The following is a 72,089-nucleotide window of genomic DNA, read 5'->3' on the forward strand; positions in this document are numbered from 1 at the left end:
GGGGTGAGATGAGTTTAAGGTGGGGAAAATTGGGAACTCACAAGGCAGGTGCGCAAAACTTTGGACAGAGCTATGTTTAGCCAATATAATTAATAGTTCAGGTAAAATCATTTACACTGCAGACAAATGGCGAAGCAAGGTCATAGAAAGCAGGCATTTTACAGAGCAGTAACTCTCCTCTATGGAACTGGAAGGGTGACTCCTGACTTCAGCAAGGTGACAGGGAACTATTTAGAAAATCAGTTCTTAGGATATGGACGCATTTGCTTGGTATTTTCTCTTGAGGCCTGTCCAGTAACAGGAGGTATCTGTCTCCCCATAGCTGCAAGGTATGTGGGCTTCTGAGCTGGCTACATCTAGGACCTGATCCTGTCTCCCTGGCTATATATTTCTAACTAACTCAGATCCCTATAACAACAGGGCTTGCCCCTCAAAGGAGCCAGAAAATAAGTTCACATTGCTTGCAGGACTGGAAGAGACAATCACCTCCTGCTGTGGGCCAAATCTCAAAACAAAAAGTAAATTAAATACAACCAAGTGCTAAGAACCAACAGTCCAAATAGTTCTCTGATCACCCTGAGGAACACAAGAGTCACCATCCCAACCCTCTACAAGAAGAGTCTCTGCTCTTAAACCTGACAACTTACTATGACTTGCTCTCCCATTTGCTCCCAATTTAATCAATTTTACCTGAGCAATTAACCTTATTGGTTGACCACGTTTCTACTCCGTTTTATGCTTAACTTTCAGATTCCCATTTTTCCCCTCCCCTGCACTCATCTAATCTCATGATTTCACTCTATACAAGTTCCTCAAAAAGACAAAGTCTTTGGCAACCTACTGAGACCCTTCCTGTCTCTCAGACAGAAGATTTCCTTCTCTCAATAAATATATTCCACTCTTAAACTCCATCATTTTTAAAATTCAGTCTTCAATTTTAGGGAACACAACTCATACCAGATATATAGTAGGTAAGGAGTTTCATTCCCCTATACCAATAACATGAGCCAAATTAACATGACTATACTTTTATAATGTCTGAAATTTGTTTCTTTTCCTGCAGTTTCAAGTGATTAATACAACTCAAAGTGATTAATTATAGTCCTGGCAATATCTAAAATTGTATAAAACAGTCATTATAAGTGTAAAATAATTGCTTTGATTGTATTATTTAGCAAGACCTAGACTTTTCCATGGCACTAGATTATATGTTATAAAAGAGAAGGTTCACCTGTAATTGTTTAGAAAAATTTCTACATTATTGGCTGCTTAAACAATTTTTAATTAGATAAACTGTGTATTTTTTCAGTTTGTAGAAGGCTTCTATTATATTATTGAAAGCAATCCATAGGCCTCTAGGACCTTGGCTATAATTTGACGCACAATTCTGTTTTGAAAATTGTATGAAGGTTTATTTTTATCTTAGGAGTAAACTCACTGCATTGACACTGATAGAGTGAAGCAAAAGCCCACTGCATTAATTTCCATTGGATACTCATAGCATAGAGCATGTGAATTACTGAGGAGGTAAATTAGCTTCATACATAGACAAGAATCAGTACTGTTAGGATTTTATGGCCCAATAGAGATGCAGAATGATAGCATTATTTCCAAAACATGAAAAATATTTCCAAAAGATGAGAAGTATAAAACAGAGGCCTTTATTCTGAGAACATAAAGAGAGGTGACCAGCACCCCCCCACCGCTGGAGTCCAGTGATCTCTCTGGTGGACACGTGGGGTGGGAGTATGTAAGTACCCTCAGTGTGCGGTGGAATGCAAGGAGGACTTTAGGAATGCACCATAGCCCATTGGTCTTAGGTTTGGCGCCATAGGTAAATTTCTAGGGGCGGGAAGATGGTGTCACAGGTAAATTCCTAGGGGTGGGGGAGATAGTTGAGGCTTTCCTGGCTACAGAGTCCTGTCTGGGCCAACACCATTTCACAGAATATAAGAAAAAGTAGCAGTGTCCTTTCTATTTAAAGAATGTGGAGAGGAGCCTACAGCCACCAAGTGTTTGCATTTTTTTCTGAAGGATTATGGGATTATAGGGTATATATGAAATTTGGTGGTGCTGGCACTGACACTGATATCATCTAAGGAGCTGATTGGAATTTTCTTTTGGCCCCCAGGAAAGGAATGAGGAAGTTGCATTCAGGGAAAAAAAGAGGAAGTAGCCATATGGGTAAGCATCCCTGATTTGACATTTCACCCTGATGAACTACCACCATTATGCCCTGTACTTTATTCTAGGGCAAAAGTCTTTAAAGTACATCCTTCAGTTTAAATTAAGAAATGAAAATAAAGAATTTTTGCTATGTGTCTTCTTCCATGGTTAGTGGTAAACAATTCACAGGAAAGTTTCCAGTCATTTCCTTAATGCATTGTGGATAGCATAAACAAAACTACAGATCAATTCACTTTCAGAAAACAGAAGCAGCACTAAAAGGCAGAGATAAAGCCCTTCAATGCAAGTGTCCCTTAAGAGATGAGATCAATATTTAAGAATACAATCATCTACTGATTTCTCTGACTTAAAGAAAGAAAAATTTACACTGTTATTGCTATAGGGTAATGAAACTCCAGGTCTACTATGTCTGGTATGAGTTTGTGTTCTCTGAAGTAAAAAATTGAATTTTAGAAAAAACAGAAGTCAAGATAATATAATTATTGGGAGAAAGAAAGCTTGTGTGAGAGAGAGCAAATGTGTCCTAACTGGGTTGGCAAAGACTGTCTTTTCCAAGGACTTTTATAGAGCAAAATCATGTGGTGCGATGAGTTGAAGGTGGGGAGAACTGGAAACTCACAATGCAGATACACATAAGATGGGACAGAGCTGTGGTAGCCAATAAGATAAATAGTTCAGGTAAAGTTGATTAAATTGAGAACAAAGGGGGATGGGAGTCACATAGAAAGCAGGCATTCTTAGGCAGCTGTGTCTCTTCCCTTAGGGTTTTGGGAGGGTGACTCCTTATTTCATCAGGAATATATGAACTATTTAGAATGTCAGTCTTTAGGATAAGGCTATGTTTCTTTGAATGGTGACTTCTGACTTCCTCAGAGTGCTAGGGAACTATTTAGAATATCAGTCCTTAGGATATGGATGAATTAGTTGATCTTCTGTCTTGAGGTTTAGCCCATAGCAGGAGTTGTCCATCTTCTCCATAGCTGCAAGGTATCTGGGTTTCTGGATGGGCTCCTTGGAGGACCTAGCCCTGTCTCATTGCTAATCATAATTAACTAACACAGCTCCACATAACAGTATTTTTAGGAAAACTGAATACAAATGTCTTGTGCTCTGGGTGAATGATCTGGGGATGACAGTGTGCAATGTATATACCAGTGTTGCCCCCTGATTCACATGTTTTGAAATTTAGTTTTAGTGTATTTTTTTCTTTTTATCCTTGAAATGAAATGGATTTGGAAATGAAAAGCCTGAGGTAAGCCACTTTTGTACACATATTTCTCTGTGTAGCTGAGATCAACACTGTTGAAGACAACTAGCTACAGAAGTCTCTGACTACTGTCTATCATTTGGGATCCTCTTTGCAGGAAGGAGTTCCTTTCCCTGTTTATTTTTGACTTAGAAGGAGGACAGTAGAGTAGCAGTCAATCAGTGATGAAGAGGCGGGCTATATGAAATATCCAATCAGGGAGCCGTGGCAGGAGGTCTCTTCTGGTGTGTAGACATTGTTTACCTGTTTGGAACACAGAACTGGGAGCAGAATGTTTGCTGGATCTCATTTACTCATTCGATGTCCTGTGGCCTGATTAGCAAAGAACCTGGGAGACCCTCTAGCCACGGAATGGTGAGACTTTGGATGGGAGCCCAAAAAAAGGGTGGAATTGGGAGAAACCAGTTACAAGTGGTTAGAAGCAGTTCTGGTGTCTGTAGATTCAGGTATTTAGTTAGCTTCAGCTCCTGAGGTCTTCTAGCATTGGCCTTGGGTCATCAACTTTCCCTTTTTTCTCCTGCTGGGAGCAAGGATGATTCTGTGTCCTCAGAACCCTAAATTAACTATGATAGCAACAGACTGGAGTATCATCTTTGAAATTCTCTACTGCCCTGGCACCTCCACCATATGGAGCAGAGGAAGGAGCTTGACTCTGATGCATTTTGTAGCTGGAGCAGCAGTACTGAGCTTGGTCTCTGCTCTCATTCCAGGGATCAGCAATCTTGATGTTCTAAAGTTTCTAAATGTATGTAATGCAGGGCCTCATATCCACAATGGCACTCCTTAAACTTGTACTTTTTTGTATTTATAGGGATTGCATAAATTTATCATATGTTCTCACATTTCCAACCCCATGACAGGTGTTGGCAAAGATTATGAGAATTCAGAGATGTGTAGTGATATACTTCAGTGGAGGAAGGCTTTCCAAACCCCTGGTGAACTCCTGTGTATGATAAATAACAGTGCAAAGAATTTCTGAACATACTTTATGTGACACATGTGCTCATAGACTATGTTTGTGAGAACAGCCATAGAGGTTTGAATTTTGAGAAAAATCAAGCAGATATAAAAGTGTCATCAAGGCCAGGGTAAAGTGTGCTTGCTAAGGATAAATTCCAGAAAGGGCTGCCTGCTAAATTCTCTTTGAAAAATGCCTAAATTTAGTCATTTGCATGAACATATACATGTGAATTTCTTCTAAATGGAAAGGAATATGGGTGTCATCTCTGAATTAAGAGCTGATTTAATAGCTTGGATGATCATATACATTGTTTAAATATGGAAATGCTCTGTAATGGACTTTACTAATTCGTGTAAAGAGATGCCCTAAATTGAAATTGTGCAGGGATATCAGTAGTTAAGGCATGAAGGGTTTTCTGCTTAGGGTGGATCAGACGAGCATGGAAAGGATGTGGAAGTGACCAGCAGGACACTGTGTGCAAATAGCAGGACATACAACAGAGAGGGTCTTCACTGAAAGTCAGGTAGTTCTTAGGGTAAGCATGAAGTTAAAGTTGAATTATGATACCTTCCTTGAGGTGAATAGCACAAGCTCTGGTAAGAATCAGTATTCCACATCCCTGTAAACCCATGACTTCTGTGTTGTTCACTTAAGATCTAGTGTTGATTATCTTAAATTATGACCCAGTATCATGAAGGTGAAATTTGAATTTTTTTGTACCAAGAATTGAATTCATGATCACAAGCTTGCAAGTTAGGTTTTCATGCTGCTAGCTAAATACCCAGCTCTGAAACTGTTTTCTGTATGTTATAGATGGTATCAACCTTGTTCCTCAGAAAATGTTGAATATTGTGGAATTTTTCTATATTGTATGGCTATAACTTTTTAAAGCAAACCAAAGGTGTCTTATGCAGTCACTTTTCAAGTTTCACATTGTCTGTGCGGTATCTCAGTGAGGGTTTCTCTATTTCAGACAGCTCTGTAACTTATGCTAGCCCCAAACTCAAGGCAGTTCTCCTGCATCAGCCTCCCAAGATATATTTCTTATATCTGAATGGAAAGTGATCACTTATTGACACTGAGCTACAATTTGAAGCTTGCAACTGGTTTCATTGTTTGTACATTTTTTACCTACAGCAGTTTTCCATGAACATTTGAGTTATTATTTATGTACCATATTTGATGTTATTTATGTTTTGTTCTGTGAAACCAAATTCAAATATCAAAATGATGCTTAAGTATATTAAGAACAAAGGACTCAGTGGCCTAAATGAGATTTGAAGAGATATCATTGGTAGTACATCAAAGTGATTGATGAGATATTTGTCTGCCTCTGTGCTTTAAGGATGCTGGTCCTGCAGGCTCTCACTATGAGCTCTGCATTAGAGACAATGCACAGCGACTCTTTTTTTTTTTTTTTTTTTTTGTCTTTTTTTGAGACGGGGTCTCACTATGCAGTTCAGGCTGGCCTTGAGCTCACTTTGCAGCCCAGGCTGGTCTCAAACTCGCAAGGATCCTCCCACCTTAGCCTCCTGAGTGCTGGGATTACAGGCTTGAGCCACCAAACACAGCACACAGGGACTCTTGCAGTGACTCAGCATAAGAATCAGTGCTCCTATTTGGCTGTTACATTAGCTGTGATTTGCATTATAGCATCAAATTTGCTGTCTCAAAATATGTGTATGTACAAGCAATTAATCCCCAAGATTTGGAATTAAAATTTTAAGAAATCAGTCTCCATTCAGCTGCTATGTGGGTTTTATTTGTTTAGTTTAGTTTGTTTTATTGAGACAGGTTTTCTCTAAGTACATCAGCTAGATTTGAACACTTTATGGAGTGCAGAATTGCCCTAAGCTCAAAGCAGCCATCGTGCATCAGCCTCTTGAGTGCTGGGATTATAGATATGTGTGGTTTTACCCTAGAAAATATTAAGGCTTGTAACTTAGCTGTGTGTAGATTGGCATAATAGATGCCATCTTGAGCTTTGCATTTAACTAGTGCCCTGTATTTCACCCAGAAAAATGGAAAAATCCCTCAGGGTAGAAGACCCAGGAGAAAAGCAAAAGGAGCTGTACCCAAAGAAAAAAAATTAACCTGCTCAACAAGAGAAGCAGAATACAGTTGTCATCCAAAAATTACTATAAAATTCTAGCTAAATGATTTCCAACAGGATCTTTTTGTGATTCTATCTTTTAAAATATCTGTAACTTTCCAGTTAAAAGCCTCTTCTTTAGATCCTGAAATGGGGATGGGGGTTTTTTATACAAGTGGTCCTGAGACCAGCTAATGAAATTCCACATTTCTCAATTGTTTTGCTTGTCTTCCTATATTGTTGTTCACAAACTCAACTCAAGCTGCAGAAAACTTGACTGACACAAGCAAACAACAGGATTAAATGACATTGCCACTGAAATGAAAGAATGATAGTGAAAAGCAGAGGAGAAAAAAGACAACTGCCATGTGTCATAATGCCCACCTCTTTTCCCTCATGATGAAGAGACTGAAACAGGAGAATGGCCATGTATTCAAAGACAGGCTAACCTACATAGTCAGTGCAAGGCTGGCCAGAACTTCAAAGTGAGACTATGTCTTTAAATCAAAAAACTAAAATGAAAAACATAAACAACCAAGGTGACAGAAAGACTATTAAAAAAAAAAACAATTATAGAGCTGAGTGAAAGTTGACTTATGCAAAATGGGAATTATTGAATGATGCTGCAGAAGAAGGAAGGCCATGTAGTGGCATCCAGGAGGCAGTGACAAAAACAGATTTAGGAATGGCACCTACTGTGCTACAGCACAATAATGACCTCCTTCCTCCAATACACTTGCAGTTCACTAGAATGAGGACTTTTAAAAGCTCATGGATATGTTAAATTCATGGCAAACAAGCAGCTTGAAATCCAGGTTTTGGAACATGGCCTTTAGCAGAATTTCATATTTAAATTGAAATAAGAAAAATATAATCCTGCCCTTTTTGATGTCAAATGCACCAAGTTTAATGGCTCACAACATTGAGAAAGGAAGTCACAAGCCAAAAGAAGTTCAAAAATTTTCTTAGACAAAAAGAGAGAAGAATAGCCTTGAATTTTCAGGAGTGGTCTTCAGTGTTTTGGCCACAGACTTATTGTCAGGGGTCATTTGTACAGGAAAGTCACAATGTGGGTACAGTGTGGGTCTCAGACTACATTCAACCTATAAACTTATAGCTGCTTAACTAATATTATTCATCAGGAGAACAAGTCAGCCAGAAAAGGTATGTGGGAAGAGCCAAGGCATTTTGTGGGAACAATAGTCCAGTTGTTCTGGTCATTGATTATGGTAATTGATGCCAATCAGGACTTCCTGGAGGAGGTGGTGGTAACTGTAGTACATTTCAAGCTGTTGCTTTTCTCTTCAGGAGCATGTAGACCTGGTCACTGCATCTTCATCTTCAGTTCTGGCTTTCTTCAGTTGTGCCTGTAGCAGTGATTGTTGTATTTAGTTTTTTGCATTGACACTTGCAGGTTCCAGTTCCTCTATGATTGTATATCAATTTCTGTCTACATTGACATCCTTTGCTAAAATCACAATAGTATTTGAATGCATAAAGTGATGTTTATACATTTAAAATATTCATTAATACAGGCCAGGGATTTAAGCTCAGCAGGCAGAAACATCTGCCTGGAAAGTGCTAGGTTGTAACTTTGATCCCTGGTACCTATAAACAAAAGTAATTTAAACTGCAAGGAAAGAAAATCATTTCATTTGTGAAAATGTAAGTTTACAAAATTTATAACTAAATATGTCAATGGCAAATTAAACATTGTTTAATAGTCATATTTAGTATCTAAAGTTGTTGGTTCTTGGGATTGAGGTCAGTGATACAAGAAGCTGCCTGGAGAGCACAAGGTCATGAGTTCAATCCCTCATACAAAAAAAAAGTACTCGCAGTTGTCAGTGATGCAGTGCTATGAGCACATTTATTGAAACTGATACTTGTTAATTAATAAACTTAATGTTTCCTTTGTGGTCTATGAAATACCTGCAGATAACATGGCAATTACAGTAAATGATGTACTGTCCCCTACAGGATTGCTATTTTCTGAGTTGTTTTTATTTTTCATTTTCCCCATACTTGAAAGTTGAAAATGTTGGCTGATGCTAGCTAGAAAAACTGTGATAATCATTTTATTCAATTTAGTGATATATTTCCCTATATCCATTAAGAACATTTTATTTGCTACAATTACTCCAAGTCAAGTTGATAAACAATTCTTAAAGTTACAGGCAGCTGAGTTAGTTAGAAATACAGGCAACCATATCATGATATAGTGGAATGAAATTCCTGAACTTATATGTCTGGTATGAGTTTGTGTTCTCTAAAATGCAAGAATGAATTTTAGGAACAACAGAGTTGAAAGGCGGAATATATCTATTGAGAGAAAAAAAGTGAAAGTATTTTGCTCTAAATAGCATATATTGGAAGTGGGAGGTGGAACCAGGGGACTTTTACCTTAAAGTCAGTTTCCTCTCCCCTATTCAACCTACCTGTGGCCAGAAAAGAATCTCAATCAGCTACTTGCATATCAGCAATGCCAACTTTAACCACCAACCAAGTCAAAAACTATATGTATGCCGCCCACACATTTCCAGAAAAAAAAAAAAGCCAAACCCTCAGTCGACATGGGGTTCTCTCCATGGTCTTAGAATAAAAGGCCCTTTTGACTTTATATTCTCTTCTTTACTACACCAAAAATCCTATCAGAAAGCTTCTGTCTGAGAGAAACAGGAGGGATTCTGAGCCAGTAGCAAAGGACTCTGATTTTATAGAATAAAAGCATGTGGTGAGTGTGATAGCTCAGACCCGAGCATAAAACCCAAGGAAGCAAGAAATTAAAATTTGGGGAGCAAAGATGTTATTTTAGGCCAGACCAGGTGATGTAATCTCAGGGAACCAATTTGGAGACTCTGTGCCTTACAGCTAAAAAGGTTGGGTTTTAAAGCTGAAAACCACAGGAATGTTGCAAACTTTGACCCAGTTTGATAACTTTCTAGTAGTTAAAAATTTGTTAGGGACAGTACATTGTATTGCAAATAGGCTGAAGGGGGGGATTACAAGAAACTGAAACTTAAAGCTTTTATGGGAAACGGAGACTTAACCTAAGAATGGGGAGGGGAGGGGAATTTACAAGGAGCTGAAACTTAAGTCTTTACAGGAGATGGAATTTTAATCTCTATTGAAATGGCACATATAGAACAGGAAGGGGGCACATGGGTTAGAACTCGGTTACACCAGTGAGATAGGTTTAAATTGGGTTAGATTACTGTGGTTACTGAGGAGGTAAATTAGCACAATAGAGAAGCAGAATATAAGAAATTTAAAAGTTGCCTTTTATTTAAAGAATGTGGAGAGGAGCCCACAGCCACTAAGGGTTTGGCTCCCCTCCCCCTGGACTAACTATGGGGTTTTGTGGTTGTGATAACTCAGACCCCGGAATAAAATCCAAGGAAGCAAGAAATTAAAATTTAGGGAGCAAAGGTTTTTTTTTTTTTAGGCCAGACCAGGTAAGGAGTCTCCGGGGGACACTGGGCACCTGACAGAAAATAGTTGGGGCTTTTATCTTGTATATCCACAAAAAGCTGCTGGTCACACAATGCAAGGAGGGGGATGGGGTGTGGCACACTACAAAACAGAAACATGGTGCATTATATTTCATGGGAAGAGCAAGATTCAGGTAACAAGCAAGTTTTCCTCTAAACAAGAAAGTTTAGATAAGAAGAAATCCTGTTTTCCTATGCAGAGACTAAAAGTCTAACAGTGATTAACAGCTTCTGTTATCTTATCATTACATGGGTTATTTGTAGAGGGCAACAATGGTTAACATATCAATTTGGTAAGATTTTACAATTCTTACAGAGGAGAGCATTGATTAACATATTAATTATGACATCCAGAGGGGGAAGGGAAAAACACATATACAGTAAGGCTAAGTTACAGGTATTGCTATGATACAAAAATAACACAGCTATTTTTCTACACTACAACAGAGGTATATGTGACTTTTGAGTGGATGTGGTGCTTGGAGGGGACATTGATGTCATGCAAGGAGCTGATAGGAATTTTCTTTGAGGCCCTGGGAAAGAAAGAGGAAGTTGTAATCAAGGAAAAAAGAGGAAGTGGCCATATGAGTAAGCATCCCTGATCTTGCCTTCTTCCACCCTGAACTACCACCATGAGGTTCTGTAATTGTTTCTAGGGCAAAACTCTTTCAAGTACATCCTTCAGTTTCCAGGAAGAAATCAAAACAACAAATTTTTGCCACCTGTCTTCCTCTATGGCTGGTAGTAAACCATTCATAAGAAATACTGTTAGTCATTTCCTTAATGCATTGTAGATACCATAACCAAAATTACAGATCATTTCACTTTTAGAAAACAAAAGTAGCACTTAAAGTCAGGGATAAAGCCCTTCAGTGCAAGCATCCCTGGAAAGGTGAGATCAACATTGTAGAATAGAAACAACTACTGATATATCTGACTTCAGGAAAGCGAAAACTTCATAATGATATTGCTATAGAGTAATGAATCTCCTGCTCTAATATGTCTGGCATGAGTTTGTGTTCTCTAAAGTCAAAGAATGAATTTTAGGAACAACAGAAATTAAGAGCACAATATACTTATTGAGAGAAAGTAAGCTACCTGAGAGAGAGAAGGGGTCCTGAGCAGGATGCCAAACACTGTCCTTCTAGGGACCTTTATAGAGTAAAATCTTGTGGTGAGATGAGTTTAAGGTGGGGAAAAATCGGAACTCACAATGAAGATGGGCATAAGACGGGACGGAGCTATGGTAGCCAATAAGATTATAAGTTCATGTAAAGTTGATTAAATTGGGAACAAAAGGGGAAGAGAGTCACATAGAAAGCAGGCATTCTTAGGCAGCAGTGACTTTCCCTTTGGGTTTTGGGAGGCTGACTCCTGAGTTCATCAGGATGATAGGAACTATTTAAAATGTCAGTCCTTAGGATAAGCATACTTTTCTTTGAATGGTGCTTCCTGACCTCCTCAGAGTGCTATGGGACTATTTAGAATATCAGTCTTTAGGATATGGATGTATTTGCTTATCATTTGTCTTGAGCCTTGGCCCATAGCATGAGGTGTCAGTCTTCCCCATAGTTGCATGGTGTCTGGTCTCCTGCATGGACTCCTTGGAGGACCTAGCCCTACCTTATGCCAATACTATTTAAATAACTCAGGTGCCTGTAACAGTACTGTTTGGATAATTGATTACACATGTCTTGTGCTCTGGGTGAATGATCTGGGGATTACAGTGTGCAGTGTATATACCAGTGTTGCACCCTGATTGACATGTTTTGAAATTTAATTTTAGTTGATGTGTCCTTTTTTCAGTGAAATAAAATGGATTTTAAAATTAAAAGCCTGAGGTAAAGCTCTTCAGTACAAACACTCCTCTGGTCATCCACTGAGATCACCACTGTAGAAGAACGGCAGCTCTAGAAGTCTCTGCACTACAGTCTATCATTTGAGATCCTCTCTTGCAGGGAGGGGTTTCTTTCCCTGTTGATTCTTGACTCAGAAGGAAAGCCATAGAGCAGGAGTCAATCAGTGATGAAGGGGCAGACTATATGAACTGTCCAATTTCAGGCCATTGCCAGCTGTGACTTTTGTCTCTTCTGGTGTCTCAGCATGATTTACCTTTTCTGAGTAGGATACTGGTAGTAAAATGCTTGCTGCATCTCATTTAGTACTTTTGATGTCTTGTGGCCTGATTAGCAAAGAACCTGAGAGATTCTGGAGCCATGGAATGGTGAGATTGTGGATGGAAGCCCAGAGATAAGTTGGATTCAGTGAAACCAGTTACAAGTACTTAGGAGTAGTTGTGGTGTCTGAAGCCTCAGGGGTTTAGTTAGCTTCAGCTCCTGAAGTCCTCCAGCATTGGCTATGGGTCATTCACTGTCCCTTTTGCCTCTTGCTATTGGCAAGGGTGATTTGGGGTCCCCAGAACCCTGCCTTCACTATGACAGCAGCAGACTCAAGTATCATCTTTGAAATTCACTGCTGGCCTGGTAACTCCACAATCTTAGGCATTGGAAGGAGCTTGAGAAGACCCTGACTATGATGCTTTTTGTAGCTTGTAGAGCAGTAATGAGCTAGGTCTCTGCTCTCTTTCCTCAGAGTAGCAGATCTGGAATGTCCAAAGTTTATTAATGTCTGTAATGAAGGGCCTCATAGCCACAATGGCTCAACTTAAACTTGAGCTGTTTTTTTGTATTTATAGTGAACTCTTCCATTTATAGTATGTTCTCATATTTCCATCCTCATGACAGGTAGTGGCAAAGGTCCTGAGAATTCAGAGATGTGTAGTAGTGTGCCTCAGTGGAAAAAGCTTCCCAAACAAGTCGTAAACTCCTATGTATTATACAGATCAGTGCAAAATAATTTCTGAACATACTTAATTACTTAGGTGGCACCCTTGGTCACAGACTAGGTTTGTGAGCACAGCCATAGAGTCTTGAAGTCTGAGAAAAATAAAGCAAATAGGAAAGTGTTATCAAGGACAGGGTAAAAATTTGTGAAGGACAAATTCCAGAAAGGGCTACCTGTTAAATTCTCATCGAAAAATGCTGAAATTCAGTCATTTGCATGCACATATACACGTGATATCCTTCTGAATGGAAAGGAATAGGTGTGTCATCTCTGAATTAAGAGCTGATTTAGTGGCTTGGTTGTTCATAGTTTAAATATGGAAATGCTCTGCAATGGAATTTACTAAGTGGTGTAAAGGAAAAGTTCTAAACAGAAATTTTGCAGTGATATCAATAGTTAGGCATGAAGGGTTTCCTGCTGAGGATGGGACCGAGGAGTGTGGAAAGTGAAAGGTTTTGGCCCAGGCAGGACACTGTAGCCAGGAAAGCCACAACCGGAAGCAGGAAGCCCCATCTTGCCCTGCCCCTAGGAAGTTACCTGTGATGCCATCTTCCCGCCCCTGGGAATTTACATATGGCGCCAAACCTAGGACCAATGGGCTACATGTGTATCCCTAATGCCCGCCTTAGGTTCCACCCCAAACCGAGGCTATTTACAGGCCCCCACGCCGCGTGTCCGCCGGAGAGATCGCTGGACGCCAGCGGTGGGGTGCCGGTCATCTCTCTCCGTGTTCTCAGAATAAAGGCCGCTTTTTATTTTATATTTCTCATCTTTTGTTAATATTTTTCATCTTTTGGAAATAACTCTATCATTTGTTGCCGTGACTCGATCGGCAGGCAACTGACTCTTGGGCCACATACCCAGAGTCTTCTAGCCGATAATCAGATAACATCCTGGATTAATCCCGAGCTTTTTCCTCTCCCGAGACGTTCCTATCGCCAGCCACCTGCACTCCGCATCTGCCAGACTGATTTCAGGTGAGCACTCCCCGGGGAACTTTTCGCACTGGGCAGCCCCAGTGGAATGTTCTCCCCGTCTGCGTGGGTCTGTGCATTTTCACGTCCTTAGGACCGCCCAGGGCAGGGTTCTTTCTGGGCAAACCTGCGCCCACAAAATCTCTCACGTTCTTTGGGTTCGGATAGCCCAAAGCAGAGATTTTTGGGACCGCCCACACTGAAAGAATGCCTCACTTCCCTTAAAGCCTTGCGCTTTCACGGGCAAAACTGTTACTGACCCCACGTAGACTCCATTCGTAAATCTCTCAGTGACGACTGGAGTTTACGGTTTGGAACTGTAGCCGCCGCGTGGTACCACAAATAAGTGACGACTTTTTCTGGACCTCTGGTTTTTTTTTCTTGCCTGAATCAGTCATGGGGAACGTATTTTCTAACTCCCAAAAGACACCTTTACAATGCCTAATTTCCAATTTACGTACTCTAAAAATTAAAGGTACCATAAAAACTAAACAACTAACTTTTTACTGCCAGGAGGTCTGGCCAACCTACCCGCTTATCGGCAAGCCTTGGCCCAAAAAAGGAACATTTGACCCCTGCATTCTCAGGAACTTGTATGATTTTTGTCAAGCTGGCAACAAGTTATTAGAACTCCCTTATGTCCAAGCCTTTGTTATTCTGAGAACACGCCCATCTCTCATTAAGTCTTGTGCTCCAGCTGAGATACTTTTAGCTAAGTCTACTGCACCGCAAACTTTTCCGTCCTTCCCTCCATTGTTTTCCCGGCCACGGCCTGCCTACCACCAAATTCGTTCCCTGCCATTACCTCCTGCCGGACCGCTCTCTCCTCCCCCTATGCCTGATTCTCCCAGCAGCTCTAATCCCTCTGTGTCGCAGTTATCTCCCGATGTTCGATCCTCTCTCCCTCCGTCTCCAGGGACCCATAACTCTCCCAGCGGCTCTGATCCCTCTGTTAGCGCTTCCTTGCAGTCTCCGACTTCCTCTCCTGAGAATTCTGTATCCCCTACAGCATTCTCACCGCCCACCCACCATACTAGGTCTCGGTCGCTATGTCCTTCCAGCAGGTCGCGTGATTATTCCAGCTTGCATGGGGAACAGTCGCCATGTTGCAACCCTCTGCCACATAGCATGGCGCCGCCATGTTCAGGAGGGCCACATGGCGACAGGGCGCTGCCATGTTTTGGGCCACGTGACAGGGCGCCACCATGTTCCCAGGCGCTGCCATGTTTTGGGTCACGTGACAGGGCGCCGCCATGTTTACAGGGCCCTCACTGTCAACAGGCGTCTCCTTGTGGCTCCTCTTTTGAACTACAACAGCCGCCCTGTTGCAGTGCACATGACGCTTCATTGTGCTGCCGACAGCAGTCCTCTAGCTGCAAGGCACACAGTGAGACGCCATCTGCTCGTGTTTCCCAGGGTGACCGGCAGCAGCTCTGTAGCCGCTCCACAGATGATTGCTCACATGCGCCTACTGGAAGGATGGCTGCTCAGTGGCCCTCTGCTCCAGAATCTCCTCAGGCTCTGCTACCGCTTCGAGAGCAAGCTGGCCCCGAGGGGCTTGTTGACATCCATGTGCCTTTTTCCCTTTCTGATCTATCTCAGATTACTCTTAAATTAGGTAGCCTCTCTGTTGACCCACAAAATTATATCAGGCAATTTAAATTTATTACTAATTGTTATGATTTACATTTTAAGGATGTTTATAATGACTCTGGGCCTATATCTGTGCCAGAGCAGGACAAGCATACTAACTATAACAAACTTTTAAAACAGGTCCAGGAGGCTAATCAAAACCCAGCTGTGTTCCTAAATTGGCTTTCTAATCCTCGTGCCCTGCAAGCAGTTCCAGCTTTGCGAGCTGTGTCAGGCCACCTCCCAGCCCTTCCCCCATGCGCCGTCCCAGCCCCTCCCTCCCCTGTGCGCCGTCATCGCCGCCGCTGCCACCTTACATGTTTCCGGGGGCAGTCTGAGCCCGCCCCTGCGTGCTACATCCCAGCGCTTGCCCCACCCACTGGGCGTGGTCTGCCAGAGCACCGCGAAACAGCAGCTCAGCGGCTCTCCTCAGGCATGTTTTTTTTTACAATTTGGCTCCACTCAAAAGATGCTTTTTTATTACAATTCTCAAACCATTTAATCAAGGTTATTGGCCACCTGATAATTTTACCAGCCTTGTTTATCAATCAAAGCCTTCACCAATCTCCTGTTTAACAACTAAGGTTATAAATTCCTTTTTGCTGGGAACCACTAGCTCTATTTCAAGACAAGGGTTTTCTTCAAAGTTTTATTTTATTTGTCTTGGTCCATACTATTGCAAATAACAACTTTAAAAGTAAATGTGTTCAGAATTTGACAGTATTAAATTAGTTTTGATACATTTATTCATAAGATTGCTAAACCTTTACTGCAAAATGTTTCCATTAAAGCCTTGTTTGGCAGACTAAAGCCTTTTTTTGTGTTAATTCCATGTGGCACCTTAAAAAAAGCGGTGTGCCATTCAGATAAAGCCTGCTTTCTAATCTAAAATGCCAATATTAAATTCCTGCATACTTACTTAATTCTACTATAGTCCAAATCCCCAACAAAAAGGCAAAACTTGACCTTCAAACCTTAGAGAGATCTTAATATGGTTTTTCATATTTTTAACACTTGTGACACTTGGAGTTCTGAGACAGGTAAACCTACACAAGGTGGAGCTGCCTGGCCCCTCCATGGACCACGCTCAAATGCAGCAGAAGATACTGGGCAAGAAAATGCCCCACCCTGTCATTCTTTGAGACCTTACTCCAGGGCTACTGGACTGTCCTAGCCACCAGAGAGTGGGTAAGCCATCCTAAGTTCTAGCCCTCATAGGAAATGTCGACACTGCGATTCGTCACCGACAGAAAATTGCTGCTGAAGACTGAGGAAGTTCAGGGCAACAACAGCCCCCTTTAAGGTGTCCGTCTCAGATTCCAAGTCGCACTAAAGTCTCAGGTAAGACATTCTCTATATTTGTGGACATATAGGCCATATATACAGAGGTCTTCCTGAGTATTCAGGCTGAGATATTAAGTCCTCAATCTCTGGGGGTATTGATGGTCAACCTATGCCATTTACAAACAGGGCCTATTTTGTGCAGGTCCCAGTCTTCTCACTTGGTTTATACTTTTTCAGGATACATAAAAGCCTTTCTCATACTTGCTAAAGTTCTGTTACAGCAAATCATTCCAAGGACTACAACCAGGTTACAGTGACCCATACCTAAATCAAAGTTGCTAGACTGCCATCCTGGTTTCACATCACTCAGGCTAAGAGATGCCCTCCCAGCCCTAAATCTGATCATTCTGAGTGGTCATCTCATCTTCTGTCGCCTACCCGTCTCTGTCTCACAAAGGCCGCGCAGCCACAGTTAACAGGCTAAGTCATGTTTTGTTATCCACTTTGGTTCCTAATTTCTTACATTCTATTAATGATCATTTTTACAGCAGGACTCTTTAACAGTATTGCCTACAGACTCCAACATCATGCATACCAGAGACAAGCCTCACCAACCTACCGTCTTAACTTTTATGCTTTCAGATGGGGGAGTAATCACCTCTCATAACTCCACTCCTCCTAACCCCATGTTTAATTTTCAGAATTCTGCCTCACCGTGGAAATGTTTCTACCTCAACATGGTCCTGATAGAATGATATGTCTAAATCAAAGGCACCTTTCCTTCTACCTCACCTGGGTCCTTAAATATGACAGTGCCATGTCTCCTCATAACATCTTGTCTCTTTGTTTTTCCAGTCTGACATACGTGCATTCACCGTTGAAGTTGTCCTGGCCAAAACACCTGGCACCAGCGTCTACTTGGGCATCAACCTTCATCCCGTCGACTCCCCTAGGTTCCAGTACAGCGCCCTTTGCCAGCAGGAAGTAGTTAAAGAGAGAAATCTTTGCCCCTTTTCATAATAATAACCATAAGACGGGATATGAAAGGTTTTGGCCCAGGCAGGACACTGTAGCCAGGAAAGCCACAACCGGAAGCAGGAAGCCCCATCTTGCCCTGCCCCTAGGAAGTTACCTGTGATGCCATCTTCCCGCCCCTGTGAATTTACATATGGCACCAAACCTAGGACCAATGGGCTACCTGTGTATCCCTAATGCCCGCCTTAGGTTCCACCCCAAACCGAGGCTATTTACAGGCCCCCACGCCGCGTGTCCACCGGAGAGATCGCTGGACGCCAGCGGTGGGGTGCCGGTCATCTCTCTCCGTGTTCTCAGAATAAAGGCCACTTTTTATTTTATATTTCTCATCTTTTGTTAATATTTTTCATCTTTTGGAAATAACTATCAGAAAGGATGTGCAAGTGACTGACAGGATTCAGGAAGCCTATAGCAGGACATACAACAGAGAGTGTCTTCACTGAAATTCAGGTAGTTCTTAGAGTAAGCATGAAGTTAAGGTTGGGTTCTGATTGCTTCATTGAGGTGATCAACACCAGCTCTGGCAACAATCAGTATTTCACATCCCTGTCAACCCATGAATTTTGTGTCCCATTCTTAAGATCTAATTTGGATTATCTCTAATTATGCCCCAGTGTCATGTATGTAAAATTTGGATTCTTTTCGTACCAAGGATCAAACTCATGACCTATGCTTTCCAGGCAGGTGTTCATGCCACTGAGCTAAATACCCAACTATGAAAGTGTTTTCTTTGTTGTATGGAAGAGATCCACATTGTATCTCAGAAAGTGTTGAATATTGATGGAATTTTTCCATATTGTATGGCTATAATTTTTAAAAATAAAACCAAAGCTGTCTTATGCATTCTCTCTTCAAGTTTCACTTTGTCTGTGGGGTGTCTGAGTCAGGGTTTCTCTCTTTTAGACAGCTCTGTAACTTAGGATAGCCCCAAATTCAAGGAAGAACTCCTTCACCAGCCTCCAAAGATATATTCCTTATATCTGAATTGAAAGTGATCGCTTGGGAACAGTGAGCTATAAATTACAGTTGGGCCTGGTTCCATTTTATATACTTATTTCTTAAAAACAGCATTTTCCACTAACATTTGAGGTATTATTTGTGTACCATATTGAATGTTATTTACGTTTTGTTCTATGAAACAAAATTCATGTTTCAAAATGCTGCTGAAGTATATTAAGAACAAAGTACTCACTCGCCTAAATGAGATTTGAAGAGACATTATCTGTAGCCCATCAAAGTGATTGATGATATTTTTTTTCTTTTTTTAAATTTTGAAAGTGATAAACTACGACAGAACAAGGCAGAATAAGGCCAACTAAGATCATATAGTGAAATTGGTACACAACTTCACAACAGGTTACTGGGATAACAGTAATAGGTATGACAGTATATTTTATTATCTTTATAATAGTTTTTCTTTCAAACACCTATATCAAAATGAGATGAAATAAAAAACATTATAGTACTTATCAAAACACAATATTGAATAGAGCAATACAATTAATCAGAATAGAACAAAACAGTAATAAAAATATTTGCCTTCAAAGGGATAGTAAAAGGAAATCCCCCTTATTTGTTATGGTCTGCTTCCCAGGAGACACTCAGATTTCTGGTTCCCATTTGCTAATGGGGGGGCAACAGGAGAAGAGGTGTAGGGAAGTGGGATGTTTGATTCTAGGTGGTGCATCAGTAGGTTCACTATTGCTTAGTAGAGAGTCATGCTGCTTGTTTGATTTCACAGCGTCCTAAGTTCCCATATGGCGCGGATCTCAGGAGCTGCTGCTAGTCCTCCCCCTGGAAGGACCGCATTCTGCCAGACTGCCACTGCTTACCATGGAGAAGTGGTGCTTGCTTGCCTTCCAAGTGTCCTAAATTCCAGCATGGCATGAACCTCAGGAGCTGCTGCTGGTTTGCCCCCTGGATGGGCCACAGTCTGCCACATTGCCACCACTTACCAGGGAAGGGAGGTGCTTGCTTGGCTTCACAGTTGATTGATGGGATATTTATCTGCCTCTGTGCTTTGTGGATACTGGTCCTGCAGGCTTCTCACTGTGAGCTCTGCTTTAGAGACAGTACACAGGGAATATTGCAGTGACTCAGCACAAGAATCAGTGCTCCTATTGCACTGCTACATTAGCAGTGAGTTGCAATCTAGCATCAAATTTGCTGTCTTCAAAAATGTGTATATACACAAAATTAAGGACCAAAACATGGATTTAAATTTGACAAAATCAGTTTTCATTGAGCTGTTTTGTTTGGTTTTATTAGTTTAGTTTTGTTTTGTTTTATTGAGACAAGCTTTCTGTACCTATATCAGCTGGATTTGAACCCCCCAATGGAGCCTAGAATTGCCCAAACTCACCGAAGCCATCCTGTCTCAGCCTTTTGAGTGCTGGGATTATAGATATGCACCACTGCACTTTGCTTTTGATTCAGATTTGTAGGAGAGAATTTTAGATATCACAAACCTGGTGTCTCAACCTTCATGTGAGAAATATATGTATGATCCTTTAGGAGGTGATGACCTTTGAGGATGTGGTTGTGAAGTTCAGCAATGAGGAATGGAGTTTGCTGAGTCCATCCAAAAAGAACCTCTACAGAGATGTGATGGGCAAAACCTTTAGGAACATGACTGCAATAGGTAAGAACAAAATACTTTTGTCACTCATGCTGTCAGAATGTTGTATGTCACTCATGATTGCTGTTTCATTAAAAACAATGTGAAAATATTTTAAAAAATAGCTCACACCTGGACACATTATATCATAACTCTAAACAAAATCTATTAATTTGTATTATTCTAATGAGTGCTGGTATTTCTATGTCTACAATTCAGGAGGACTTGGGGATATCCAGGAAGCTGAAAAAGAATGCAAAATTTACTGGAGATACTTAAGGTAATTCACACTCACAAAGAGAAGGAATGTTCCTGAGTAATTAGTGAGCCAGCAGAAAAATGACAACCAAAGAAATGAGGCACCATTCAGTTTATTGTCAGTAATATTCTACGAAGACATATAAGCTAGGGTATGTATAATGAGTGAATTAAATCATGAAAATATATGACATTGTATATAGATATGTATGAAAGGCATACACTTTGAGTTATGACATTCTGCCTTCAGTTTTTCTACCCATATATACATGTGAATACAACACATTAATTATCTAAAAATTTCTACGATTGCAATAGAATTTGAGATAAAATGGAGTACTTGTGTTTCCAAGCCATGCTCTAAAGAATCAGCCATTCTGAGTAAAATTCTTAGAAGGCTGGTGGAATGTTAAGAGCACTCATTCTGAATATCAGTGTGCAGTTGTCTCTAGAAATGGATCCCCTCACACTTGACCTGGATATGTTTTTAAAAATTCAAAATGCACATAAAATACAGATACATGCTTACTCATATACAAAGAAGATCAAGTTATAATAGATCAGACCTTAAAGAAGCTTAGCTATCTATCACTGGATTTGTGGAGAAGGAAAATGTTAATAGACTCTCTGTGATAGTGCATTCTTGTAAATCCAGCACACTAGGAATCAGATTTTGCAGAATAGCAAATTCAAATTCAAACTTCACAGCTTAATGATCAGTGAAAATCTCTTAAAACAGATTTAAAAAGCTATAGATTTTATGCTAATAGCTGTTGTTCATTCCCAGTATGGAAAAGAAAAAAAAATGTGTTATATAATGTCAAAAAATAAAGACTATAACGTCATTTGCCGTAAGAAATAGGTGGTTCTTTCTCCCATCAATTCAGTGAAATAGCTCAGCTATAAAACCTAAAATGTCACAGGGTTTCTTTTAAAACCTAAAATGTCACAGGGTTTTTTTTAGCTCAGCTATAAAACCTAAAATGTCACAGGGTTTCTTTTAGTTTGTTCTTTCATTCCACAAATATAAATTGTGGAATGAAATGAAAGAGAGTTAATAGAGAAAAGTAAGACTGACCATATGGAAAAGGGAACTTCAGGTTAAGGACAGAAGAGAGATTATGATGGGGAAACATATCAGAATGATCTGTATGTGATACACATATGTACCCATGCCCAAAGTGAAGCTAAAGATTCTGCATTTCAAAAGGTACCAAATTTTAAGATTTCCAAATGTGTACCAGTCTTTTGGGAATGGTTGTTTTCAACATGTCTTACAAGGCCATTCTGTTACTTCATGGTCAGAATTTCTTAGCAGGCATTAAAAACAGAACTTGACATTAATGCAGTCATTAAACCCATTTCCCTGTGAATTTTTCTTTTTTTTTAATTTAATGTAAGGAAAGACTAAAAAAAACCAAAATAAGTAGAAATAATACCACTTTCAAAATGAAAATATACAGTAAGAAATCTAAAGACAATGATTACATATGCTGCTCATAGAAATAGTTAATGAAACATAAATGTGAAACATATGAAGTGGGGATCCAAACAGCAAGACTACAAACAGTTTGTTCAACTCTTCAATAAAAACTTTGTAATATGGTTATAATCCTATATGTGATTTTTTTTACAGAAATGACAAGCTAGGGAAGTCCTATGGACATACATCTTGGAATCAGTGTAAAGAAGTATTCCCTTGTACTGCAGAAGGTAATGTGAATGTGAAAGAAGCAGAAACACACCACAGTCTTCAGATCCATGAAAAATATTGCAGTGGAGAGAAATCCTATGTATGCCAGCAATGTGGAAAAGGTTTCACCAAATCTGGACATTGTAAGCAACATGAAAGATTTCACACTGGAGAGAAACCATATGTATGTGAGCAATGTGGGAAAGCTTTTAGCACATGTACATATTGTAAGGCTCATATAAGAATTCACACTGGAGAGAAACTTTATGTATGTAAGCAATGTAGGAAAGCTTTTACCACACCTGGACATTGTAAGGCACATGAAAGAATTCACACTGGAGAGAAACCCTATGTATGTAACCAATGTGGGAAAGCTTTTACCCAACATGGATATTGTAAGCAACATGAAAGAATTCACACTGGAGAGAAACCCTATGTATGTAAGCAATGTGGGAAAGCTTTTAACACACGGGCAGGTTGTAAAAATCATGAAAGGTTTCACACTGGAGAGAAACCCTATGTATGTAAGCAATGTGTGAAAGGTTTTACCCGACATGGACATTGTAAGCAACATGAAAGAATTCACTCTGGCGAGAAACCATATGTATGTAAGCAATGTGGGAAAGATTTTATCCGACATGGACATCGTAAGCAACATGAAAGTTCACACTCCAGATAATACCAGTGTATATAAGCATCATGAAAAATTTTTGAGCACAAGTACATATTGCATAATGCGTGAAAAACTTCACACTGGGCAGAAAACTTATATATGTAAGGAATGTGGGAAAGGTTTCAGCAGAAATGCTCATTGTCCAATACATGAAAACATTTACACTGTTGAGAAACCCTGTTTATGTGAAGAATGTAGGAAAGCTTTCACCACACACATAGAAAAAGCAGCACTCTTCAGACAGTTTAAATCTAAGTTTACTTTAAAAATTCCAAGTAGACCTGAAGAAATAATCAATACAGAAGTTTGATGTCAATATTTCTTCACAAATTTTCCAGAAACGTCAAATCTGAAGTGGAGCTGTACTCAAGTACGGATTTTGTATGGTTTTCAGTTAATCGGTTCTACCTCTTTAGATTTTTTAAAGTGTCCTTGTGCTTCAACATGGCATCTTGTAATTAAACATGGTAAACTGAAATGGGCTTTTCACTTTCAAGTATGGATAGTGGCTATGTAATTAATATTTTGTTTTTCAAACTTAATTTTTATATTTTTGGTGAATTATTTTTATTTAAAGAAAAAAACCAAAAAGTATAGAAATAATACAGAAGTTCTGAAAAATAAACAATAAGAAATCACTAGTTGAATAGTTACATATTGTCATCTTAGAAGTAATTGTTCAAGTTACAAAATTAAAGCATACAAAGTGATATTCAAATAATGACATTGCGAACAGTTCACCTCATTGATCCAACAAAAACTTATTAATATGCTTATCTGTTATAAAACGTGTTTTTTATCTTAAAGACGGTAAGATTAAACATGACAAAACAGAACAGTTCATAACGAAACAAGTTAAAGAAACACAGGTTTCAAGCATGTCCACTGAGATGTTCATTTTCTATCTTACTGTCTCTAGTTTTCTTCAGAATAGTTGTTCCCATCTTCACATTCATTGAATCTATACTGAACATTATAGAACTAATCAAATAATTACAGGATAATGCAGGCTTTTTTGATCTTTAAGACTGATTTTGGGGAAGTTGATAATGATTACCATAATGTGTCTCATTCTCTTCGTAGTAGATGTCTTTATCTTTATGTATTCTGAAATTGAACATAAGACACTAGACTAATATTACTCTGAACAGTGAATAATAGTATCCTGAGATGGAGAAAGGTTAGGAATTGCCTAAATAAAGAAGGCAGAGGACATTGTTAAAAGTGTATCAGGATGTAAAAGCTACAGTAGTTCTGTTGTTCTGTTTAGTTTGATTACATTTTGTCCTGTTCTTTCTACTCATATTAGATTTGAGGGCACAGAGAGGTAACCCAAAAATAGCAGGCTATACCATGATGGTAACTGTCCTTAATTTCCTATTAACTAAAACTGAAACCCTGTATTACTTACATTGTCTTACTATGACTGATCTTATTTGAAGCTGGTTTGTTTGAATGTTATTTGGCCTTGACTGATTTTATTCACATTTGGTATGCTTGCTGGTATCAAGTCCAAGAGCAGAGGCAACTACTCTGAAGATGATAAGATGTGAAAGATATATATTGGGGGACTGGGGATTTAGCTCAGTGGCTTAAGCCCCTGCCAGGCAAGTGTGAGGTTGTCAGTTTGATGCCCAGTACCAAAAAATAAATAAATAAAAGATATAAATTCCAGGTTTATTTTTTTTTATTTAAAGAGAATAAAAAATGCATAAATAACAAAGCAGTAAAAGGGTATAAATAATACAGAATTTCAAGAAAAAAATACAGTAAGAAATCACTAGTTAATAGGTTACATATTGTCTTCTTAGAAACAGTTGTCCAAATTATAAAATTAAAGCATATAAAGTGAATATTCCTACAGCAAGATTGCAGACAGTTCTGTTCTATGATCCAACAAAAGCTTAGTAATATGGTTTTCCTTCCTACACACTCAAACAAGCACTTATATCCCTCAGACCACCGTTGTTTCCTCTCTTCTTCACAATAACAATTATACTTTTGGGGTTTTTTTTACTCCCATAGTTCTTATTACTTTTTTTGAAGAGAATAAAACCTCAAGTGAGTTAACAAAACAAAGTTGGTTAGGACCTAAGGATGGGCATAGTACTTGATGCAAAAATAGAATACCAGGTGATCAAAAATGGTTGACATTGTGGCTCTTGCTATTTTTAAAAAGTTTCTATATCATCAGGTATAATAGAATTGATCAAAACAGTACAGAACAAGGCCAATAAAATCTACACTGGAGACCTTATAGGATTTCAAAAGAAGACAATAGTCAAGCCATAATGGCATCATAGTAAATCTTATTGCCTACAAAGTGGTTGCCTATACCCTCAAACGATACTATCAAACAAAATAGAATATAGTAAAATCAGGCAGAACAAGATGGAGAGAGCAATACTGGAGTTAAAATCAGGTTAATAGAAAAACAAAAATGTTACTATAATATATCCTGCTATTTTTTAATTTAGTTTTCCTTTAATTGAAAAAAATAAGAAAAAATAGAATAATTTTTGTTAAAGGGTGGAGATCGAGAAAAAGAGACATTGTAATAGAACAACACAGGTCAGAACTGAAAAATTAAAGCATCACTTTGTTTCACCACTAGATAATCTAACATAATAGTAGTCACCATAGTGCCTCTTTCCTTGAATTATTTGAGTATAACTTCATATACTATAGAATCAATCATATCAAAACAGTGTTAAGCCATTCAAAAGAATGAAAGAATTAAAGGGTATTTAGAGCCTGTTAACAGAAAATGAACAATGATTTCTATATTATCCCTTTGCCTGTAAAAAAATTTATTTATACTATCACATACAGTAAAATATATTAAGATACAACATGTTAAAACCAGTGGAAACGTGTACAACAGCTTGATGGGAGTTCCAAAGAAGATGATATTAAATCAGCACTAGCTTTTATGATGTGTTATTTTCTTCAGAATAGCTATTCATACTATCACTGATACTAAAATCGAAAAACCCAGGGTAAAACTATTGCACTTAATGAGTGAAAACATTATATGGATTCAAACCAATATGATTGGGTATCATGATTACCACATTCTTCTATGTATTATCATTTCTTATACTAGGGAATATATTTGGTATTTATACATGTGAGTTTGATTTATTTCACTTATGAGTATGGTCTCAATCTGCATCTATTTATTTATATGTCAATGTGATCATTCTTTATAGCTGAATAGTACTCTGTTGTATAAAAACACAATAACTTTTTTATCCATTCCTCAGTTGATGGACACTTAGGTTGTTTCCAAGATCTGGCTGTTACAAACTGTGCTGCTATAAAAATGGGTGCACATATATCAATGTGGAATAATGCTTTCAGTTCTTCTGTGAAAATGCCTAGAAGTAGAATAGCTAGATCAAAAGGGGCTGCCAGTCCCAACTTTCTGAGAAATATCCAGACTGACCTCCACAATGGTTGCACCAGTGTGCACTCCCATGAACAGTGCAGGGGAGTTCCTTTTTCCCAACAGCATCTCCAACATTTGTTGTTCGTGGTTTTCTTGATCTTTGCCATTCTTTACGGAGTGAGATGCAATCTCAGTGTGGTTTTAATTTGCATTTCTCTAATGACCATTGATGGTGAACATTTTTTCTTGTATTTATTTGTCATTTGTATTTGTTCATCTCAAAATTGTTTATTCATCTCAGATGCTTATATTTGGATTGGGTCTTTGAATTTTGGTGGTCTCATTTTTTAAAATGCTTTATATGTTTTATACAGAAGTCCTCTTCTGAGGGGCAGTTCATTAAGATTTTGTCCCATTTTGTGGGTTTTCTTTTCACTACACTGGAGATTTCTTTTGATGTGCAGAAAATTTTAATAAGCGGTGATCCCAATTATTGATTCTGGGAAGCATTTCCCATGCGGTTTGAGTCCGGTTCATGAATTCTCTACCTACTTCTATGTCTTCAAGGTTTTTACCCAATTTGTCTTCCAATAGATTTAGTGTTTCTGTTTTAATATCTAGATCTTTGATCCATTTAGATTTTATTTTAGTACATGGTGATAGGCATGGGTCTAGTTTTAGTTTTAGGCATATGGAGAGCCAGTTTTTAACTACCATTTATTAAAGAGAATGTCATTCTTCCAGTGAACATGTTTGGCCCCTTTATCAAAGATAAGGTAGTTGAGTGTGTTTGTAGTGGTGGTTGTATCTTCTCATCTATTCCACTGATCTTCGGCTGTGTTTTGGTTCCAGTACCATGTTGATTGTACGATAGTTGCTTTGTAGTATAACTTCAAGTCAGGGATTGTGGTACCTCCTGCCTTGCTTTTGCTGCTTCTAACTGTCCTTGCCATTCTACCCTCAAATCTCTTCTCTTGAAACAATTAAAGAAGAATCGCGCAATTCCTACACAGTTTCTTACTATTCTTTCGATGGTGCTATTTACTTTAAGTCACTTCTCTTTCCCAACAAAGTGTTCATCTTCCCTAGTTCAAATATGTTTTTACCAGAATATATCTCTGACAAAGCCTTTTGTATTATAGAAAACACCCCCAGACCCTTGTGGGCAGAGGCTGTTGCCCCTGCTGATCTGGGGAAATGGGGATGTTTCTGTGTTATTGCCAAGGTGTTGTGTGCATTTCTGCTTATTGTGTTTGCCCTGCATGAATGCATTGGCACCACAGGCTCCACGTCATAATTCCACCATTTCAGCTCTCCCTGATTCAAGCCTCAATTCCTTTTATATAGGATCTAAACTAGTTGGACTATAAAAAATTCAACTCATGGTCAAGAAATTGGTCATTAATACATCAGTCAGTTGAATTCAAGTTGTAGACTCTAACTTTTAAGAAGGTATTGTAATTTGGCTTCAGGATATGATCAAGTTCACTCTGATATTATATGATGTTTGTCAGTCTGTCCATATATCACTTGTCTGTTTGTTCATTCAGTTTGTAAGCAGTTTCTGGGAGTTGCTGTGCTAGTGATTGTTCAAACCTGTAAAGCAGAAATCAATTATGCCCATACAGGAGCGCGCAAGTGTCCCAGATCATCTGGGAGGACCCTGAGTGCTGGAGGTGTACAGGTTCTCCAGCACTGGGAGCATGGGGTGTAAGAGATGAGCTAGTTTAACAAAGGGGTATGGTACAAGTACACAAATGGCCTCTGAGGAACTTAAAGTGTTCTCACGCACCACCACAAGCTCTGTGCTTATTTCTGTGTTTATTTGAATCCGCACAGATTGTCTGTCTATGTTTATCCACTTGTCCACTGTGTGAACAGTTGTTCCTTTCATTTTGAGCTCAGTAATCTTTCTCTTTTTCCATATCTGGATCACATAATCAAAGATTCCTTTTGGCAGTGAATTTATAAAGTATGCTTTTATCTTGGTTGCCAACTGTTCCGAATGTCACAAAGACTGGGTATATGAATGAAATGTGTTGTTATTTATCATTGGCTTGATAGTCTCATTATTTAGAAATGATATTATTAGCATGAATAAACAAAGTCCCTTAGGATTGAGATTACTGGACAAGGCTCTGATTGATAAATCATAAACTAGCTGCCGGGTAACATTTTTAACCAGTGATTGTTTATTGATCAAAGACCTCAATGATCTCCATAGTCTTATAGGAGACACCTTAACTAAAGTTATGAAATGTACTCCACAATGTTCACATTGGTCACTATCAAAAGAATTAATACATTTTTTGAATTGAAGATGCCTGCATAAAGGTTTGACATGGTTATGACAGTTTATTATTGTCAAATTGATGATGTATTTGATATATTCATATTTCTGGAGGCATAGGCCTCCAAGATTGTAAAATGGGGATTGCTTATGGTAGCAGACTTTTTTCCATGTTCATACCTCTCCTAATAACAAAGACTTGTGAGATTCACATTCCACTAAAGGTCAATAAATTTGTCAATGATACATAAGAGACTTCTTGGGTATTTGATAAAGGTGCTTGACTAAAATGGATATTTTATGTCAAAAGAGAAATTCAGATTATTGCAAGGATGTCATAATACAATAATATGTACAGTTCTGATTTCTGATTTACTATGTAAAATATGTCACTGTTAACACTGTAGGTATTCAAATGTTAAAATATACATGATTAGTAGAAAATACATTTCACTTAATGTTCTAAGATGTTTCATGTTTAGATAAAATAGTAATGTTAACCTTACTGCCTCTAATGTATTGTATTGTGATCACTCTTTTCTTCTAGATTTCCAACAGCTAAGGTTTAGGACCAAAAATGAGAGCCACAGATGGGCTAAATCGATAGCCAATATTTTGTCCACAGCACTTCAAGCTTGGAGGAGACTCAGGATGTAAAAGAAATCCTGCTTTCATCATCAGAAGATAACCAGTGAGTACCTAGTATTCTGATCAGGAAGATGATGAGACCACAGAGGAAAGTGACCTCTGATGCAAGGTATGCCTAAGGAGAGTCACGACTCACCAGAAAAATCTCCTAAGCTTTCACAAAAATCAACATGGTCAAGCAATGGCCATGACTCTTCCAGGTGGCAGACACTGACAGAACAGATATGAGGAGCTATGCATGGTTATAAGAACTGGCCTTGATAGGAAGTAATGAACCAATTGTCCTTAGTGTATTCCTTATGTTAGCTTGATTTTGAACCTTCTGCAGAAAAGTCTGGACTCAGGAGGTACTGTGCAATTCTAAAATATTGTCTGTGGGTGAATCTCCTATCACCAACATCATCTGACATTTGCTATCTATGCTCGTAGCTGACTACCATTATGGATGGATGGGCTGTGAGTGCTGGGAGCTCTAACATACCTTCTGCATCTTCAGCTGGTCATCCATCTGTGTATCAACCAAATAAAAAGGAGGAATATCTTGAAGTCATTGAAGCTGAATACTCATGCAGGGCTGTGATGTGGCACAGGCATGATTGAACTGAGAATCAAGAGATGCCCCAAGTGGCAAGATAGGCCACAGCTGAGGCCACCTAGACACTTTCTGTGGGATAGTTCTCTGCAGTTACCATCATCTCTTGCTTGGAGTGGGTCTTGAACCTCTCCCAAGATCCTGTTCAGGTTTCCTCCATTGTTCACACAATTCCTGCCTGCATGAGGTTGGCCAGATGGCTAACAGAGTGATGAGCTCTACCAAGGATCTCTCTCCTCCTGCAGCCCTGAAGACCATGCTGTGTTTCTCATTTCTTAGAGCCTTTTCGGTACACCTATTTGGCATCTTAGTTTCTAGGAAAAGACCCCAACATGAAACATAAAATGTATCTGTTTTAAAGACTCAGCACTGAAATCTGGTATTGTTGGGTGATGACAGGAACAAGTATCAAACCTGTTTAAGACAATTCACATATACAAAAGCTGTTATATTCCACTGTATTTTTTTGGTTCACCAATGCCAAATCCTCTTACATGACACAACTTTCCTCAAGACAATTATTTCCACTCCAATCAATGACCTACATATGAATTATTTTCTGTAGGACACACACACAGGTATGCAGGTTTTATGATATGTCTCCACTAAGTCATCCTGAAGAAAAAATTAACAATCCAGAGCCATCCCAGGCCTGAGAGGAGAAATAGAAAGCCAATATGCCCTTGCTGTGAGCTGGTGGATGTCATATGGGGAATGGTAGGGGAAACTAGCCAATGTGCCCATGTTGTGATTCTGTGGAAGCTATTCTGGTTCTCTGAAGAAAAACAAGAAACTAACTTACACTTCCTGTGAGCTAGCCATTGCATTGGCTGGAAGATGAGCACCACAATCACCTCCTCCCACCACCAACAGTCTGACTGGTTTAGAGTTTTTTTAAGTTTTTTTTTATAACTCCATTGCTATCACCATGCTGAGTTGATAGCAATGGAGTTATAAAAAAAACTTAATCCTTGTGTTACTTGATTGGATTTGCAGCCTAGTATTCTTAAGCATGTATTTAAATTGGGAAATAATGGTAAAAGAAGTTGCAAAAACTGTGTAACTATATGGAAATTAAATAACATTCTTCTAGACAACTAATGGGTGACAGATTAAATAAAGGAAAGAAACTTTAAAATGCCTAATATGTAAAACCAATAGGAACGTGAAAGGAACACACATTTTTGAGGATATGTACAACTTGCCAAGAAATACCTGAAGAACTATTGAGCATTTTTGAACAATAGAGAAATTCAAATACGGACATTATCCCATTGCAGAGAAAACAAATCACCACAAGATCTAAGGAACATACATGGGACTGCAAGAGTAAAGAATCTATTTAAACTTGTTGGTGGAAATGTAAGTAAGTAGTTCAACTACTACTGAAGTAATTTTTAAAGTATTCAAAAGACTAAAATTAGTAATGCTCAATAGTTCATTGCTTCCTTTAGTGGGTCTCTTCCTCAAAGAGTTAAGGACATATTGCAGTGATCCATGCAGATTCCTGTTACTGCAGCAATAGTCATTTTTCTGTGGAGAGCAGCAGCAAGCACTGCTCCATCACCACCAAATACCAATGATGAACAATAAATACTCACCAGTGTACTCCATTTGGTAAATGGTGTGATATATTATTGTGATCTTAAGTTTTCCTAGCAAACTATAGGTCAGTATAAACATGATAGTCATGCTAATTTCACAAGGCAGTCACTAGTACACTATTATGTTCATTAGATTTGATATATTTATCTTTTAGAGTAAGCATGTTGCTATGAAGTCCAGGCTGGCTTTGAGATAACTTTATAAACCAGAGTGGTCTCAACAAATCTCCTTCCTCAGTGTCTCAAGTAATGGGCTCCATGCACAAACCACCAGGCCTAGTTTAGATTTGGTATATTCAGTGTATTCAGTATATTTTACTTCAAATGTTTGTGTTGTTAAAGTATTTCCACATTTTTACCTCCAGCATCTGGAGAAATCTCGGCCTTGTTGAGGTAGTGATGTGCATACCACCAGCCTCGTGGCTTTCTCTCCTGGGTTCAGTGCTGTCAGTGTACTGCAGTGAAACATAGGTGTACATAACTGTTTCTTTTTATACATTCCTTAAAAAGATTTTTAAAATTTCCATGGATAATCAGAGAGTCAATAACCCTGACTATAGTTTCATTCAAATGCCCACAGTTATGTAGTGTGTAGGACACACAGATAGAAACATATCACATAGTTCCAGTGAGAGGTTTGTCAAAGCCAATGTGAAGACTACTTTGTGAACGTTTTTGTTCCTGATTATTTCATTAGAATGAGCTTCAGGTTTTCTCACTGTTGTTTATGTGAAGCAGACCATATGACCACTTTAATATATGAAGTGATATAAAGCCTGTTTGGATATTAAGTATCTAAAGAACTGCTCTGGTGCTGTGGCCTGCTTAGTAATGGTCAATTTGGATTATCCAGTGAATGAAGTCATCATGGTTTTGAGACATAACATGCATTGATGGATTGTTTAAAACAGCATTAAAGGAGAACTAGAGGGAAAGGAGCTGGGATGTTGATTCTCATGGAGAAGCTGGTAGCACTGGTTGTCCAGATATGAACTCAGCCATCATCATCATCATCAAAGAAGCTCAGGTCCTCATTATTGCTGTGCATGGCTACTGTTTGATTTTGCGGATCTCTGGCACTTATCTTGAGCTTCATGCCTTGGCTCCAGTAATGATCACTCAACTTTATGGCATAGATTCTATGACCAAAGGAACAGAGTGTCTAGTTTCCAACACTGAACTTTGAGCCTTCCTTGTGTACAACCTTATCAGAGACTTTCATGACACATTGTAAGTGCCTCTAAGTCTCCAGCTACACTTTTGATTGTCCTTGCCATGGGCTCAAATTCTTCAGCTGTACTTGCGCTGGATATTGTCATAGCATTCAAGTACTCAGTTGGATTTTTTGGTCTGTAGTATCTGAAAAGATATTACATCTCTCTAAATCAGACATTCTGGGATAAATATTTTTAAATTATCTTATCAATTATAAGTTCCATGTTAAGTCTCTTTCCTCACAAACCCTGACTACAACAGATGGGAAAGGATAAGATGTGACATTTTTGAGACAGGAGAAATTTCTTTAGTTACCTAATGTTATATGTCATTTTTCTCTTGGAGGAAAACCCAGCTATATCAATAGCTTGATTTTCAGGACTGTTGATAGCTTCTCCAGCACTATCACGCCATTACACTGTGTGTTGCATGGGCAAGAAGTAGGTGTGTTAGGAAGCTGCATGGTGCTTCCAGTAACCTTAACATGAGCCTTTAGAGCCTATGCTGTCTGGCCTCTGTGTACCTAAATTGTCACTAAAGGATGCACTCACAGAGGCAGTCATTTTATATTGGCAAATAATTTGCAAGTCTCTCAGGTCTTTTACTGATGTTCTGATGTGAAGAAAAATGTAGGATGCACAACTTGAGTTCCCAAAAATAATTATGATAGCAATATAGACTTATCCAAACTCATGAAAATTCATCTATAGGCTCCCTTATTCCATCAAGAATTTGCCTTGAACTTAAGTGGTTCTGCAACATTTCACTAGACTTCTACAAGCACAAGAGAGATATGTTTCTCAGAGCTTCAATCCTCCTTTTGGGTTCACATTTGGACAGTCCATAACAATGCCCTGTATTTGTGCTCAGCAGAGCCTCATGTCTTTGCTCATGTCTACTGCTTCTTCCATCAATACTATTTTAACTTTGTAGAGGTAACCTCCTTGTGTTATTCAAACAACTGTAGGTTAAATGTCATTTCTTCAATTAAGGTAATGAGTTTCACAATTCCTTTTCTCATTTGCTTAAAGCATCTTTTACTTTTAATTTTTCATTATTATCACAATGGTGAGTTTCATACTCATTTGGTATGAAAATATTATGCATGCTGAGAAAGAGTATTTACCAAAAGAAAAGTGTTACTCTGTCCTCAGCATCTCATGGCTCAGACTGCCATATTTTGTTCCGGTGAGCATGGTGACTAAGCATAAATGGGATGAGATAGGCCAAAAGTCTATCATAGTAAAATAGAAAGGCTATGTCTGGGTGTGAGAGAAGGTGATAGTGTTTGAATGAGACCTGAGTGATGTGCACTTGTGATTCATGCAGTTCTTTGGAAACTTGTTGGAGCCATTGAAGCTGAGTACACATGCAGGGCTCTGGCATAGCCTGAGCATGATTGATCTGAGAATGAGCAGGCACTCAGTGGGCATTATAGGTCATAGCTGAAGCTACCTGGAGACTTTCTGGATCATTTTCCTTAATTAGCATCATCAAACCCAACATCAGATGTGGCTCTAAGAATATACTAATGTTGTGGACAAGCAAGCTACAAATAATTTAGATTGCAATATTGCTATAGGAGTTACTGAATTATAGGGAGAGAGATCTTTTCCAGAAATTTGCCAATAAATTCATTGCCACCCTCAGACTATTACCCTCAAATGGCTTAAATTGCTTTAAAAGCTTGAAAAAGAATCCCTGAAGCAGTGCACACACAAGGTTCCCTTAGCACTATTAAACAGGAGGACACTGAACCTTGCCTTGCATTTATAGAATGATAAATTAAGCTAGTGAATGCCATGTGGACAACACAGCAGCAGCATCTATCTTGTTAAAGCAATTAACATACAAAAATGCTAACCCAGACTACAAAAATGCTTTGAAAGATGTTTCTATGAGACCTGACACTACTTTGGAAATCCCTGGTAAGTTTTATAAGGTCCCTGCTACTTTTCATGATCCCCTACTTCCTGGGACAGCTGGTTCTTTCCTGTTCACATGCATCAAAAATAGGCACTTTTGTGATGCCTGATGTCATTGATAGTGCTTATACAGGCATGTTGTTGATTCAATTGTGATCTCTCTTACCCATTCAACTAAATGTTTCTGAAACTGTAGCTCAACTATCTGTCTTGTCTTATGTCTCCTCTAAAGCTTGTCATGTTAATTGTGGAAATCAAGGATTTGACTGCAGTTTGGTGTCTGCTGCTATTCCCATAGGAGATGCATGCCGAAGTCTCTCTTTAACTATTGACAACCTTTCCTTTTCATGTTTGCTACTGGAGCTGATGTTTCTCTTTTACTTCACTAACTTGGTGATATTTTATTTCCATGTTCAATGCTATTCCCTCTCATCCCTTGAGATGTACTGGAACACCTATATTCCTTAGAATTGATTTAATCACTACTATCTTGCCACTTACCAAGGCTTACTTTTCCTTTTTGCTGTCCTCTGCTGTTCCCTCTGCAAACATAAGGCTGTAGAATTAGCCCAGTGGCATGAATGCCTGCCTTGCAAGTGCACAGTCATGATTTTGATCAATTTCTCTTTGAATCCCCACTCTTTAAAAATTTTATTTAAAAGAAAAAAGAGAAAAAACAAAACAAAGCAATGTTGTTTAAGGGTACAAGTAACACAGACTACAAAACTAAACAGTAAGAAATCACCAGTTAATAGATTACACATTATCATCTTAGAGATAGTTACTCAAGTCACTGTATCAAATCATACAAAGTAGACATTCAAACAGTGAGACTGTAAACAGTTGTCTCCAATGATCCAACCAAAAACATTAATATGGTCATCTATTTAACACCCCTAAACACACTTGCAGTTGTATCCTTTAGAACATTTTTCCCTCTCTTTTTTACAACACAATTTACAGATTTTGGGTTTTATTACTCCTTAGTTCTTATTACCTTTTTGTGGAAGAGAATAAAGTCAAATATGGCAAAACAAAGACGTCAGTCAAAACCAAGTATAGACATAGAACATGATATAAAAACAGAGTACAAGGTTATCAACAATTGTTACCATAATGCCTCTGGCTTCCTTAAAAAGAATTGTCTATCTCATTAGGTATTATAAAGTTGAACTAAGGGGCTGGGGATTTAGCTCAGTGGCATAAGCGCCTGCCTTGCAAGCAGGCAGTCGTGAGTTCGATCCCTGGTACCGATAAAAACGAAAAAGACAAAAAAAAAAAAAAAAGAATAAAGTTGAACTAAACAGTAGAGAATAAGGCCAATAAAACCTAAACATTGTAAACATTACAGGACTTCCAAGGGAGATAACAGTCAAATCATAATAGGCATCTTAGTGAATCTTATTGCCTTCTAAGTAGTTGCCTATACCCTCAAACTTGATACTATCATACAGAATGCAACAGAGTCTAATCAGTCAATACAAGATAGTGGGAGTATTACAGGACTTCAAATCAAGTTAATAGGAAATCAAAAAAGTTACTGTAATATATACTGCTAATTTCTTTTAATTTTCCCCTTAATTAGAAAATCATAAATTTAACTAAATAATTTTTTAATGAATAAGGGAGAGTTTGAGATAAAAGAGGACATAACAACATAACAATACAGGTCAAAGCATGGCAGTTTCAGCAACCTAGTGCTGCAGCACAAATAACCTGACTTAATAGAAGTTACCATAATGTCTGTCTTTTTCCTTGAAATATTTGAATACAATTTCATATACTATAGCTTCAAATATTTCCATATCAAGCATCCCAGAATAAAGCCATTCCAATTAATAAGTGAAAACTTTGTAAGGCTTCAAGGCCACATAATGGGGAATCATGTGAATCCCCACTTTATATAATGCACTTTTGTATCTTGAGCACTTATTTGTAAGAGGACAATATGTAAACATCAACCAGTGATTTCTTATAGTTTAGTTTGTCTTTGAAAGCATATATCTTTTCTACCTGTTTTCTGTTTTGTTTAGTCTATTTTAAATAAAAAATAAGAAAAGAATATCTCTTCTCTTTAAACAATTAAAAAAGAAAAATGCACTTCCTGCACAGGTTTTACTATTCTCTTTAGGGTGGTATTTACTTTAGGTCAGTTGTCTGTCCCAATGAGTCTGTTTTATTCCCTGATTCAAATACATTCTTGCCAGTATATACCTCTGACAAACCCTTTTGTATGATACAAAACTCCCCAAGACCCATGTGGGCTAGGGCTGATGCCTCTGTTGATCTGGGGAAGGGGCATCCTCCGTGTTTTTGCTAAGGTCTTGTGTGGATTTCTGCTAATTGTGTTTGCCCTGTATGGAATGAGTTGGCATCACAGGCTACAAAATGCAATTCCACCACTTCAACTCTCCCTGAGTCAGGCCTTTGATTCTTTTTATAAGATCTCTGCTAGTTGGTCTAAAGCAAATCCAACTGGTCGATTCATAGTAGTAGATTTGAAATTTGTAAGAAGGTTTTGTAATTTGGCTTGGTTAAGGATATGCTTGAGTGCACTCCGATTTTCTAAGATGTTTACAATCTGTCCATATATCAGTTGCCTGTTTGTCCAGTCCATTTTTAAGCAGTTGCTGGGAGTTGCTGAGCTAGTGATTGTTAATATCTGTAAAGCAGAAAGCAAAAATACCCATACAGCCGTGCTCAAGTGGCACAGAACATCTGGGAAACACGCTGAGGGCATGGAATGCTTGAGGTGAACAGGTGTTCCAGCATTGGGAGCATGGGGTTTAAGAGGGCAGATAGTTTAACAAAGAGGCATGGTACAAGTGCATAAATGGCCTTTGGGGAACTGAAATATTCTCAAAGACTCCAACAAGCTGTGTGCTGATTTCTGTGTTTGTTTGAATCCACATTGATCATCTGTCTGTTTGTCCATTTGTCGACTCTGTGAACAGCTGTTCCTTTCATTTTAAGCTCAGTAACTTTTCTCTTTTTCCAAGTTTGCACTGTTTGATCAAAGATATGTTTGGGTTGTGAATTTATGAAGCATGGTTTCACATTGGTTGCCAGCTGCTCGAAATGTCAAAAAGACTGGGTATATGAATACAATATGTTGTTATTCACCACTGATTTATAGTCTCATTATTTAGAAATTATATTATAGGATGAATAAACAAAGTCCTGGAGGAGAAAACATGGTGTATAAGTAACAGCAGGCTACAGAGACTCTCTGAGATGTCAACTTAGATTCCTAAAAATATACAGCATAGAGACCCAGGCAAAAGGAGATAGACACTCCCAAGCCTGGAACAAATTAAGCTGAGAGAAACCATTTAAAAATACAGTACCACTGCTTCTACTGAAACAGCTACAGTTGGTGCTGCCACTTGAACTTGCTGCCACTCCTACACTTGATCTCATGCAGCCAAGATTTATGGAACTACACAAAAGCTCATCAGTTTCATCTCACTGGAGATGCATTCACACTGGGATGGGAGTCAGTGACCTGAACTGACAGCTGAGCTGGCAGGGAACCCTACATTGACCTGTGGTGAGTGACAGGAATAAACCCCTTCCATAGAGCTCCAAGAGATGACATTCTGGGACGGGGAAAATTGGCCAGAACAAGGGCCTGCAGTGACTTCAGTCAGCTTCTCCCTTCTCAAGTGGGATTGATGGGGAGCACCTGACCTATGTCACGCCTAAGGCTGAGAACAAAAGCTAGCCCATACCAGTCCCAATGCCTGTAAGTTCACCCTAATGCAGTGAAGCCTTCAGCAGTCTGATTAATCCAGAGGGTTGGGCCCAGCATAGGCTTCCCTGGTCTGTATCTACATAGTATACTGCACTGGGTGGGAACATACCATCAGCACTTCAGACAAACTGTAACAAACAAAGAAAGAACCTGGACCTCCCATATACACATCTATGGATGGAACAAAAAATAATAAGAGGAAGGAACAAGAAAGGGTTCCCATTCCCTAATCATGAGAACATGGATCCAGGAAAGGTAAATGCAAAGCAGAATGAGGACAGCAAACATGCAATATCAGACATGGCCCCAGTAGACGCAAAGCATTATCTTCAGGAACACATAGATAATTTGAAAGGTGAAGTATTTAACCGAGTAAAGCAAGATATAAATAGAATAATTTAAGAAATGCTAAGCACCTGTCAAGAAAAAACATGGAAAATGAGAAGAAAACCACAAAAGAGGAGAATTGTTTCTTGAGGAAAATAGAGAAAAGATAGAAGAAAGGAAGCTGGTTCAAAGAGACAACTATAAACTTAAAAACTCCTTTGAAACCTGGCAAAATTGACTGCAAGAAACTAAGGATAAATTATCCAAACTAGAGAACAGGTTTGCACTGTGGGATAATGAAAGGAAAAATTTCTTAAAAATAACAAGGAAACAAGCAGTAAGAATACAAAGGCTAGATGATGACAAAAGGATGTATAGCTTAAGAATAACGAATGTGAATGAAGAAGCAGGAGTACAAACAAAGGAACTATAAAGTCTATTCACAAAAATAAGGAAAATATCCCAAGCATAGGAAAAGGAAAAGATACTCAAGTGTATGAGGCATACAGAACTCCAGCCACCTAACCCAAAGCAGAACTACACATAGGCATATAATAATCAAGATCCCATAAATCCAATATAAGAACTGAATATTAAAATCTGGCAGAGACAAGAAACAGATCATTTATAACTGAAAGTCCAACAGAATTACATCAGACTTCTTGGCACAAACCATCAAATTGAGAAGAAAATAGAGTGAATCATTCCACGTTGTGAAAGAAAATAACCTATGGCCCAGATTGATGTATCCTGAAAATTTTTCATAGAAATTAATGGAGAAACAAGATGCTTCCAAGATAAAGAGGAACTGGGAAAATTAACAACCACCAATCCAACCCTACAGAGAATACTATAGGACATTCTAAAGAGAAAGAAGATCACCAGGATTTCAGAAACAGTGGTAGAGAGGTCACAATGAATGGAGCAAAAAGCAAAATGAAGAAGACATATAGACAACTGATGACATAAAAAGCGAACAGCAGAAATGAGACAGAGAAAGTTGGGTATAATTTCTAATGCAGATGTTCTATCTACACTACATTAAGGGGAAAAAAAGAGAGAATCACAGGAAGAGTGAATCAAAAAATAGGGCCAACCGAGATGCTCCTTATAGGATTGACCTGAAGAAGGGTATTTGGACCAAAATTGAATATGAGAAAATAGAACTCGATGTGATAGGGAATGAGAGAGTAATAGGGGAAACTGGACCGGTATTTATGGATAGGTTGGAAAGACAGGCTTTAATAACTAAAGAAATACAACTAGAGATCAAGGCCAGGAGTGAGAAAGTTCAGAAACACTTAGATAAATAGCAGGTTGCCTCCCACATTATAAATCCAAGGGTGTTGGGGAGACCCAAAAATACACAGTACACCCTGGGGGAGTGAAAGGGGAAGAATAGTCTTTAAAAAGACAGAAGAAGATATTGATATAAGTGTATCAGGAATTAAAACCCATATTACTTCTACCACTCTGCTTAGATAGAACTTATTCCATCCCAGTTTTTATACAAGCACTAGATCTGAGGGCACAGACAGCTATTCCAAAAATATTAGGATATAGCACAGTAATCATCTTTAATTTCCTGTTAACTTAAACTGGACCCCCCTATAACTTATACTGTTATATCATTACTGATTTTAGTTATATCTGATTTGTTTGATTGCTTCTTGTTATTACCTATTGTATTCAAATCCGTTAGGTTGATAGTATTGTCAGAGTGTAGACAACTATATTGAAAATAGCAATTATTCACTATAATACCCATTCTGACTTGATTAATATCTGTTTTTATAGCTCTACACTATCTACAAAGTTCTATTTCTGTTAATACTGTTATGCACTGATATATTCAGTTATACTTTATCTGATGATATAGCCATTTTGATTGATGATAACAAGAGACAACACAGTAACCAAGGTAGAACTCCTTTATATGTCTTTTTATATGTCTTTTATATGTCTTTTTAGTTTTATGTATCTCTAGGATTATGTTTTGCTTTATCCTGCTTTGTTCTGTTTCTCCCTCTAATATAGAAAGGATAGTAACACATATTAAGATGCATGCTTCCATAAAACCTATCAACAATTTACAAGAACTTATGACACATGATGAAATGAACAAATACTTGGAAGGAGAAAAAAAGGGACTACAGTACCCAGTGCTGATTCCACTGTGTCATGATGTGAAATTAAGCAATACTATTAATCTTCAATTACAGGGATTTTAATCTGCTTTGGTTTGTTAAACTCAACATAAATGAAGACATGGATAAATACACACATGTTTAAGGGTATAGGATTGATTGCCATACTACTTAGTTTTTATTAGATAGTTGAACAGAACTATTTGCAGTCTCCCTGTTTGAATTCCCTTTTATATGTTCCACTTTTGTATCTTGAACAATTATTTGTAAGAGGACAATATGTAAACACAAACTAGTGATTTATTACTGTTTATTCTTTTCTTTGAATGTATATACTATTTATGCCTGCTTTCTGTTTTGTTTTGTCTGTCTTTAAATAAAAATAAATTTAAAAAGATAAATAAACAAACAAAGTCCCTTAGCAGTGAGACTGGTGGACCAAGCTCTGATTGAAAAATAAGAAAGCAGCTGTCTGGTAACATTTTTAACCAGTTTTTGTCCATTGATTAGAGACCTCAATGACCTCCAGAGCATTAGAGGAGACACCTCAAATAAATTTATGAAATGTATTCTTAAATGTTCACATTGGTCATTATCAAATAAAATAATATATATATATTTTTGGTTTGATGATGCCTGTATAAAGGTTTCACATGGTTATGACAGTTGATTGTAAAAAACTATATGATGTATTGCATATATTTGTAATTCTGAATGCATAAGACTCTGATTGTAAAATTGGGATTACTTATGGTAACGGATTTTTGTTTCATGTGCACACCTTTGCTGATAACAAAGACTTGTGAGATTCACATTCAACTAAAGATCAATAAGTTGTTCAATAATACACAAAGAACTTCTTGTGTATTAGATAAGGGTGATTGACTAAAAGGGATATTTTATATCAAAACAGGAATTTAGATTATTACAAGAATCTCATGATTGTCATGATGCAATACTATATATGGTTCTGATTCCTGATATATTATGTAAAATATGCAACTGTTAATACTGTAGGTTTTCAAATGCTAAAATGTCCATGGATAGAAGAAAATAGGATTCATTTAATGTTCTAAGTTGTTTCATGTTTAGATAAAATAGTAATGTTAAACTTACTGCCTCTACTATACTCTATTGTTACCAAAAACTTCTTTTGGATGTTTGACAGTTTAGGTTTGGAAGACAAAACTTAGAGAAACAGATGGGCTAAATGGATAGCCAATATTTTGGCCCCAGGCCTTCAAGGGTGGTGGAGACCCAGGATATAAAATAACCTCTGATTGCATCATCCGAAGATATTCAGTGAGTCCCTGGTTGTCTCATCAAGAAGATGATGAGACCACAGAGGAAAGTCACCTTCAATGCAAGGTGTGCCTAAGAAGAGTCACCAGGAGAAAAATCTCCCAAGCTTTCCAGAGAGCAATGTGGTCAAGCAATGATTGTGACTCTTCTAAGTGGCTGACGCTGACAGAAGAGCCATGAGGTGTTATGCATGGTTCTAAGATAACTCCTGAGAAGACCCAAGTGAACTTGATAGGAAGTAAGTAACTGACTGTAGTTGTCATGCTTTATGCATGTGTCCCACAGGCCTCATACATTTGCATTGTGCATTTGGGATGTTTCATTTTCTAGCACTTGGATTGATGGTGTCAGTGCTAAACCCACATTGGGGTGGAGCCAAAATGTAATTCAATGGCAGGAAGAAGGAATGTCTTGCTTTTTGCTGGTTCCTGCTTGCTCTTTGCAGCCTCCATGAACTGTGCACCAGCCATACCTGCCTGCCTTGGAGCCAACTGAGTGTGAACTGAAACCTGCAAAAACTGTAAGAAATAAACCTTTCCTTTCTCAAATTGGGTTTCAGGTATTTTGCCTCAGCAAAAAGTAAAAAGTAATTAAGACAGAATTTGGTACCTAGGAGTGGGGTCATTTGCTGTGACTATACTTGACCATGTTTTTCGAGAGGCTTTGGAAATGGCTTGTGGGCAGAGTTTGGAAAGGTTTGGACATGTCGCCTGGATGTGTAGAGCTGGAGCAGCTTAGGCGGTTCTGCAGAGGGGAATCTGTTCAGAGCTCTGGAGACCAGAAAGCTGATAGAGGGCCTCATAGTAAAGACAAGGCTTGGGAGGTTTTTGTTGGGAAGAAGTACTGCATTGGTTGTTGGACTCCACATGATGTGTGTTATGGCTTGGCAGAAAGTTTGTCTGCAAACCTCAAGGTTTGCTCATGCCCAGGGACTTTGCTGAGACTGAGACAAAGGGTAATGGACTGATTAATCTTGAAAAAGAAATTAAAAAGCAATCAAACCTTGAGGCTGTGGCATGGCTATTGTTGGGGGGCTTTTAGCCAGATTTATGTTGCATATCAAAAGCAAAGAAATCAGCAGGATAGTGTACAATGCTGTGAGTTTGGCCAGAAGGAAAATTCCAGGAAGACTGTGGATTGCAAAGACAGAGTTGAGATTTTGATTCCTGAGGAGAAAGGAGATAAGAAAGATGGCCCCGGGGCATCATAGGAAGGGGGTCCCCACCCTGTGCAGCCTCATTGCAAAAGTGAAAGAATTTGCTCAAAGGGAAAAGCTGCAGAGTGCCATGTTCCAGAATGGCCACAGAGGCCACTTGAGGTTCCAGAATGGTGGCAACTTAGAGAAGCTTTTCCTCACAATCAGGTAAACAGAACCCTGCAATCCAGGCAACTGACCCCTGTAGCCAAAAGACAGAAGAGCCTAGGTACTGCTCCAGTCAGCAGCAAACCTTGGTGGCATCCACAATGCGCTGATTTTAGGTGCAAGGAAAATGCACAAATTCTGAGGCAAGATGGCATCCACCTCAATTGCAAAGTGCATGGGAAGCCACAAATTGTGCCCCTGAGAGGGCAATTTGTGAAGACGTAAGGGTGAAACCAAAGGTGCGGTGGAGACTGCAGAAGTTTGGAAAAGGTAGGAATGTGGATGATTCAACGGAAGCTGCAAAAAGAGAGCAGAGAAGATTTAAGAGAAAAGCTGCGGGAGTTAAAATTGCTGGAGTGCCATGGGGGTGGAATTACCCAAGCCTTTTGGAGTTTGTAACCAGATTGCTTCTGACGCTGAACATGGAATTCTAGGACTTAATGTTCACCCTGCTGGACTTCTTTTGTTTCCAATGCTTTATATTTCCCTTCTTGTAACTTTTGGAAAGGTAATGTTTACTTTGTGCCTTTGCATTTGAGAAATGTTTAACCTTGTTTCATTTGTACAGGGGTTACAGTTAAGAGTTTGCCTTAGATCTTGGAGGAGACTTGGGAATTGGACTATTCAGCAATGCTGAAACATAGGACATTGGAAACTCTTGGAAGTGGACTAAATGTCTTTTGTATAATAGATGTACATGAGTCCTGGGGGCCAGGGGTGGAATGTCATAATTTATGTCTGTGTCCCTCAGGCTTCATGAGTTTGCATTGTGCATTTGTGATGGTTCATTGTGTAGTACATGGATTGATGATGTTAGTGCTACACCCACATAGGGGTGGAGCCAGGATGTAATATAATGGCAGGAAGAAATTGTGTCTTGCTTTTTGCTGGTTCTTGCTTGCTGTTTGCAGCTGCCATGAACTGTGGCCTAGCCATGTACACCTGCCTTGGATCCGACTGAGTGTGGACTGAAACCTCCAAAAACCAAAGAAATAAACCTTTCCTTTCTCAACTTGGGCTTCAGGTATTCTGTCTCAGAAACAAGTAAAAAATAACTAAGACAGTTGTTAATGCAGCTCTCATGTTAGGTTGGCCTTAGATGTCTTCAGAAAAGCCTGGCCTCTGAAGATATGGTGCAATGTAAAAGCTTGGCTGTGCGGGAAGCTAGGATCACTAACATCCTCTGACAATTGCTGGCTATACTGGTAAATGACTACTGTTATGAACTGATGGACTATGATGAGTTTAAATTGGAGTTTTCCTGAATGCATCCCCACCTTAACCTGGCTACAAATCCTTGGAGTCAAAAAACAACAAAAAAGAGAGAGATGTTGGAAAGGGTTGAAGATGAATACAATTGCAGGGCTGTGGTGTGGCCTGGGCATGATTGAATTGAGAATGAGGAGACACCATAAGGAACAAGTGAGGCCACAGCTGAGGCCACCTGGAGACTTCCTGGATAGTTTTTCTTAATTAGAATCATCTGTTGCTCTGTGGGTTCATTGAACCTCTCCCAGGGGCCTGCTCAGGTTTTTGCCATTATCCACTCACTTCCTTGCTTGTTCTGATTAAATATGGGCTGCCTAGTGACAGGTGGCTGGCTGATTAGCAGAGTTATGAGTTCTAAAGAAGATTTCACTCTTCCTGATGCCCTCAAGACAATGCCACTTTTCTGATTCTTTTGGTCCTTTGATTCCACTTTTTTGGGGGCTAGATATTTAGGCATAGGCCCCAACAGAAATTTAACTTCCAGATAGGATAGCTTTAAGTTTCCTGAAAATTTTGTTGCATGTACATTTTCTTTACCTGTAGATGGAAGTGTTATTATCAACAAATATATTGCTAACTTATCAATATATGCTACCTTATTAATATATTGAGGGGTATTATAGTGATTTCTCAGAAGGCATGATTATACACCTTCTTTACATCATTGTGAATATTCTGCAAAACTTTTCTAAGTCAGTACTTATAAGTGAAATTGGTAGATAATAAAGGAGGCCTCCATCAACTTGCTAAGTACTATGTAACATGAGTCTCGGTGTTTCTAGCAGTTCATTTGTTTTAACCATGAATTCCTCACCAGATGCCAATTATGCCTGCTTGGCAGAGAATGGATTGTAAAGGAAATTATGTGGTTTTGATCTCCAAAAATTGCTGGAGTCAAACTGAAGCAGGTAAAATCTAAAATACTATTAGGGTTTTCATAGATTATAAACTCATTTACAAAATTAGTTGAAGAATGAGTTGAGGCACTGGAAGTTTATTGAGAAGATACAGCTAGCTGAATTATATTAGATATTTCTTTCTTTATTTTTATACCTGACTTACAGAATTTAATATAAATATATTCTTTATCTCATTGTTTCTATGAGGGAAGTTTGGTTTAGACTGTTTCCAAAGCATAAATATCTTGGAAAAAAGTGAAAAGGAAAAGGCAACTCTTTATGAGGTCAAGGAGCCAGAGAACAGTTTCAGAACCTAAAAGGAAGAATCCAGGAACCAGATTTGGTTCATGGGTTCCAACACACATGGCTGCAGTGTATACATGTAGAAGAGATCATAGTAATATCCTACACATTTCTGAAGACAAAAAGGTGTTAAAAAATGGATCACCAGGTTTAGGGAATATATGATTTCTAGGGATATTAAAATCCTGAAGAGCTGAGTGCCGATTAGTGACAAGGGAACTATACGGCAAGGGGAACTTAGAGTGTGAAGTCCTTGGGTATCCTTGCCTCCTCAGAAGGAAATGATTAATTGGATTAGGAATTTGGTTCCATTTCAGCAATAATTGGCACTCCCTTGCTTGGCAATATGATCACTTTCAGAATTTAGCATTTTTATGAGTATGAATGAGTAGCAAGCTTGTCTTGGCGAATTGATGCTTGCTTTTATTTCATCTTTACTCTGTTGCAGACCATTACTATCATTTCAATGTAATGTCTTCACTTTACACAGTAACTGTGCTCCTTTTGTGTTCACATACTGGGTTTCTAGGTGGAAAATTAGTAGAAATGAGTGAAAATCATGAAAATGAAGTCTGCTGCCTCTAACACAGACTTCTGACTCTGTTCTGTTGTGTCCCACCCTGGCCTGTTCTCAGAATATTTTCTGACATCAGTGGATTTTTTATTCCTGGAGGATTGAACTTGAATCCTGAAAACATTTGCAGCCCATTATGGAAAGAGTCCACTGATACTTGAAAGAAAGCAGGGGTAGCCATGAAATGGCAGGGATAAATAAATAATTTAGAGAAGACCTAACACCACCACTTCTCAAAATTTAATGAAATCGAATGGGAAATGGTACTTCTCAATTCATTCCTGGAAGCAAGCATTACCCTGACACCAAAAACAGAGAACAATCCAAATAAGAAAGCGAATTACAGACCATTCTGCCTAGTGAACATTAAAGCAAAAATCCTCAATAAGATACTGGCAAACAGACTGCAGAATATCATCAAGAAGATTTTACACCATGATTAAGTGGAATTATTCCCTGGGACGCAGAGGTGGTTAAACATACATAAATCCATACATATAATACACCGTATTGACAAATCCAAAAGCAAAAATCATTTGATCATTTCAATAGATGCAGAAAAAGATTTGGAGAAACTCCATCACCTATTCATAATAAAAAATCTACAAAAATTGGGAGAGATGATCTTTATCTCAATCTGATAAAAGCCTATTTTACAAACCAACAGTGAACCTCATACTAAGTGGACAAAAACTGAAAACTTTCACTCTAAAATCAGGAACAAAACAAGGATGTCTACTGTCTCCACTCTTATTCAATATAGTCCTGGCAACTAGTTGGAGCAATTAGACAAGAGAAAGAAATAAAAGGAATACAGATAGGAAAGGAAAATCTAAACTATTATTATTTGCAGAAGACATGATACTCTACTTAGAAGACCCTACAAATTCCACCAAAAGACTTCTAGTTTAAGAAGCAAATTCAGATATAGCTGGTTACAAAGGCAACACTCAACAATCAATAGACTTCATAAACAAGAATAAAAAACTCATGGAAAGAGAAATCAAGGAAACAATAACTTTTACAATAGCATCCAACAATATGAAATACTTAGGAATCAATCTAACAAAGGATGTAAATGATCTCTACACAGTAAACTACAGTACTCTCAACAAGGAGATTGAAGAAGATATTCTAAAATGAAGAGCTATCCCATAGTCTTGGGTAGGGATATTCAATATAGTGAAAATGACCATACTTCCAAAGCTATTATACAGATTTAGTGCAATCCCAATCAAAACCCCGTAGCATATCTCAAAGAATTACACAAAATAAATCCTAAAATTCATCTGGAACCAGAAGAGTCCTAGAGTAGCAAAGGTGATCCTGGGCAACAAAGAAATGATAGGGTTCATCAAAATTCCCTGACTTGAAATTATACTATAAAGGTATTGTGATTTAAAAAAAAAGGTGAGATACTGACAAAAAAGAAAACAAACAAAACCAGACCCAAAGATCAAAGGAACAAATTAGAAGATGGAGAAACAGCCCCAGACCACTAAACCATCTTATCTTTGACAAAGTTGCCAAACAGATTCATTGGAAGAAAAGCAGCCTCTTTAATAAATGGTGCTGGAAAAACTGGCTCTATACGTTCTGAATATTATCTTTCAATGTGTATTAAGCTAAGATCAGAATAGATCAAAGATCTTTTATTAAAACAGAAACATTAAATCTGCTGCAAGATAGAGTAAGTAAAACTCTTGAAGACATTGATGTAAGCAAAGACTTTATGAAGAAAACATGGATTGAACAGCAAAATCAAAGAGAATTAAGTGAGAACCTCACCCTACTGAAAAACTTTTTAACAGCAAAAGAAATCACTAACGAGTGAATAGAAAACCCACAACCTGGGAGAAAATATTTGCCAACTGTTCCTCAGACAAAGTATTGTTATTGAGAGCACGGAAAACTAAAAAAATTCAGTCTTCCTGGATTTAAAGACCCAATCCAAAAATGCACAGTTCCCAGATGAAGAAATAGAAACAGCAAATAAATATGTGACAAAATGTTCTGCATCACTCGTCATTTTACAATTGCAAATTAAATAATACTGATATGTCACCTTGCCCCAGAAAACATGCCTACTGTCAAGAAATCAAACAATAAGGAATGCTGGAGTGATTGTGGGGGTAAAAGGAACCCTTCTCCATTCTTGGTGGTAAAGCAACCACTGTGGAAATTGTTGTGGAGATTCCACACAAACTAGGTCTACAGGTCCCATTCAACTCAGCTATTCTCCATCTGGGTATCTCCCCAAAAGAATTAAAATCATCATACCACAATGATATATGTGCATCCACGTTTATAGCAGTACAGCTTGTGGTAGCCAGATCTTGGATGGAATGCATAACCTCTAGCTCGCCAGGCAGGCGCTTAATCTAAAACCCTGGACCACATTTTTTTTTACTTTTTAACTCAAATAAAATGGGTTTGGGAGCAAAAACAAGGACTGAGGTAAAGACTTTCAGTGCAAGTACCCATCAGATGAGCTGAGGTCAACATTCCAGAAGACAGCCAGCTCCAGATGCCTCCACCATCTTTCATTGGGGATGCACAGTTCTAGGGTGGGTTTTTTTTTCTGTAATTATTCTTGGTAGGGAAGGCAGGCAGGAGAGCAGGAGCCAATCAGTGATGAAGAGGCCGGCTGTAAGAACTGTCCAATCAGGAGGGCCAAGGTAGGCGGTCTCTTCCGGTGTCATGGCGTCAATTGCAAGGCCAAGGCAAAAGAGGGAGCACTAGATGTTTGCTAGACCACTATATTTTGTTTCTATTCTCTGTGGACTGCTTAGAAAGAACCTGGGAGACCTCCAAGCTACGCAATGGTGATGTTATGGGATGGGAGCAGTGAAATGGGGTGGAATCCAGTTGAGACCAGTTAGAAGTGGTGAGAAGGGGCTGGGGGTTTAGCTCAGCGGCATAAGCGCCTGCGTTAAAAGCAGGCAGTCATGAGTTCAATCCCCGGTAACAATAAAAAGGAAAAAGACCAAAAAAAAATTGTTGAGAAGCTGCTGTGCTGTCTAGAGCCTGTGTGCTTCGCCTCAGATCCTGAGGACCTCTAGTGCTAGCAGTGGGGCATCCTCTGTCCCTTTTACCTCTTGCTGGGGCCAGGACAGTTCTGGGTCCCTAAAACGCTGTCGCCACTGTGATACCACCAGGCCACAATGCCAGTTTTGAAATCGCCTGCTGCCCTTGTTCCTCCAACAGTCTGGGCCCAGGAAGGGGCATGAGGAGACCCTGATTCCGATTTGATTTCAAGCTGGGTGCAGCTGTAATAATCTAGATCTCTGATCTCATTCCTGTCAGCAACAGATCTGGAAGCCAGAAGATTATAAATGTCTGTGATGCAGGACCTCATACCCATAACTGCTCTCCTTAAACTTATGCATTTATGTATTTTGTGATCACCTAAATTTATACAATGTTCTCGTATTTCCATGCTCATGAAAGGTGGAGGCAAAAGTTCTGAGAATTCAAAGATATGTAGTGAGGTGCTTCAGTGGAGGAAGGCTTCACAAACACCGGATGAACTGCTGCGTATTACAAAGAACAATGCAAAGAATTTCTGAACATACTATATGTGACACATGTGCTCATAGACGATGTTTGGGAGAACAGCCATAGAGGTTTAAATTTTGAGAAACATGAAGCAGATATAAATGTGTCATCAAGGGCAGGGTAAAGTGTGTTTGCTAAGGACAAATTCCAGAAAGGGCTGCCTGTTAAATTTTCATTGAATAATGCCTAAATTCAGTCATTTGCACGCACATATACACGTGATATCCTTCTGAATGGAAAGGAATAGGTGTGTCATCTCTGAATTAAGAACTGATTTAGTGGCTTGGTTGTTCACAGACAGTTTAAATATGGAAATGCTCTGCTATGGAATTTACTAAGTGGTGTAAAGGAGAAGTTCTAAACAGAAATTTTGCAGTGATATCAATAGTTAGGCATGAAGGGTTTCCTGCTGAGGGTGGGACAGAGGAGTGTGGAAAGGATGTGGAAGCGACTGGCAGGAGGCAGTGTGCCAATAGCAGGACATACAACAGAGAGGCTCTTCCCTGAAAGTCAGGTAGTTCTTAGGGTAAGCATGAAGTTAAAGTTGGCTTATGATTTCTTCCTTGAGGTGAATAACACCAGCTCTGGTAAGAATCAGTATTTCACATCCTTGTCAACCCATGAATTCTGTGTTCTTCACTTGAGTTCTAATTTTGATTATCTCTAATTATGACCCAGTGTCATGAAGGTGAAATTTGAATTTTTTTTGTAACAGGGATTGAACTCATGATCTCAAGCTTGCTAGGTAGGTGTTCATGCTGTTGAGCTAAATACACAGGTCTGAAACTGTTTCCTGTATACTATGTATGATATCAACATTGTTCCTCAGAAAATGTTGAATATTGTGGAATTTTTCTATATTGTATGGATATAATTTTTAAAGCAAACCAAAGGTGTTATATGCAGTCACTTTTCAAGTTTCACATTGTCTGTGGGGTGTCTCAGTCAGGGTTTCTCTATTTCAGACAGCTCTGTAACTTAGGCTAGCCCAAAACTCAAGGAATTTATCAGGCATCACCCTCCCAAGATATATTTCTTATATCTGAATGGAGAGTGATCACTTGGTGATCACTTGGTGACACTGAGCTATAATTTGAAACTTGTACCTGGTTTTATTGTTTATACATTTTGTACATACAGCAGTTTTCCATGAACATTTGAGTTATTATTTATGTATCACATTTGATGTTATTTATGTGTTGTTCTATGAAACCAAATTTAAATATCAACATGCTGCTTAAGCATATTAAGAACAAAGGACTCAGTGGCCTAATTGAGATTTGAAGAGATATCATTGTTAGTACATAAAAGTGATTGATGAGATATTTGTCTACCTCTGTGCTTTATGGATGCTGGTCCTGCAGGCTCTCACTATGAGCTCTGCTTTAGAGACAGTACACAGGGACTCTTGCAGTGACTCAGCATAAGAATCAGTGCTCCTGTTTGGCTGTTACATTAGCTGTGATTTGCAATATACCATTAAATTTGTTGTCTCAAAAAATGTGTATATACAAAAATTAATCCCTAAGATGTGGAATTAAGATTTGAAGAAATCAGTCTCCATTCAGCTGTTTTGTTTGGTTTTATTTGTTTAGTTTAGTTTAGTTTCATTGAGACAAGTTTTCTCTATGTATGTCAGCTATATTTGAACCCTTTATGGAGCACAGAATTGCCCTAACCTCAAAACAGCACTCCTATCTCAGCGTCTTGAGTGTGGGATTAACGATATGTGTGTTTTTACCCTAGAAAGTATTGAGACTTGTAACTTAGCTGTGTTGTAGGTTGCCTTAATAGATGCCATCTTGAGCTTGGCATTTAACTAGTGCCCTGTATTTCACTCAGAAAAATGGGAAATCACTCAGGGTATAAGTCCCAGGAGAAAAGCAAAATGAGCTGTACCCAAAGAAAAAAATTAACCTGCTCAAAAAAAGAAGCAGAATACAGTTGTCATCCAAAAATTATTATAAGATTCTAGCTAAATGATTTCCAACAGGATCTTTTTGTGATTCTATCTTTTAAAACATCTGTAACTTTCCAGTTCAGAGCCTCTTCTTTAGATCCTGAAATGGGGGTGGGGGTTCTGTATACAAGTGCTTTTGAGACCAGTTAATGAAATTCCACATTTCTCAATTGGATTGCTTGGCTTCCTATATTATTGTTCACAAAATCAACTCAAGCTGCAGAAACCTTTACTGACACAAGCAAACCTTAGGATTAAATGACAGTGCCACTGAAATGAAAGAATAGTAGTGAAAATGAGAAGAGAAAAAAGGCAAACACCATGTGCTATAATGCCCACCTCTTTTTCTCAGCAATGAAGAAGCTGAAACAGGAGAATGGCCATGTATTCAAAGACAGCGTAACCTACATAGTAAGTGCAAGGCTGGCCAGAACTACAAAGTGAGACTATGTCTTTAAATCAAAAAACTAAATTGAAAAAAAAAAAACCCAACCAAGTAGACAGAAAGACTATTGAAAACAAAAATAGAGCTGAGTGAAATTTGACCTATGTAAAATGGGAATTATTGAATGATGCTGCAGAGGAAAGAAGGCCATGTAGTGGCATCCAGGAGGCAGTGACAAACACAGACTTAGGAATAGCACCTATTGTGCTACGGGACAACAGTGACCTCCTTCCTCCAATACATTTGCAGTTCACTAGACTGAAGACTTCTAAAAGCTCATGGAAATGTTAAACTCAGGGCAAACAAGCAGCTTGAAATTCTGGCTTTGGAACAATGCCTTTAGCAGACATTTCATAATTAAATTGAGATAAGAGAAATATAATCCTGCCGTGTTTGATATCAAATGCATCAAGTTTAATGGCTCACAACATTGAGAAATGAAGTCATAAACCAAAAGAATTTCAAAAATTTTCTTAGAAAAAAATATACTTGAATTATCAGAAGTGGTCTTCGTTGTTTGTTTTGCCCATAGACCTATTGTCAGGCGTCGTTTATACAGGAAAGTCATAATGTGGGTACATTGTGGGTCTCAGACTACAATCAACCTATAAGCTTATAGCTGCTTAACTAATATTATCCAACAGGGGAACAAGTCAGCCAGAAAAGGTATGTGGAAAGAGCCAAGGCATTTTGTGGGAACAATAGTCCAGTTGTTCTGGTCATTGAGTATGGTAATTGAAGCCTATCAGGGCTTCCTGGAGGGGGTGGTGGTAACTGTAGTACATTTCAATCTGTCGTTTTTTCTCTTCAGGACCATGTAGACCTGGTCACTGCATCTTCACCTTCAGGTCTGGCTTTCTTCAGCTGTGCCTATAGCAGTGATTGTTGTATTTAGTTTTTTGCATTGACTATTTGTGGTTCCAGTTCCTCTCTGATTGTATATCAATTTCTGTCTACCTTGACGTCCTTTGCTAAAATCACAGTTATATTTGAATGAATAAAGTGAAATATTCATTAATACAGGCCAGGGAGTTAGCTCAGGAGGCAGAAGGGCCTGCCTGGAAAGTGCTAGGTTCTAACATTGATCCTTGGTACCTAAAAAAAAAGGAATTTAAACGGCAAGGAAAGAAAATAATTTCATTTGTGAAAATGTAGGTTTACAAAATGTATAACTAAATATGTCAATGGCAAATTAAACATTGTTAATAGTCATATTTAGTATCTAAATATGACTTGTATCTAAATATGTAAAGTTGTTGGGTCTGGGGATTGAGCTCAGGGATACAAGGAGCTGTCTGGAGAGCACAAGGTCATGAGTTCAATCCCTCATACAGAAAAAAAAAACACAGTTGTCAACCATTCAGTGCCATGAGCACATTTATTAAAATGGATACTTGGTATTTAATAGGCTTATGTTTCTTTTGTGGTCTATGAAATACCTGCAGAAAACATGGCAACTACAGTGAATGATATACTGTCCCTTATAGGATTGCTATTTTCTGAGTTGTTTTTATTTTTTGTTTTTCCACATACTTGAAAGTTGAAAATGTTGGCTGGTGCTAGGTAAAAAAACTGTGATAATCATTTTTTCAATTTAATGATATATTTCCCTATATTCATTAAGAACATTTTATTTGCTACAGTTACTCCAAGTCAAATTGATAAACAAATTGTTAAATTTATAGGCAGCTGAGTTTGTTAGAAATAGAGGCAACCATACCATGATATAGTGGAATGAAATTCCTGAACTTCTATGTCTGGTATGAGTTTGTGTTGTCTAAAATGCAAGAATGAATTTTAGGAACAACAGAGTTGAAAGGCAGAATATATCTATTGAGAGAAAAAAAGTGAAAGTATTTTGCTCTAAAGAGCGTATATTGGAAGTGGGAGGTGGAACCAGGGGACTTTTACCTTAAAGTCACTTTCCTCTCCCCTATTCAACCTACCTGTGGCCAGAAAAGAATCTCCATCAGCTACTTGCATATCAGCAATGCCACCTTTAATTAAGCACCACCCAAGTCAAAAACTATATGTATGCTGCCCACATATTTCCAAAAGAAAAAGCCAGACCCCCAGTGGTCATGGGGTTCTCCCCATATTCTTAGAATAAAGGCCATTTTGACTTTGTATTCTCTCCTTTACTACAACAAAAATCCTATCTGAAAGCTTCTATCTGAGAAAAACAGGAGGGATTCTGAGCCTGTAGCAAAAGACTCTGTCTTTTCTAGAGACCTTATAGAATAAAATCATGTGATGAGATAGGTTTAAAGTGGGTTAGATTACTGAGATTACCAAAGAGGTAAATTAACACAATAGAGAAGCAGAATATAAGAAATGTAAAAGTGGCCTTTTATTTAAAGAATGTGGAGAGGAGCTCACAGCCACCAAGGGTTTGCCCCCCCCCCCGCTGACTATGGGGTTATGGGGTATATGTGACTTTTGACTGCATGTGGTGCTTGGAGGGGACATTGATGTCATGCTAGGAGCTGATGGGAATTTTCTTTAGGCCCCTGGGAAAGAAAGAGGAAGTTGTATTCAAGGAGAAAAGAGGAAGTGGCCATATGAGTAAGCATCCCTGATTTCACATTCTTCCACCATGAACTACAACCATGAGGTCCTGTAATTGTTTGAAGGGCAAAGCTCTTTCAAGTACATCCTTTGATTTGAATGAAGAAATCAAAACAAAGAATTTTTGCTATCTGTTTTCCTCCATGGCTGTTGGTAACCCATTCATAAGAAATATTTTGAGTCAATTCCTTAATGCATTGTCGATACCATAACCAAAATTACAGATCAGTTCAGTTTCAGAAAAAGAAGCAGCACTTAAAGGCAGGGTTAAAGACTTCAATGCAAGTATCCATGGCATGGTGAGATCAACAATGTGTGATACAATCTACTACTGATTTCTCTGACTTCAAGAAAGAGAAAAGTTTATACTGATATTGTTATACTTGAATGAATCTCTCGGTCTACTATGTCTGATATTAAGTTTTTGTCCTGTAAAGTCAAAGAATGAATTTTACGAACAACAGAGATTAAGAGAAGAATATACTTATTCAGAGAAAAAAAGCTGCCTGAGAGAGAGAAGGTATCCTGAGCAGGTTGCCAAACACTGTCCATTCTAGGGACCTTTATAGAGTAAAATCATGTGGTGAAGTGAGTTTAAGGTGGGGAAAACTAGGAACTCACAATGCAGATGGGCATAAGATGGGGCAGAGTTATGGTAGCCAATAAGATTATAAGTTCAGGTAAAGCTGATTAAATTGGGAACAAAGGGGGAAGGGAGTCACATAGAAAGCAGGCATTCTTAGGCAGCTGTGTCTCTTCCCTTAGGGGTTTGGGAGGGTGACTCCTGAGTTCCTCAGGATGATAGGAACTATTTAGAATGTCAGTCATTAGGATAAGGATACATTTCTTTAAATGGTGACTCCTGACTTCCTTAGAGTGCTAGGGAAATATTTAGAATATCAATCCTTAGGATATGGATGAATTTGATTGTCATTTGTCTTGAGCCTTGGCCTATAGCATGAGGTGTCAGTCTTCCCATTGGTTGCAAGGTATCTGGTCTCCTGCATGGGCTCCTTGGGAGACCTAGCCCTGTCTCCTGCCAATAGTATTTAAATAATTCAGGACCCTGTAATAGTACTGTTTGGAAAATTGATTACAGATGTCTTGTACTCTGGGTGAATGTTCTGGGGATGACAGTGTGCAATGTATATACCATTGTTGCCCCCTGATTGACATGTTTTGGAATTTAATTTTAGTTGATGTGTTCTTTTTTCCTGGAAATCAAATGGATTTGAAAATTAAAAGCCTGAGGAAAGCTCTTCAGTACAAACACTCCTCTGTCGAGCTGAGATCACCACTGTAGAAGAATGGCAGCTCCAGAAGCTTCTGCACTACAGTCTATCATTTGGGATCCTCTCTTGCAGGGAGGGGCTCCTTTCTCTGTTTATTCTTGACTCAGAAGGAGGGCAGTAGAGCAGGAGTCAATCAGTGATGAAGGGGCAGGCTATATGAACTGTCCAATCAGATGGGCCACTGTTGGCTGTGACTTCTGTCTGTTCTGGTGTCTCAGCATGATTTACCTGTTCTGAGTACAACAATGGTAACAAATGCTTGCTGGATCTCATTTAGTACTTTTGATGTCCTGTGGCCTGTTTGGCAAAGAACCTGAGAGATCCTGGAGCCATGGAATGGTGAGGTTGTGGATAGGTGCCCAGAAATAGTGTGGATTGGGCGAAACCAGTTAAAAGTGTTTAGGAGTAGTTACAGTATCTGGTGCCTCAGGTATTTTGTTAGCTTCAGCTCCTGAGGTCCTCCAGCTTTGGCCATGGATCATTCACTATCCCTTTTGCCTCTTGCTGTTGGCAAGGGTAATTTGGGGTCCCCAGAACCCTGGCTTCACTATGACAGCAGCAGACTGAAGTATCATCTTTGAAATTCACTGCTAGCCTGGTAAGTACACCATCTTAGTCATTGGGCAGAGCTTGGGAAGACCCTGACTATGATGCTTTTGTAGTTTGTACAGCAGTAATGAGCTAGGTCTATGCTCTCTTTCCGCAGAGGAGCAGATCTGGAATGTCCAGATTTTACTAATGTATGTAATGCAGGGCCTCATATCCACAATGGCTCAACTTAAACTTGGGCTTTTTTGTATTTATAGTGATCTCCTAAATTTATAGTATGTTCTCCTATTTCCGTCCTCATGACAGGTAGTGACAAAGGTCCTGAGAATTCAGAGATATGTAATACTGTGCCTCAGCAGAGAAAGGCTTCTGAAACAACTGGTGAACTCCTGTGTATTATACAGATCAGTGCAAAATAATTTCTGATCATACTTAATGATTTAGGTGGCACCTCAACTCACAGACTAGGTTTGTGAGAACAGCCATAGAGTTTTGAAGTCTGAGAAAAATGAAGCAAATATGAAAGTGTTATCAAGGACAGGGTAAAAATTTGTGAAGGACAAAGTCCAGAAGGGGCTACCTGTTAAATTCTCATCGAAAAATTCCAAAATTTACGCATTTGCATGGACATATACATGTGATATCCTTCCGAATGTAAAGGAATAGGGGTGTCACCTCTGAATTAAGAGCTGATTTAGTAGCTTGGTTGTTAATAGACAGTTTAAATATGGAAATTCTCTACAATGGACTTATCTAAGTGGTGTAAATGAGAAGCCCTAAATAGAAGTTTTGCAGTGATATCGATAGGTAAGCATGAAGGGTTTTCTGTTTAGGATGGATCAGAGGATTGTGGAAGAGATGTGGAAGTGACTGACAGGATGCAGGCAGCAAATAGCCGGACATGCAACAGAAAGGGTCTTCACTGAAAGTCAGGTAGTTTTTAGAGTAAGTATGAAGTAAATTTTGGTTCTGATTGCTTCATTGAAGTGATCAACACCAGCTCTGGCAACAAACAATCAGTATTCCACATCCCTGTCAATCCATAATTTTTGTGTTCCATACTTGAGATCTAATTTGATTATCTCTATTTATGCCCCAGTGTCATGAAGCTGAAATTTTCAATTTTTTGTACCAAGGATCAAACGCATGACCTATGCTTTCCAGGCAGGTGTTCATGCCACTGAGCTAAATACGCAACTATGAAAATGTTTTCTGTGTAGTATGGATGATATCCACATTGTTTCTGAGAAAGTGTTGAATATTGTTGGAATTTTTCTGTATTGTATGGCTATAATTTTTTTTAAAACAAACCAAAGTTGTCTTATGCAGTCTGTTTTTAAGTTTCACTTTGTCTGTTCGGTGTCTCAGTCAGGGTTTGTCTATTTTAGACAGCTCTGTAACTTAGGATAGCCCCAAATTCAAGGAAGAAATCCTTCACCAGCCTCCCAAGATATATTTCTTATATTTTAATTGAAAGTGATCACTTGGTGACAGTGAGGTATAATTTACAGCTTGGGCCTGGTTTCATTTTATATACATATTTTAAAAATACAGCTGTTTTCCACTAACACTTGAGTTATTATTTATATACCATATTTGATGTTATTTATGTTTTGTTCTATGAAACCAAATTCATGTTTCAAAATGCTGCTTAAGTATATTAAGAACAAAGTACTCATTGGCCTAAATGAGATTTGAAAAGACATCATCTGTCTATCAAAGTGATTGCTGAGATTTTTTATTTAATTTTCAAATTGGTAAAATAGAACAGAACAAGGCAGCATAAGGTCAACTAAGATCACACAGTGAAATTGGTACACAACTTCACAACTGGTTACTGGGATAACAGTAATAGGTATCACAGTATATTTTGTTATCTTTGTCATAGTTGTTCTTTAATCACATACATCAAAATGAGATGAAATACAGAACATTATAGAACTTATCAAAACAGAATATTGAATTGAGCAGTACCATTAATCAGAATAGAGTGAAACAATAATAAAAACAATTTCCTTCAAATAGATAGTAGAAGGAAGTCCCCCTTATTTGCTATGGTCTACTTCCCAGGAGATGCTCAGATTTCTGGTTCCCATTTGCTAATGGGAGCGGGTAACAGGAGAAGAGGGGTAGGGAAGTGGGATGTTTGATTCTAGGTGGTGCATCAGTAGGTTCACTATTGCTTAGTAGGGAGACAGGCTGGTTGTTTGGTTTCACAGCGCCCTAAGTTCCAACATAGCATGGATATTAGGAGCTGCTGCTGGTTCTCCCCCTGGAAGGGCTGCAGTTTTCCAGACTGCCATTGCTGACCGGGGAGGGGAGGTGCTTGCTTGGCTTCCCAGGCAATTGATGAGACATTTATCTGCCTCTGTGCTTTGTGGTTGCTAGTCCTGCAGGCTTCTCACTGTGAGCTCTGCTTTAGAGAAAGTGCACAGGGAATCTTGCCATGACTGAGCACAAGAATGCTCCTATTTGGCTGTTATATTAGCAATGAGTTGCAATCTAGCATCAAATTTGCTGTCTTCAAAAATATGTATAGACACAAAATTAACGACCACAACATGGATTTAAATTTGAACAAATCAGTCTTCATTCAGCTGTTTTGTTTGGCTTTATTTGTTGAGTTTAGTTTTGTTTTATTGAGACAAGCTTTCTGTATGTATATCAGCGGGATTTGAACACCCTATAGAGCTTAGAATTGCCGTGACCTCACTGATGCCTTCCTGTCCCGCCTTTTGAGTGCTGGGATTATAGATATGCACCACCACACTTTGCTTTTGATTCAGATTTGTAGGAGAGAATTTAAGATATCCCAAACCTGGGGTCTCAACCTTCGAGTGAGAAATATATGTATGATCCTTTAGGAGGCGGTGATCTTTGAGGATGTGGTTGTGAACTTCAGCAATGAGGAGTGGAGTTTGCTGAGTCCATCCCAAAAGAACCTCTACAGAGATGTGATGGGTGAAATCTTTAGGAACATGGCTGCAATAGGTAAGGATGAAATCTTTTTGGCACTCATGCTGTCAGAATATTGTTTGTTGCTCATTAGTGCTGTTTCGTTAAAAAGAATATGAAAATATTTTTAAAAATAGCTCAGACCTGGACACATTATATCATAAATCTAAACAAAATCTATTAATTTGTATGTATTACTCAACTGAGTCCTGGTATTTCTATGTCTACAATTCAGGATGACTTGGGGATATCCAGGAAGCTGAAAAAGAATGCAAAATTTACTGGAGATACTTAAGGTAATTCACACTCACAAGGAGAAGAATGTTCCTGAGTAATTAGTGAGTCAGCAGAAAAATGACCACCAAAGAAATGAGGTACCATTTAATTTAATGTCAGTAATATTCTCCAAAGATGTATAAGCTAGTGTATATATGAGGGAATTAAATCCTAAAAATGTATGACATTGCATATAGATATGTAAAAAAGGCATACCCTTTGAGTTATGACATTCTGCCTTCAGTTTTTCTAACCATATATACATGTGAATACAACACATTCATTATCTAACAATTGCTAAGATTGCAATAGAATTTGAAATAAAACTGAGTGCTCATGTTTCCAAGCCATGCTCTAGACAATCAGCGATTCTGATTAATATTCTTAGTAGGCTGGTGGAATGTTAGTACACTCATTTTGAATATCAGTATGCAGGTGTCTCTAGAAATTGATCCCCTCATACTTGCCCTGGATACTTTTAAAATCTCAAAATCTGCATAAAATACTGTTACATGCTTACTCATATACAAAGCAGATCAAGTTATAACAGATCAGGCCTTGAAGCTTATCTATCTATCACTGGATTTGTGGAGAAGGAAAATGTTAATAGACTCTCTGTGATTGTGCATTATTGTAAACCAAGCACACTAGGAATCAGATTTTGCAGAATGGCAATTTCAAGATCAAACTTCACAGCTTAATGATCTATGAAAATCTCTTAAAATAGATTTTTAAAAAGTTATAGATTTATGCTAATACCTGTTGTTCATTCCCAGCCCAGAATGGAAAAAAATGTGTTATATAATGTCAAAAAATAATATAATGTCATTTGCCGTAAGAATTAGATGGGTCTTTCACCCATCAATTCAGTGAAATAGCTCAGCTATAAAACCTAAAAGGTCACTGGCTTTCTTTTAGATGAGAAACCAAAATACAAAATGTGGAAAGAAATGAAACAGAGTTGTTAGAGAAAAGTAAGACTGACCATACAGAATAGGGAACTACAGGTTAAGGACAGAAGAGAGATTGTGATGGGGAAACATATGAGAATAATCTGCATGTGATACACATATGTACCCATGCCCAAAGTGAAGCTAAAGATTCTGCATTTCAAAGTACCAACTTTTAAGATTTCCAAATGCGTACTAGTCTTTTGGGAATGGTTGTTTTCAACATATCTTACAAGGCCATTCTGTTGCTTTATGGTCAGAATTCCTTAGCAGGCGTTAAAAACAGAACTTGATTTTAATGCAGTCATTAAATGGAGACCAATTTCACTGTGAATTTTTCTTTTTTTAAATTTAATATAAGGAAAGATTAAATAAGACAAAATAAGTAGAAATAATACTGCTTTCAAAGTGAAAAAAAAGTAAGAAATCGCAAGATGATGATTACAAATGCTGATCATAGAAATAGTTATGAAATACAAAAGTGAAACATATGAAGTGGGGATTCAAACAGTGAGACTGCAAACAGTTTTGTTCAATTCTCCAAGAAAAGCTTAGTAATATGGTTATAAATCCTATATGTGATTTTTTTCTTTACAGAAATGACAAGCTAGGGAAATCTTATGGACATACATCTTGGAAGCAGTGTAAAGAAGTATTCCTTTGTACTGCAGAAGGTAATGTGAATGTGAAAGAAACAGAAACACATCACGATGTTCAGATCCATGAAAAATATTGTAGTGGAGGGAAACCCTACGTATGTAAGCAATGTGGGAAAGCTTTTAACACACGTGCAAATTGTAAGGTTCATGAAAGAATTCACACTGGAGAGAAACCCTATGTGTGTAAGCAATGTGGAAAAGGTTTCATCCAACCTGGAAATTGTAAGAAACATGAAAGAATTCACACTGGAGAGAAAAAATATATGTGTCCGCAATGTGGAAAAGTATTCACCAGATCTAAACATTGTAAGCAACATGAAACAATTCATACTGGAGAGAAACCCTATGTATGTAAGCAATGTGGGAAAGCTTTTACCAGACCTGAATGTTGTAAGCAACATGAAAGTATTCACACTGGAGAGAAACCCTATGTATGTAAGCAATGTGGGAAAGCTTTTAACACACATGCAAGTTGTAAGGTTCATGAAAGAATTCACACTGGAAAGAAACTCTATGTATGTAAGCAATGTGGGAAAGCTTTTACCAGACCTGGACATTGTAAGGAACATGAAAGAATTCACACTGAAGAGAAAACATATGTATGTAAGCAATGTGGGAAAGCTTTTAAAACACAGGGAAATTGTAAGAATCATGAAAGAATTCACACTGGAGAGAAACCCTATGTATGTAAGGAATGTGGGAAAGCTTTTACCAGACCTGGACATTGTAAGGAACATGAAAGAATTCACACTGGAGAGAAACCCTATGTATGTAAGCAATGTGGGAAAGCTTTTACCAGACCTGGACGTTGTAAGGAACATGAAAGAATTCACACTGGAGAGAAACCCTATGTATGTAAGCAATGTGGGAAAGCTTTTACCAGACCTAGATGTTGTAAGCAACATGAAAGAATTCACACTGGAGAGAAACCATATGTATGTAAGCAATGTGGGAAAGCTTTTAACACACGGGGAGATTGTAAGGTTCATGAAAGAATTCACACTGGAGAGAAACCATATGTGTGTAAGCAATGTGGGAAAGCTTTTAACACACGTGCACATTGTAAAGTTCATGAAAGAATTCACACTGGAGAGAAACCATATGTATGTAAGCAATGTAGGAAAGTTTTTAAAACACAGGGAGGTTGTAAGAAACATGAAAGTTCACATTCAATATAAATCCAGTATATATAGGCATCATGAGAATGGTTTCAGCACATGTACACATTGCATAATGCATGAAAATCTTCACACTGGGCAGAAAACTTACATATGTAAGGAATGTGGGAAAGGTTTCAGCAGAAATGCTCATTGTCCAATACATTATAAAATTTACATGGTTGAGAAACTCTGTGTGTATGTGAAGAATGTGGGAAAGCTTTCACCACACATGGATTTTGTAAAATACATCTATGACTTCACACTGGTGAGAAAGCCTATGTATATAACAATGTGGCAAAGTTTTTACTGCATATAGTCATTGCAAAACACATGAAAGATTTCACACTGGGAAGAAACACTGGCTACATAAGCAAGTGGAGACACTTTCAGCAGCCAGATTGTAAGTGAAATACATGAAAAAAAAAACTCACACAAGAGATAAATCCTATGTGCTATGGGAATACTCTCAGCATACTTGATCATTGTTACATATCTGAAAGAGCTCACTGGGCAGAGATCCTATGTGGATTAACAATGTGAGAAATATAGCAATCCATGTTACTTGTTAAATACATAGAAAAAGCATCACTGTTCAGACAGTTTAGATCTAAGTTTACTTTAAAAATCCCAAGGAGACCTGAAGAAATAATCAATACAGAAGTTAGATGTCAATATTTCTTCACAAATATTCCAGAAATGACAAATCTGAGGCGGGGCTCTCCTTAGGTGCACATGTTGTATGGTTTTCAGTTAAACACTTGTACCTCTCTAGATTTTTTAATCTAGATGTTTTTGTGCTTCAACATGGCATCTTGTAACTAAACATGCTAAACTGAAATGGGCTTTTCACTTTCAAGTATGGATAGTGCCTCCATACTTAATATTTTGTCTTTAAAACTTAAATTTTGTATTTTCTAGTGAATTGTAATGTTGTTTATTTAAAGAGGAAAAAAGTGTAGAAATAATACAGAATTTCAGAAAAATAAACAATAAAAAGTCACTAGTTGATTAGTATCATATTGTCATCTTAGAAGTAGTTGTTCAAGTTACAATTTTAAAGCATACAAAGTGATATTCAAATAATGACACTGTCATGGTTCACCTCAATGATCCACCAAAAAGTTATTAATATGCCTATCTGTCCTACACACTTTTTTTTCTTAAAGAGGGTAAGATTAAACATAGTGAAACAGAGCAAAACAGTTCATAAGGAAACAAGTTAAGGAAACACAGATTTCAAAGCAAGTCCACTGGAAATGTTCACTGTCTATCTTACTGTCTCTAGTTTTCTTCCAAATAGTTGTTCCCATCCTCACACACATTGAATATATACTGAATATTATAGAACTAATCAAATAATTACAGAATGATGCAAGCTTTTTTGATCTTCAGGACTGCTTTTGGGGAAGTCGATAATGACTACCATAATGTCTCTCATTGTCTTTGTAGTAGCTGTATTTATCTTTATGTATGCTGAAATTGAACATAAGAGACTAGACTAATGTCACTCTGAACAGTGAATAATAGTATCCTGAGAAGGAGAAAGGTGAGGAATTGCCTAAAAAAAGAATGCAGAGGACATAGTTAAAAGTGTGTCAGGATTTAAAAGCTACAATAATCTTGTTGCTCTGTTTAGTTTGGTTATATTTTGTTCTGGTCTGTCCACTCATATTAGATTTGAGGGCACAGAGAGATAACCGAAAAATAGCAGGTTATACCATGGTAATTATCGTTAATTTCGTATTAACTAAAACTGAATCCCTATATTACTTACATTGTCTTCTATGATTGATTTTCTTTGAATGTTTCAATGTTATTTGGCCTTGACTGATTTTATTCACATTTAGTATGCTTGCTGGTATCATGTTCAAGAGCAGAGGCTACTACTCTGAAGATGACAAGGTGTAAAAGATATCCATTGGTGGGCTGGGGATTTAGCTCAGTGGCTTAAGGCACCTGCCTGGCAATTGTGAGGCCATGAGTTTCATCTCCAGAGCCAAAAATAAATAAATAAATAAAAGATATCCATTCCAGGTTTGATTATTTTTTTTAATTAAAGAGAAGAAAGGAAATAAACAACAAAGCAGTACAAGGGTACAAGTAATACAGAATTTCAAGAAAAAATACAGTAAGAAATCACTAATTAATAGGTTACATATTGTCATTGCTAGGGTTATTTCCAAAAGATGGAAAATATTAACAAAAGATGCGAAATATAAAATAAAAAGCGGCCTTTATTCTGAGAACATGGAGAGAAACGACCGGCACCCCCACCGCTGGCGTCCAGCGATCTCTCAGGCCGACTCGTGGAGTGGGATGCTGTAAATAGCCTTGGTTTGGGGTGGAACCTAAGGCGGGCATTAGGGATACACAGGTAGCCCATTGGTCCTAGGTTTGGTGCCATATGTAAATTTCCAGGGGCGGGAAGATGGCCTCACAGGTAACTTCCTAGAGGCAGGGGAGATAGGGCTTCCTGCTTCCAGTTGTGGCTTTCCTGGCTACAGTGTCCTATCTGGGCCAAAATCCTTTAAGTCATCTTAGAAACAGTTGTCCAAATTATAAAATTAAAGCATATAAAGTGGACATTCATACAGTGAGATTGCAGAAAGTTATGTTCAGTGATCCAACAAAAGCTCAGTAATATGATTTTCCATCCTACACATGCAAGCATGCAGTTATATCCCTTAGACCACCTTCCTTTCCTCTCTTTTTTACAATAACAGTTACACGTTTTGAGTTTTTTACTCCCACAGTTCTTATTACATTTTTTAAAGAGAATAAATCCTAACATGAATACATAAAACAGAGACAGTTAGAACAGAAGGATGGGCATAGTACATGATGCAAAAATAGAATATTAGATGATCAAAAATGGTTACCCTTGTGCCTCTTGCTATTTTTAAAAAGAGTTGCTATATCATCAGGTATAATAGAATTGATCAAAACAGTACAGAACAAGACCAATAAAACCTACACTGGAAACCTTGCAAGACTTCCAAAGAAGATAATAGTCAAACTATAATGGGCATCATAATAAATCTTATTGCCTTCAAAGTGGTTGTCTATACCCTCAAACTTGATACTATCAAACAAAATAGAATATAGTAAAATCAGACAGAACAAGATGTGGAGAGCAATACTGGGGTTCAAATCAGGTTAATAGGAAAACAAATATTTACTATAATATATCCCGCTATTTTTAAATTTAGTTTTCCCTTAGTTGAAAAAAATAAAAAAGTTTAATTTAAAAAAAGGGTGTAGATTGAGATAAAAGAGGACATTGTAATAGAACAACACTGGTCAGAATGGAAAAATTTAAGCATAATTGGGTTTCAATCCCAGATAATCTAACATAATAGTAGTCACCATAGTGCCTCATTCCTTGAATTATTTGAGTATAACTTCATATACCATAGCATCAAGCATATCAAGACAGTGTGAAGCCATTCAACAGAATGAAAGAATTACAGGGTATTTAGAACCAGTTAACAGAAAACGAACAATGGTTTCTATATTATCTACTTGCCTATAAAAATTTTTCTTTATACTATCACATATAGTAAAATATAGTAAGATACAACATGTTAAAACCAGTGGGAACAGATAGTTTGTTAGAGAGGGACCATTTTTGCACCACTGAGATTGAGCCCAGTGTTGATCAAGTTGGTTAATTTTGAATATGCTGGTGAGTTAACATTGCAAACATTTAGCTGAACACTTTTGTTTATGTTTGCTTGGAATATTAACCAACAGAGTGTTTTCTTTTATATTATTTTTAACACATTATTGTCTGGCTTCATTCTCAGGATAACTTTAACTTTGTCACTTAAAAGAAGTTGGTGGTGGGTTTTCCTTCAACTTGATCAAAGAATTGAAAAACAATCAGTATTTATTCTTTATTATATACTGGATAAAATTCACCAGTGCACTTTTTGTATTCCAGCTTTGTTGTTGTTATTAAGAAGCTGTGATTTTTACCCATTGCCTGTGCTCCTTATTGCTCTGTTCATCAGACTATTTCCTTCTGATGCATGTGGTTTGGGGACATCAATGGACCCCACATATCCATTAAGGATCACATCTCATTTTACTTACAGATGCTACCATTTATTTTGTATCTTCAAACTATCTCTATAATATATAATTTTGTGAGTAACTCCTTTCAGTTACTCAGATTTAATGCACACACTTGCAGGGTTTGGTTATTGCTGGAGGAAACTGGGCATGGTGAGGGCCTGATCTCTAATTTAAGGCTTCATACCCTGACCTGCCTGCAGTGTCCCCATCTCCTGACCTGCTCCCTGTAAACACCTGTCCTGCTCCATAACTACGGTGAGTCCACATGTGGCAGTTCAAATCTGCACCTGGGTGGAAAACATTCAGTCAAGTTGGGCTCTGTAACAGACTGACCTCATACAGAGCTCCCCTGAGTGAGAGAGGGGGCCTCAGGCATGTAGGGAGGAGCTCTGGAACCATTCCAGCTCTCTCATCTGCAGCATACAATGTGTGATGCTTTCCTGAGAACTTACTGATGGATGAGGAGGTCTGGGCCAGGCCTTTTTTAGCCTTGATGTCCTACACCTCTGCCTGGACCATCTCTCTGACTTTAGATCTCCACATAGATCTGAGCAGACTCAGTCTTCCTCTACCAGGCTCTAACTCTATGCTGAGGTTTCAGGTGAAAAATCTGAGACCCTCGAATTAATCTTATATATATTTAACCAGGAAATTCCACTTCTAAGAGTCATTATAAAAATGAGATTGACAGACACTGTATTCTCTGCTTAATCAGTTAAGATGTGGACTGTTGGAAACCATGAATCTTCCACAGCACAGCTGCTGAGTTAATTATAAATTACAGCCACTGAAAATGCTGAAAGAAGGCTATGTCCTAGGCCATGTCCCTTATCTTTCCTGAGATTGAAGAGAGCTTGTGTCCTGGCTCTCCACCCAGCAGTGAAGAGACACCGGCCTGCACAGCAGGTGAGGACAGGAGAGAGGAGCTGGTCAATGGCAGACCTCTCATCCTGGGAGGGATGCCTTTATGGTTGTTCCATTTTATTTTCCATTGCATTATTTATAGTGCTCCACTCAATATTACTTCTCTTCTGTTCAATTCACTTAAGAATAAGTAGTTGGTATTTTCTTGAATAGGTGAGTGGATTTGGATGACTTAATATTCTTTTATATGTAATGTAGGATATGCATATAGAAGAACATTCAAGCTTCACTTTATAAATATATAAAATAAGGAGTCCTTTTATTCAGAAAGGCAACACATCATTCATGACTAACTTTTAAACCCCCAACACATGAAGCCATGCAAATCCTGCTGTGGTGGGTGTCCTGCCCTCCCTACCTAAGAAGTCACTGTGCTCATCTGTGTCTGGTAGAGGACACCCAGAATCTTCTTCTGAGTCTCTTTTTCCAGCAAGGAGGACTTGAATCTTCCTGTGCTCAGGTCAAGCAGGGAGTGTGCAGCATGCAGAGGAGCCAGCACCTCCAGCCTTACACCCTTTTCCACCACTGCATCCATGCTGCAGCCCTGCAGGCCCAATAAGGCAGAGCCATGAGGGTGCACCAAATACTCTGCCACCTCAGCCCCAGGGTCCTCAACTTCTGGGTGCTGGCCTCAGCCTCCACCACGCTCCAGGCTCTGCTATGGATTAGACATTCATAGTGGACCAGACACACCATCAGTGTCTTGGGGCAAAGTCCAATTTCCACAGTGACCCTTCCATTCTGCAAATTTTGATCCTTTCCTTTCTAAATGAGGCTGAGGCATTGGAGACAAAACCCCATACATTGGCATTACTTATTGTTTTTCTTTCTTTTCCTTCTTTTTTCTACTCCTTCTCCTTCTCCTTCTCCTTCTCCTTCTCCTCCTCCTCCTTCTATCTTCTTCTTCTTCTTCTTCTTCTTCTTCTTCTTCTTCTTCTTCTTCTTCTTCTTCTTCTTCCTCTTCCTCTTCTTCTTCCTCTTCCTCTTCCTCTTCCTCTTCCTCTTCGTCTTCATCTTTGTCTTCTTCTTGGTTTCTTTGATGCTTCAAATACATATTTAGAGGTGAGTTTTGCCAAAAAAAAGTTTCCTTGTCTTTTCACACCCCAGTTAACTAAAGTTTTTACAGATTTCTGCTGCAGTTCACACACTATGTGTTTGAACACTCAGAATCCATTCTGCGGGTTAGTAGAACGAGTGAAGCAAAGCAGAAACTGAACTTGGGGATGTTACTGTGCTTTCCAACACTCCGACTCATATCTTTTTCCCTGAAAAATGTGGGCTTCAGTAGCAGCTGTGTCTGCCACAGACAAAATGAGTTTCTTGCATGTATATCACACAATCTCAATTCCTCTCAAGCACATTGTATCAGGTTTTTTATGGCCAAACTTGAATTATTTCCAGCACATGAGAGGCTGCCACTGGTCCTGAAATCATGATGGAACTTTTTGTAAATGCATAGTCTGATCTACACATAGTCTGGGGACAGAAGCTAAGAGAGGCAGAGATGGCTGGCACAGATACAAACACCTCAAAATTATCAACCAACAGCAGCAACAAGCAGGAACCAAGTTGCTGAGCTTTCACAATTGGGTGATGGAATCATGTGGTGGATTGTGCCCTGGGTTTACTGAGGAACTTCAGTAAATCTAGGTTGCTGCCTCGATCCCCCTTCCTTCAGTGCAATACAAACAGAAAGTCATGCACAGGCATCATTTATTTGCAGTTTTTCTATTGCAGTTACAAAACCTGTATTCCTGAGAGTCTACATCTCTGCCATAGCAGACCCAACAATGGGCATTACCATCATGTCTTGTAAAGGATCAGTTTATTTATACAAAACGCAGAGTGGTGTTCTCAGACTTGATTTTCCAGACTTGTGCATTTTCAGTCATTTCTTGAAGGGAAGCTAAACGATTTAGTTTGAGTAAACTTCAAGTGTGTTGCTGTGCTTCTGTGTGACATCCCTGCTGCCAGACCTGATGAAGGCAATAAATAGGATGTGTGGGAGGTTTAGATCCAGAGGGACACACTTTGCACATCTGTGTCAGGCAGGGCTGCCCCTCACCTGGCCACTCAGGCATCCAAATGCCCTTTCCCAGTGCTGTCCCTGGCTTTGGGAGTCACTGGATTTCTGTGGAGATGCCCAGTGCACTGGATGGCCCAGGGAAAACCTTGTCATGCCATGGGTTTGTCATCTTTAACCCTGAAGCTCTGTGGCCCTGGTCCCAGGGCAAGGAGTGAACAGCATCCTCCAGGCAACTCTCTGGAGCTGGAGTGAACAGCATCCTCCAGACAACTCTCCTGTGCACACACTACATGGAGGCTAGCAAGGGTCCCAGTTCATTCCTGCTTCAAAGAGCAATGTGAATCAAACTCTTGAATATTTGTGCAACATTCCGTGTGGGAGAAAACTCTATTCTTAGTCCTAGGAGTTCTATTGAAGGCTGTTTAGAGCTTGGATGGGAGCTAGGAGATTGGGCTGTGCTCTGCCCCCCATGTTCTTCCCATTGTTGTTCAGCACCTGCCTTAAAATGTGTCAGTGGTTGGGGAAACAGCACATTTCAGGGATGTGTTCCTGCATGTATCAGGTTAAGGAAGCTCAGTGTTTTGTGTGCTTGTTGGCCCTGGTGATTCCCTTTGAGTTAGAAGAATTTATCATTTCCCTCACAAAATGGACTCATGAGACACCTTTCATATTTGTAATAAAAACCATCTATCTGACTACTGGTTGTAAAGAAAGGTTTCCTGTTGTGATTTTTGCATTATTGTCATTTTTCAAATGCAATGAATCAGCCGTTTGTAGCTCCCTTTATATCACTGAAATTATGGAAAACATTTTCTGACATGAAAAGATGAGTACGTACACAATGTTCTCTACATTTTCCCTATAAACTTTGTCTATCTGTGGTTTTCTCTTCTGTCAAAGAGAAATAGCATCCAGTCTCTTCCAGGAATGTTTGGCCAAACAGAATCTGATGCACTGATATGAAAAACCCAGGGTAGTAAATCACAGTGAGAGAAAGGTCAGCGGTGGGTGGGGACTAGCAGGAGAGACCAGGCGTATGGATGGGTCCAATACTGAGCAGAAAGCTGGAACTAGACAGATGTACAGATTAAGATTGTGCCAATTGACAATGTGCTTACCTGTGACTCAACTGAACATGTGGAAAATAGTGAAATCTTAACTTAAAATTAAATTATCTTAGAATTTAATGTTTCAAAGAACTATAGATTTAAGAGTAGAAATGAAAACTGAGAGAAATAGAAGAGGCAAAGTGAAGGGGAAATGAAGGGCCAGTACTTTGCAAGACTTGAGCCCTAAGTGGAGCTGAGGACACCTGCCATGGAACCAGTGACAGACCTGCCTTGGAATTCCACCAGACCAGTTATCTGCCCTTGATTTTCAGGTTGATCCCAGAGCTGGTGAGGTCATTGGAGGTGAGGCTGGCACAAGATCTATAAGGAGACCTTGAGCTCAGTCCGGTACCAGCACTGCCTTAGAAAAATCCCCAACTGTTCTTGTTCCTTGCAAGCCCCATAGCCTCCCAGGGCCTGTCAGGGACAGCTCTGTGCACTAATGCACCACAGGAAACCTTCCTATTTTGCCTCACTCTGCTCACTTCTGCATGCCTCTGTGTTGCAGGAGGCCCCAGGTCTGACAGTCTTTCTCCCTGTAAAGTGTCCTATGTCCTCCTCAGAAACCAACAGACCCAGGCCAATTCCTTCTCACTGTAGTTCTCATTTTCAGTGAGCTAGGCTTGGCCCAACTCAATCATATTTGGTTGGGCTGGTTGTCCCACCTTCCTCAGCAGCACCTGCCAGGAGCCAAGAAGGGAAACTCTGATCCCAAAGAGGACAGGTGTAAGCAGCACTACAGGTCTGGCCTCCCTCCCAAACTGCCCTCCCAGTGTATCCTGTGCCCTAACCGTAATCAGCCCTCACTTGCTGACAGAGTTCCCTGGAAGTGCTGTGACCACCTGTCCTCCACTCTTCAGGAAGCCTAAAATGCAACTCCCTTTACCACCTTTGTAGCATATTGCCTCTGAGAGAAAGAGGGTGGAGTCTGCAGTGTTACTTTAATCATGGGGGCTCAACAGGGTGCTGC

Source organism: Cavia porcellus, unplaced genomic scaffold, assembly GCF_034190915.1.
Source record: "Cavia porcellus strain 051 isolate PalLab524CR breed Dunkin Hartley unplaced genomic scaffold, mCavPor4.1 scaffold_53, whole genome shotgun sequence".
NCBI lineage: Eukaryota > Metazoa > Chordata > Mammalia > Rodentia > Caviidae > Cavia > Cavia porcellus.